Source organism: Dipteris shenzhenensis, chromosome 11 (assembly GCF_047967505.1).
Source record: "Dipteris shenzhenensis isolate YYH24624 ecotype China chromosome 11, Dip_SZ_1.0, whole genome shotgun sequence".
Lineage (NCBI taxonomy): Eukaryota > Viridiplantae > Streptophyta > Polypodiopsida > Gleicheniales > Dipteridaceae > Dipteris > Dipteris shenzhenensis.
In genome coordinates, this window is record NC_141606.1 from 29,007,705 (window position 1) to 29,079,793 (window position 72,089).

General features: G+C 42.1%; 2 protein-coding genes across 3 annotated transcripts; both read right to left on the reverse strand.

Moving 5' to 3' along the window:
- Positions 1–13,752: 13,752 nt before the first annotated feature.
- On the reverse strand, positions 13,753–42,325 carry LOC147896868 (5'-adenylylsulfate reductase-like 4). 2 transcript variants are annotated; one of them, XM_087381923.1, is made up of 4 exons: positions 41,859–42,325; positions 41,584–41,771; positions 14,669–14,793; positions 13,753–14,563 (listed from the first exon to the last, which is right to left on the reverse strand). In XM_087381923.1, exons 1-4 carry the CDS (start codon positions 42,093–42,095, stop codon positions 14,202–14,204), a joined length of 912 nt encoding a protein of 303 aa, XP_087238049.1. In that variant the 5' UTR covers positions 42,096–42,325; the 3' UTR covers positions 13,753–14,201. The 2 variants fall into 2 exon arrangements, with proteins under 2 accessions (XP_087238049.1, XP_087238048.1); XM_087381922.1 differs by having other exon boundaries at positions 41,569–41,771.
- Positions 42,326–64,567: 22,242 nt separating this feature from the next.
- On the reverse strand, positions 64,568–68,725 carry LOC147896869 (beta-glucosidase 6-like). The gene is made up of 13 exons (XM_087382062.1): positions 68,541–68,725; positions 68,253–68,319; positions 68,109–68,167; positions 67,798–67,873; positions 67,482–67,553; positions 67,191–67,278; positions 66,795–67,047; positions 66,449–66,564; positions 66,054–66,274; positions 65,762–65,793; positions 65,462–65,561; positions 65,275–65,383; positions 64,568–64,923 (listed from the first exon to the last, which is right to left on the reverse strand). The coding sequence occupies exons 4-13, from the start codon at positions 67,856–67,858 to the stop codon at positions 64,689–64,691; spliced, it is 1,287 nt and encodes a 428-aa protein (XP_087238188.1). The 5' UTR covers positions 67,859–67,873; positions 68,109–68,167; positions 68,253–68,319; positions 68,541–68,725; the 3' UTR covers positions 64,568–64,688.
- Between the last annotated feature and the right edge of the window lie 3,364 nt (positions 68,726–72,089).

Genomic DNA, 72,089 nt, shown 5'->3' on the forward strand with positions numbered 1-72,089 from the left:
GTCGGATATGAAGATAAGATGACATCGCTTTCAAAACGATAATACTACCATAGCAAAGTTGCTATAGAGTCGAGAAACATATCTAATTGGTGACATTGCAGTTGTGGTAAAAAACCCCCGCATAGGGCTCTGGTCCCATGATGTCGAATTTAGGGTTTTAGGGGGTTTTTTGCTTGAAAATTATGCACATGGTTGCTAGGCTCTCAGTGGCCTCCCAAATTTGATTTAGGGAATAAAAAATAAGGTTAAGGGTTTAGGGTACAAAACACAACCAGATGTTATGGTTCTAAACCCAGGACATCTTGCCACTATCACTTGCTCCTGCCATTCCATTTGTGGAAAAAATTAGGGTTATGGTTTTGAAACATAGGGAAAATAACAGATTTGTGGTTTTTATTCAGGCCGCATGGAATACAATTAGTTTTAGGTAATAAAAATTAGGGTTTAGGGTTTAGAGTACAAAACCCAACAAAATTGTATGATTTTAAACCCAGGACATCCTACCAATGCCACTTGCCCCTCACACATGCCCCTGCCACTTGCCCCTCCGACTCCATTTGTGTAAACAATTAGGGTTATGGTTTTTTCATAGATGAAAAATAATATCTTTAAAAAATTATATTTGGGAGTCCACTGAGACCCTAGCAACCATGTGCATCAATTTTATGCCCAAAAAACCCCTGCAAGCCCAAAATCTGGCATCATGCTGGTGCCCAAAATCTACCATCATGAGACCAGCATGATGTCGGATTTTGGGCTTGCAGGGGCTTTTTTGGCATAAAATTGATGCACATGGTTGCTAGGGTCTCAGTTTGCACAAATTGGGCTCTGGTCACATGAAATTGATGCATTGATTCTTAAAAAATGATATTTTATTAATTTATATAATCTTTGGGTTTTGATGTAATATGTTTGTTGCAGGATATCTTATGGGTTGATGAGTATACCGGATGTAAGGGTGGAACCAGAGGATCTTCTGGTGGGGAGGATGGCTTCGATCAGAGCCACTACATCAATAGAGTGGCTCAACACATTTTGGTGTTCCATCGACAATTATCGCCGAATGGAAAGATGAACATCATGAAGTTCAAGGTCCTCAGTCGGATGGTGAAGATGAGGCCCATCCATCCTACTACCAATCGTGTTATTCTGATTAGGCATAGTGTAGCTTTATTTTTGTTCTCGGACACACGATCCGGTCCTCTCCATAGTATTATAGCTATTGTAGGGCTAGCTGGCATTACAAATCCCCAGGCTATAGAGAATGAAATTGTGTAGCCCTCTCTACTTCAGCAAGCAAAAAAGGGAATCTGAGCCAAGCAAGAAGAAGCTAGACTAGAGTAGCTTATGCATTCAAGCTTTGATGATCTTTGTAATACTACTCTATGTCAATAAAGAATACCATTTTCAAATTATTTTCTCTTCCCTCTACAAAACATTGTTTCCTTTTCTATGTTAAGTAAAATTGAGTATTATTTCCTTGTGCATGTTCTATTGAGATTTGATGTTTATTATTTCATTTTGCTATTGTATACGTCATCCAAAAGTCTTTCATAAAGTAAATTGAGATTGCATGTAAGTAAACTAATAGATTGCAAATACATTGAAAATAAGTTTGAGATTGCACATACAAAGACAATTCTAAAAAAGACATTTTATTATATTGATGCCCGTAGGCATAGTACAAGGTAGATGCCCATATGAAGAGTACAAGATAGATGCCTATAGGCAGAGTACAAGGCGGAGCATACAAAATCCCTAAGATCCCTTGGGCTTCCTAAGACGTATAATAAATTGCATGTCTGTGGCCGTCACCGTGACCCTTTTCCTATGGATGGCAGCTAGCTAGGTGTCATCCATGAGGTCTACTAGGTAGGCCTCAGCTGCATGTTGCATGGCAAGCAAGGCATCTCTAGAAATATGCCAAGGAGCCTCCACAACTTCGCGCTCGTAAAACCGAGACGTTGGGCTAAGATTGAGGTCCTGCATCACCTCGCGTACTACCCTTGCGAAGCTTACCATCGAGATGAGCAGATCAATGGACTTCTGAAACTTTCTGATCTCCTGAAGTGCCACCATCCCCTGCTTGAATCTATACCGCCTCACTGGAGGAGGGCCTCTTTGCCCTTGATGTGGAGGGCCTCTTCCTGGATGTTGAGGGCCTCTTTGCCCTGCACTTGGAGCTCAGGCACCTCTCCCCTGTTGGCATGGACCCTGATTATCTATTATTTCCTTGGTCATCTGCTCTGTCCTTCATTGTTCCTCTTCCTCACACTCCTCTTCTATGCTCTCTAAGTCATCCGTCTCTACAAAAGGATCTTCTTGTGCCTTCCTCTGTCCCTTCTCTGGTGCCTTCCTCTGTCCCTTTTGCTCCCTATCTGGCTTTTGGATTGGCAATTTCTCCCTTCGATGGGGATCATCGGGGGGAGAGGGGGGGAGGCTATCACTCTTTGTCTCTAAGTCTAGGGGTGGGTCTAGCTTTGCCAATCTCCATGGTGCCTTGATCTTGGGCTTGGCCATGGGGGATGGAGAGAGTGTGCGAGAAAGGGTGAGGGTGCAAGAGATAGGGTGGAAATGTTAGGGGCAAGTGGGAGATGGTGTGGGAGTGGAGAGCTTTTTAAACAATGAAATGAAAATGAGGGCGCATTCTGTTATATAGGGCCCAAAACCCTAATTTTTAAAAATACTTGTTTCAATAAAAACCCTAAAAAAAGTAAAAGTGGTGCAACCTTGAGCTAAATACTTATAATTAACATCCAATTACACAAAATTTCTCATTTATAATGCAACTCATGTCCATTATATGTTGGCTTTATTGCAAATCACATAATTAAAATTACAAAGAAATTCTAAAACTTATGCATGGGCATCCACATTGAAAGAGTCTACACCATCATTTTCATATGTCTCCACCCATATGTACCCTTGTCTATATGACGGGTTGCATGCCACCTTGCATGATTCTGTCTTGCATTCGATGAGTTGTATATTCTTCTTTGACATTCCGCGTTAACATCTTGCACTGCATGGGACACTAAGGACTCTTTGAATGCTAGTGTTGCAGCTGCTCTTATTTTGATACACCTGGACCACATTGAACCAATTGAACCATTGGGCTTGACTTAGTTCTACCACACCCATGTTGGGTCACTCTATTATATGCACAACGTGCTTGCCAATGCGATCTTTCCATGCCCTGGGTGGACCACACTCTGATGCTTCCATAATTTCATGCCATGTATGGTGCATGAGCATATAAAATGTGCTGCCAAATAGAAAAACAAATCAGTAAATATAGGACCATTCAATATGCACATCTCAATGTCCAAGTTAGAGATTACCATGTACTATGTGAAATGATTCTTTCCCCAAGCTATCTCCATATTCTAGCTAAAGTCATTCACGGCATTGAAGAAACACTGTGCATAATCTTCTTCGAATCTTTTCTTTTGTATAGTAAAGGTACCAAGCTATCAAGAGCTAACCACACTCACGCCTTTTCCAGTCTTTTTTGTCCCTTCCCCCCTCGTTCACAACAGGCATCGTGTAACTTTGTCCATACATCAAACTCATTAGCACATTTGAGCTTGTCATTCTTCTTTGCATAAAGGAATTTTAAAGCCTTGACACCACCAAAGCTTGGCTTACAAGGAACATTGCCTGTTTTACCTTCTCTCATCTCTTGTAATTTTTAGTTGCCCAGAGTGTAGTCCCATATCTGAAAGAACCTTTTCAATTCTTGCAATCATCCTCTCTCTCTTGTTGGGCCTTCAAGTTATATGCATCAATGATGTACAAATGCACCAACTTTTCAAGTATTCTCACAATAGCATGAAGTGCACAAATGTGTACTCGCTCAAGAGAAATTTCAAGAATTGAGCTCCATGACGTATCTTTCCTTGGAGCATCCCTATCTGGTGCCTTAGTTTGACCTATCTCAACAAGTTCAGAAGCCCATTTCTTTTTATTCTTTTTACCACCCTTTGCAGGTACTCTCGTTTGCATGCACAGTGGACAAGGATGGCTTGTATTTTCTCCATGTGCCACATTAAACATACATTTAATAGTCTTGAGGTCAGCAGCTAGATGCCATCCTACACGGTAGAATCCATAGCCCTCAACTTCAAGTAGCTCACCATTGTTATGACCTTTGATCACACTTGGGATATCGGTTTGGTCAAATAACCACTTCAAAATTGAATGTGACTCTTTCGGCACCTGCAAAAAAAAACTCACATGTTATTTCAAAATATTATAAGTCTTTTTGCATTGTTGCATTAAAATTCGAATTTCCATCATACCTCAAAGACAACCAACCACCAAATCTCCTGTTCTGATTGCACACTGAATTGTCTTGCATCATCAAGCTGCTCAACTTCAAGGTCCAGTATTCTATTCATCATTGTCAAACTAACTCTTTCTAATTTTTGACCTTTGACCACCTCACTTTCATCAAGCTTTAGTACAATCTTCATAGTACCATTGCATTCCTCCATAGGCATATCATAAAACTTCACCATAGCTTGTAGAACTCTTCGAACATCCATCACAAAGTTATTGTTGACTATCAATTCTAATTCTTTAGACTCTCCAGCCTTTGTTTTCAGAGTTAGTGTACTACATACATGTTGGGGCTCACCGACTAAATCAAGTACACCCAAATAGAGTGCATGCTTGGTGTTATCAACATCAATTAGTTTAGGAAATGGGGCTTTAACTTTTGCTCCCACACAAAGACATGATGTTTTTAAGCTCTTAAATATGAGCTGATATGCCCTTTTACTTATCCCTGTAGTATCACAAGCTTCCTGTGCACTAGTTGCATTGAAATGCTCCACAACTTTGTTCATTGACTCAGATGTTCTCTGATTTTAGACTTTTGAATTTTGGATGTTGTATCACAAAGTCTAACATTTTTTTATAAGCACTTCACCCATAGCACCATAGTGTTCATCATGGATAGACATGAGTTCTGAAACACTCCTACAAGCTCTCACTCGACGCTTCCAATGACCACTTTTCTTGGATATTTCATCCATTTGATGAAATTCCTCTTAAGTAGTCTTGGACCCAATGGAGTATCCTTCATGAATGATAATGTTTTTTCTAACTTCTTGATCTCATCCTTCAAAGCTGTGTTTTGCATTTGTAAGTGAATTGCATTTATAGTACTCTCTCCCAATTGAGCATCTAATGTTTGAACCTTTACCTATAATTCCTGATTTCTCTTCTCTATGCCATCATATGCAGACATTTGGACACTTGTAGCTTGCATAGATGATACCAAATATTGACACCAAGCCTCCAACATTGCGATCCTTTTGTCTCTTTCATTAAGCAAAGATTGATATTAGCTATGAAGGCTACTTGCTCCATGACCAATCAGCCTTCGACAATATCCTAACAAACCATTGTCACTCTTACATAGTAACTTTATTAAGCTGGTCAATCCATGGAATTGAGGAGTCTGACAAGTTTGTGGATCTACTGGATATATTTTCCCTTCTAACCACAAATCCATATGTACTTTTCCTTGATTTTGAAGAGCTACTAAATCACTTTCACTTGCTAAGGAGGATTCATTCCTCTTTAAAAACGGTGCATTCTCTACATCTATTTGAAAATGGATATCCACCTTTTTTTTATTCTGAGCAGGTTGCATGATTTCAAGCACTTTCCACCTAATATAATATAACATCGACATCAACAAATAATATACAAACATGACATGTTTCAGAAAAGTATCAAACCAAGAAAAAATGAAAACCCCAATTGCATGCAAAATCTAACAATTAAAATCTACAAATTCAAAAAAACATTTACTTATCATCAAACACTGTTAAACTAGGTGAATGAAAAATACCTCTCAGGGATCTTTGAAAAAAAAACGTGATCAAACTTGTCCTCCTCAATGGTCCCTCTTGTAATCCAGGATGCTAAAATTGATGGATTTTTCTCCAATACTAATTATATGCTTTCAAACAACTCCAAATCTATTTCAGACCATCTTCTGTAAAAAAATCTCAATAGTAAGAGTGTATCTTTTAAAACAAAAAAAAATATTTCTTCCTCTTCAAAAAATGTATTAAAAGAAAACAACAAAATTACCAAAACAAACTACAAATTAACTACTTCTTCCAAGTTGCATCATAAAATCTCGTTATTTTCATTGTCTTGCATTGTTCAAAAGGTATTCTCACCTGAATCTCCATGCAAGTTACTTAAATAGACCCTGATTTGAGTTGAAAACTAAAAACATTCTAAAACTACATGAATGAATAGTATCTAATTCGTGGAGCAAGGTTCTTTGAATGAAAAATGTGATCAAACTTGTCCCTCCCAATGGTCCCAAATGTGTTCCAGGATTGATGAAGTTGATGGTTCTTGCTTCAAAACAAATTATATGCTCCCAAACATCTCAAAATCTATTTCAAGCAATATTCTATTGAAAACCATTGATAGTAAGAGTGAAAAAGACTCATTTCTCATGGAAAAAGACAAAAAAATCAACAATTAGTATGTGAGCTGTAGGTTAACATAAGCAACTTGTCACAGTTTTGCTTTTAAACATGATTATATATCAAGGAGGTTCAAAAGGTTTTTTTTTTTGAAGATCATAAAGGAATAAAAAGGAGTCTTACACTCTTATGGTCAATCTTTTGGATTACCACATCATCATGATAGACCTATTAAAACTCTCTTTTTTATAAAAATTCAAAGATAAAACCAGCAAATATTATGTGAGCTACAAGTTATCATAAGCAACCTGTCAAACATTAGTTTTGAGCAGCAATGGTTATTAAATGGGCATAAGTGAAAATGATGTGTGGACTGTTGGGACTGCATAACCATCATTAGTTGGTGGTATGCAAGACCAGACTTTTGTTTGCTCATACCAAAATAACTACAACTTAGATAGAAAAAACAGCAAGCATAACTTGGCTATGGATTCAAATAATGCAAGGACAGATATATGGCCCTAGGCCATTTTATGACTTATGGTGTGCACGAAGTCACTTATGCAAGCAGATTACCAAGAAATCAATACTTCATAAACCTTTATGAGAGTAAGGGAGAGCTCACTACAAACCATTATTATGGGTCTGAATGAGCAGATATCCAAGGTTAAGAGCTACAGACACAGAGTCTTGCAGTCATTATTAAAGATAAAGGCAAGCACTCAAAACTTCACACATCATTATGAGAATAAGGGAGAGCTCACTACAGACCATTATCATGGGTCTGAGTGAGCAGATATCCATGGTTAAGAGCTACATACAAAGATTCATATAACATTATTAGAGATAAACGGATGACTCCAAATGCATCAAAACCGAAAAGCATTCAAACTATAAGTGCATAGATATATACTAATCAACCATAAGTTACTATGCATTCATATGAACGCCCAATACTAGCTACAGGTTCCCCTATCATGGCTGATCACTTTCATGTAAGCCAACAGTTAGATCAAGCCTTTTTTTTTTTAAAGGCCAGGGGACCTGATTTATTAGACATCTAAGACGGGTTAATCGTTGCTATAACCAGCTCCATTAAATGTATTATAAGTCTTGGAATTACATTGCACAAGGGAAGCTTAGGAACAAAGATATATAAAAAACTGAAAGCAACAAACCCTTCATATTTGACAGTCGACAGATGTGATCTACTTTACTCAAGATCTCTTGGACGATTAAAACTATAGAGAGCAACATGATTCACATTCTCAATGTTGCAAAAGGTTTTTTGAGAGAGACTAAGGAAACATGATGCTTGGCTAGTCATGATAAGAAGGGGTTATCTACGTACAATAACTTGAGAGGAAACAATTATTATTGGGCAAAAACCATCTACTGGCATTACATCCCACTAAGAGGGCTTTAATATTACATCTAGAGTTAACTCATACTACTTAAGATTACAACCAGCATGCATTCCAGAATTCGTTTTGACAAAACAAAAGATTTTTTTAACAAGTGACAGCTAGACTTGTAGGAAACTTGAGCAACTAGTAGTAAGACCTGAACACCGTGACCTTGGATAAACCGTTAAGTAACCAGGGATATCATCATAAATGTTGGTAACAATTATAAGGGCTAGAGAGGATAATACAGATCATATGTGTACTTTCCAAAGCAAAAAGACGAGCTACGAAGGATGGAGATAACGCTTGATTCTATTACAATGTAGCTGCCATGAACCAAGAGTGGCTATGGTAGTACGCATGCAAAAAATGAATCATTGGAGCTAGACCTGAGATGAGGGCAGGAGATCTTTAGATGCACTAGGATGTTCAGGAGCACCGACAGGAGATCCCACCACATCTTCCATCCCATGAGAGTCATGAGCAGCATGGAGGGTGCACGATAAAGGGAAAAGGGGGGAGGGATTACAGGCCAATACAAGGGATATGTAGAGGGAGGCAAGGGTAGATAAGAGGGAAGTGCGGGAATAAAGAGTAGAGCTGTGGGCTGAGTGGATAGAGAGGAGGAAGAGAGGGAGGAGGTGCGAGCAAAGATGGTGGTTGTAGGTGACAAGCGTAGATGAGGCAAAATGGAAGAGGGAAGAGGCAACCTACATAGACTGCTCTTAGAGAAAATTGCCATAGATAGATGCTAATTGGAGAGAAGAGTAGCCATTAGATTATGAGGCATAGGGTGAGGAGTTTAGGGTTAGATATAGGCTAGATAAAAACCAGGGGGAGGCCATTACCATAAATGCCAGTTATGGCCTCTAGCTAACTATTACCAGTTACCTGCCATGTACCATATGTCCAAGCTCACTTCTTGACTAACAATTTAAAAACTCCTTAGAGAACACTCTACTTAGTCTACCTAAGAGAGCGATGGGAATCCAAGGGGTGAAAAGACAAATTAGTGCTATACTCACTCAAAGGTTCTCAATGATATTTTTAACGAGAGATTACTAGCAAAAGAATAATTATGGGGGAAGTAGGAGATTATTTCTTTTGGAGGATAGGTAAAAACATTCATTTTAATAGATTGACAATATATGTTGACATTAACTGAGGATAAATCCTAAGAGAGTTACTATATCTAAGGTAAGAGTGAGGTGAAACTAAGGAATTACATTTGGTTGAATTAGACCAAACATAGGAATTAAGCTATAAGTCCAATCGATGTCATATGGGAGAAGGGTTAATAGGTATGAGTACTCATGTGCGGGTATATACGTTGTATAAATACATACTAGCTCATATATCTAATTGAGCAAAAGAACTGGTAGTAAATTAAGATTGTGTGTGTGTGTGCGTGTGTGTGTGTGTGTGTGTGTGCGCGCGTGCATGCGTGTGTTGAATATGAGAAAGGACAGCTTTACGACAATACAACAAAATGTATTTTAAGCATTGCAACAAATTGTAATGCATTTTAAATGACAATGTCTGTTATAAAAACAAAAGAAATGCAAACACAACGTCTTCTTCTCAACATAGAGACAACCTCCTCAAAATTTTAACTTTTATTTTGTTGCTACTAAAGATATCGATTAAGGATAAAAAGTTTGTAGAATATGTAGTTCAAGTGAGATAACAAAATTTGCAAAATTGCTTTTCAATACATACAAAGATGAGTTAATTAGGATATAAATTTGCTAGAAATGTTGTAAAATGAAGAGATGAAATCGTTTTCTATGCGAATATATTGCAATCAAGGATACTTCCATGGAGGCATGATCATCCATGTTTAGTATCATTCAGTTGGTTCTCAACCTTGACAAGGGCCTCAAGGCATTGTCATTTAGAGCTTGGGAAGCAAGAATCTAGCTTGGGAGATTTCTTTGAATAACCAACCATTAGCACAATAGGCCTAGTATGAATTCACTATACCATGGAAATTCTTCTAGGGAAGTAAAATGTGGGTCTCATGCTCCTTGACTTTCTATCCAATGCAACGAATTTCCCCAATCAATGGTGCCGTGTAAACAAATACACCACGTGGAGTAAAATCAAGCACATAGCTACTACAATTTACATTAATGTATATACCTAAATGCATGCAATTCTCTAAGGGAACTAACATATGTGCAACAATAGGTGACACTTTGCTTACATCTCAATGATGGGAGACCCCCACTTCTCTACCCTTCTCCCTCAACCCTAGACTTTAAACCCACTTAGAATAAGAAGCAAAAGAGCAAGGAAGACATGAAACAATGCCATGGAAACTCTTGACATTAAAATATGGGAGTATGATCAAATCTAATGGTTGTACATGAAGCAACTTGCTCAACCGTTTGGCACAATGAATCATAGTCATGACACCTTGAAATTTCTTTCCGACATATGATGATCGACTCAATGTTACAACACGCAAAAAGATTTCAAAACACAAAACAAAGTCTCCCTTATGCTAATTTAATCATGTATCACCAAGGCCTTCAAAGGGAATCAAGTAACATCTACACAAGTGGATGCAAATTTGTGTATAGTTGCACTCTAGCTTCCTCTGTTATGTAATTCTTGTTGCCCAATGTGTATAAGACAAGGCAACCAAATGCCTAAGGGAAGTTCTCCCTAGTATTACTTTTTTGGCAAGGTGTAAGCATTATTTACATTATGTACAATGGCAAGCTCACTTGCAATTCTTGCCTTTAACCATGTATCGATAAGACCCATGCTATCAAAAAGTTGTGTAGTCTTAAGGCTTTAGAATTACGGCCTCTCAATTTTTGCCTCAGAGGTATGCCCATGACCTCTAGGATAGTTCTACAAGAATTCACACATTGTAGGAAATCAACTTGAGTGGTGAAATGGAATGACTATTGATTAACCCTTACAACCCCATCTGTCCAAAATATGGCTAGGTTCATTTAGCCGAAAGTAAGAATCTCTCCTACAGTTACACACATTCAGGACCTAGTTAGCACAAACAGAGCTTCCTATGAAGCTTAGTTTCCATCGCATACACATCTCCAAGGAGGGTTTCATTATCCCACCAAGGTACACCCAGATCCACCGACTGAACCCACTCACGACTGCCCTTGGACAATTTCCTGTGTCATCGCATCGACTTCGCATCGAGAGTGGGCGAGCAGAGAGGGACTCCAAGAGAGTCGTATCTGCACATTATGTGAGCATCACAAGGTGGAGTTAGACGAGCACTCTATCTTCCATTGCCTGGTCTACTATGAGATCCGTGGACGATACCACTTCCTTTTCAAAGACACATTCGAGGGCCTCTCTGGCCTCCTCTCATACATGCTCGGCAACTTTCAGCCACGAGGCGGTCCAACATAGAGAGCATCTCATCAAATCACAACAATGAGCAAGGGGCCCTGCCTGGCCTATCCCAAAGTACGATCACAAAGTTCTTCCAAGCAAAGCATGTTGCCCCCCCGACCTCAAATATCAAGAGAGACAAAGACCTGAGACCAAGATGTAACATGCTCGACAAAGGGGACGCACAAATCACTCACCAACATTTCTTCTATTTTCAGACTTGGGGCACAACCGACAAGGGTTACTGTGGCACCCGTCAAGCATCGGGTAGCTACTTGGAGGGCACGACGATCTATCACGAGCGTCTTGCCTACGTTGCCTATTCCATCAACAAGTGTACCTTGATGTTTTCTCATGCTCTATATTGTATTGTACTAGATCAGACTATGGTGAAATGTACGATGATAACATTGACTATGCCTACAGAGTATTCTAGCACAAGTAGGATGATCCCTTAGTAGCTCCACGCTTTTGCTCATTGTATCAAATTTTCTATCAATCTCTTAAACTCATCGATCTTTAGCTAACTTTAATAAACTAACTCTCTCTCTCTCTCTCTCTCTCTCTCTCTCTCTCTCTCACAGAAGCATTCACACGCACAAGCATGGCCCTCAAAACACACATGCACGCACACACTGATGTGCGCGCACATATGTGCTTTGTTTTCTTCACTTTGCTGTCATGTCTATGCTCAAAGATGTCAAAAATTTGTGTACTTCTTTCTCTACTACAATGTTACCTATATTGCTTGTATGTAAGGGTGCTTGCCACTAATTTGTCTAGCCTACAAACAAGTTTCATTCGGAGTTCAGAGTCTCGGGAGTTTTGTTGCCTATTTCAGAGAGTTTACAATACCCATGGGTGTCTTGATAAAACTTGTGAGTCACCTAGTGTGAGATGCTTCAGGACAGACAGAAGAGGGAAACTTTCTGAAACATAACACAAGCTAATAAGGAAAAACCTAAAGGTGCTTCGCCAAGCCAGTTGGGAAGAGAAAGTAGCTGGATAATAACATGGGGGCTTTGTTCCCCCTCCAGATAACAATGGAAGGAGTAGCAAAACTCTCTTAAAAACTAGGCAAGCCATATCAGACAATATCTTTAGTGCTTAGCACAAGCAGTTTGGAAGATGAAGTATCTTAAATAATCATGAATACATGGCTTGCCTTCCCCTGCGAACAACTGACTAAAGAATACGAAAACTCTTTCGAAAACTCCACCAAACTAGATTATATATACTTTGTAAGACTAGAGTATATCCAATCATACAAATTCAGAATTTTATTTTAAAGTTCAAAGCAATTTTAGCTGTTGGGGCTATTGCACCCGCGTAAGATATTTCGATATACCACTTCGAAGAAGATTCAAAGAATTTGCATGTCCGCTTAGGAAAAACCTTCTTAGCGAGCAGTGAAAGCAATTGGTAAGAGGAATTATAGCTGAAAGATGGTAACAATGTGGTGCCTTATTTCCCCCTCAGAAAAACTAAACTTGCAAAGCTCTATTAACTGAAAGTTCTGCAAAGGCCCGTGCTCAAAACCCCAAGTCATGGTTGAAATCCCAGGAAAACCTATCCATTACAAGCAGAAGACCTAGCCAGTTGACAAGAATGCTACACATTTTAGTAGGAAACAGAACACAATAACCAGCCAAATAAGTATGCTGCATCTCAAATAAAGAAATGGAATGGAATCCTGAAGTACAAAAGCCAATTAAAGGCACGATATTTGAGGACTGCAACACATGCCTAATTGATACATCATAACTCGCCTCTCTTTGTGTTAAGTGTCAAGACATATCATTCATGGCTCAGAATTTGCTATCACAACAGTCACCAATGTATTGGATCTTTCAGTATACACAAAAATAATCAGGATGTCACTTCCTATAAGTGCTTGATTATACATAATTCCAAATATGAGTCATTCATTCTGTTATCTTGGACAGGAATCCCCCTCTGGCTGAAATGAAAAAGCAATAGACTTTTCTCACATGACAATCACAAATTGCTGTGTCCAACTGCAATTTGATTGCTCGTGCATTACAGATTCTTTCTGCAGCTAGTAACCAATGCCATCTGCAAGAGCAGCTCCCTTTGTACACGACATATGCAGCTACCCCTTCTACAGTTACAGGTTGTTCAGGAACTGAGCAATTTTCAGTTGCAAGACTCATTGCTACTTACCAGTATGGACAAAATATATTTTCCCTCCAGGCTGTACATCGGTTTATTCCAACATGTTTAAAAACAGTCACTGATCCCGAGCAGCTTAGACTTCCAAAACCTCGTCTCAAATGTTTGTCCTCAAGAACCTTCATATTTCTTGTATCCAGATCAGACATCTGTCACAAAAGTTGCTATATACAAAACATTGTGGCCTGTAAACCAGAGTACAGGTACTCACTAGAGGAAAAGAAAAAGCCATATAGAGTAAGGGTACTCAGTGATGAAAGCAAGAGGCCATCACCAGTCTATGACACACGTTCAGCATGGCCAACCAACTAGCTTACAGATAAACTTGTCGTCATCCTCTGTACGTGATTACTACTTACTTTACAAACTGTATGGCACAAGGTCTAGTGCCAACACAACAGGCAGAGTTACGTAAACAGCAATGGACTCTCTATAAACCTTTAAAGGGAATGGGCTGGGCAGTACATCCAAATCAAGTATATGTTGCGTTGAAGCACTTTGACCATAGAACTAAACAATTCACTATACAGCAGTGCTTGATCAGTCTCCATTTCATAAGCCAGTGACAGAAAGAAGCAGAACATGTTGCACTGACCAGACATGAGGCATTCGCAGGGCACACAAACAATGAGACTTTGAGCTAGTGAGAAAGGGCTTGCCCTATCATTTCACAAACTTGGCCTTCAGCCACAATTCTACACAAACTAACCTCACCTAAAGAAACTGCAGCTCCATCCATAGAGGACTTGGTAAACTTCTGTTCAAGGTGCTAAAGCTTAGACAGTGTACCTCTATGCTTTGCTTCAGGTGAGCTACTATTGAGATGTTCTTGCTCTGTGTAGTGCAAACCCTTCCTTCTGGCGAACAAGTTCTTGCCTTGCAAAATATACCTGATTTGAACCCAATACTGCTTTATGCCAGACACTAGCTTTGGGAGAGCAAACAGTAGCAATCTTAACAGAAGGAACAAGATTGCCAAGGCCAAATATATGTCATCCTGCAGCCACTTTCGTTGAGCCTTCAACCATACATACCAGACATTTTCAGGGTTTTGAAGCACCTTAGTGAGGGAATTTTTTGTATTTGGTATCTGCTCTGAAAACGAGAAGCTAGCTTCTAGAGGTTCAATGCCTGTAAAACACAGAAACTCTTGATATAGTTGCACATTATACACTTTGAACTAAAGAAAAGCTTTGTGCTGCAAAATCGGTGAATACAATCAGTAAAAAATAGTACCTGTAATATCCTTGTAAAAGCGACAGAGAGCTCCCACTTTTCTAGACCCATAATAATGAAACCGAACCGTCTTATTTTGCAAGAAAAGAGATGGAAAGCTGTGAACCCCATATTGAGACAATGCACTGAAGAGGCGGCATTACAAAAAAGAAAACGAATTAATGATTTGAATCTAAAAGCATGCCGTTTATGTGGACACCCCCGCCCCCCCAACAAAACAAACAAACAAAAACAAAAACCTTCCTGAACATAAGCCAAAACTGCAATGAAAGAGCAAGCAATTAAATAGAATGTATGCAACTGTAAATTGTGTTGCTGATAAGATGACTCACTTGACGACATACAATTCTTATTCATTGCAAAAGACATGAAAACAAAACAAGGGGAGACAAGTAGACTGACAATGTTGGGAGCCATTGCTGGCTATTATGAGAGGTGTCCCTTATGCTGAGTCTAAGAGAAAGCACGTCTGACCATTTATTTTTCCTTGCCTCCTTACTATCTGTCTGCTTCACAAAGTTATCAGAACCTAAATGGTTGTCATTTGACAAGCGAAATTGTGGTCATGTGGATAAAAAATTCAGCCTCAACATAACATTGCCTTAATCTTGCTTGTGAAACCCTCCTTCATCTAAGCCTGAACTTCACTCTCAAAGGATCCCTACCTCCTGCCTGAAGCACTGCTTTGCATGAGAAAACTATACCTCTTAGAAATTAAATCTTCAGAATATCAACATATGCAAGAAAACTATAAGCTCCTCAATAGCCTGCTCTTTCTAACAAGGGAACAAGGCCAAAAATAAACCACTCCCTATGGACTGCCCTTTACAAGAGGAGAAAGATTTTTTACAGATAGAGAGCACTAGTATCCGCTGGGATGATTTAACACGTTCATAAGTACTCCGCCAATGTCTGCAGGAACTCCTGTGAGAACTCCTGTAAGGAACTTTCATCTAGCCAAACTGCTTCATGGGTTCCTTGATCTCGAAACTTCGTGTAGAATTCACAGATCCTGCGTCCTGACCCATGCTTCCATTTGTGGAGGAGAATATGCTCCGGCTCTATAACTTCTGCATCGTCAATCAATTCAGGTTGCTGCTCATCTGTGATATCGAGTACTGGGCCAATATACAGCTTCAACCACGCCATGTGAAAGACCTTATGCATTGTCCAGATGTCTGGTAACCGCAGCTTTATACAGATGTCGTTGATCTTCTTAACGATAGGGAATGGTCCAAAACTTCTGAAGAATGACTTGGGGCATCACTTGGCCACCTGCTTTAACCTTTGGTTAATGATCCTTAGATAAACCCAATCACCCTCTTTTCCCGTTGATATCACAACGGCACTTGTTGGCTTGGCGCATGTACGTTGCTTGTGCTTTGGTCAAGCGGTCTTTAACTAACTCCGTAATCTCCGCCATGGATTCTGTAGTTTTGTTGGCTTCGAGAGATGGGGATATCATCTTGGTGAGGAGTGAAGAGAACCCCTTGCCAAAAGCGGCTTCATATGGTGTACAACCAATGCTCAATGAATAGATATCATTCAATATTGGCCTATACAAGTCAAACTGCTTCTATGCATCATGACAATAAGATTTTAGTACATCAAATGCCAATTAATTATACACCTCTAATTGCCCGTCAGTCTGTGGATGAGATGCACAGGACATCTGGAGCTTGGTGCCAAAGTTGTTGAGCAAAGCCTCCAAAGATGCAAGGTGAATTTGAAATCTCTATCCGAGGTAATGGTCTGTGGCAATCCTCTAATCGGGCGTCAATACCTGATAAATGAGCGGGCTACGTTGGCCGTCTACTTGCCAAAATAAGCATACAAATTTTGCTAAAACGATCAACAATGATTAGACATTGAATGTTTCACGTACCTGTAGAAACCGAAAGGGGCCCCACAGAATCCATCGTGATGTCCTGAAAAGGACGTTCTGGGATCAGTAAGGGTTGAATTATCGTACCACCTTTTAATGGGACACTCTTACTTTCTGGCAAATTTAGCATCTCTGAACATAGCTATATACATCCTTTCGCATTCTGGGCCAGTAAAAATATGGCTCTAGTTTCTCCAATGTACTATTGATGACTCTATGGCTACCTGTGAGGGCGTCATGGAGTAGAGCTTGCAGCTAGTCTTTGAGCACACAAAGTCTATGATTGCAATATAACAATCCATCTTAGATTGAATAATGGCCAAGAGCAAGAGTCAAGGCAAACTGATATTGAGTGCCAAACTATGCTGAGTCAATGTATTGTGTTTCATAGAGTCGAGGTCTTTCCCTTAAATCTCTAGTACAGTGGCCCTTCCTATTGTCTGAATGGAGGCTTTCTTGCTTAGAGCATCGGCGACCGGGTTAATCTTTCCAAGGACATACTCAATCATGCCTCCGAATTGCTGAAAGATTCAACTCCATCGGGGGATTGCCGATCACTCCACTACGCATTGTCTGAAGCCACTTAACGCTTGATGGTCTATCTTGACAACGAAGGTCCGTCCGTATTACTTCAATGCCTAGATTACACCGAGTAATTCTCTGTCATAGACCAAGAATTCTTTTCAGCGTGGTTTAGCTTTCTACCGTAGTATGCCATGGGTCTTTCTTTTTGCAATAAAATTGCCCCGATGGCTACATTGCTTGCATCAGAAATGGATCATCCCAAGATTCTATTTTCATGATAGGACCTCTAGTGGCCAACTCATGTAGGTCGTGGAAGGCCTCCAAAGCTGCACCGGTAATTGAAACCTTTTGCCAGCATATCTTAACCCCTTTCAATAGATCTGTTAAGGGTAATGAGGTGCTAGAGAATCCAGGCATGTTCGAGCTGTAGGCCTGGCAAAGCCCTACAAAAGATCGGATCTCCTGAGCCGTCGTGGGGACTGCCCAGCTTGTGATTGCTTGAACCTTTTCGAGGTCCAAGAGAATGCCATTGGCACTGATGATATAACCCATATATTGGATTTCCATCAGTCCGGACTCACTTTTTTTTGCATTGAGATATAACTGATTGCCCCGCAGAAGCTTAAGAGCTTCAGCACATACCTTAAGTACTGCTCCGCTCTGGCTGAGAAGATCAGGATATCATCTAAAAAGATGAACATGCATACTCCTATATGCTCAACGAACACCCGCGACATCATCTTATTGAAAGTTGGTGATGCATTTTTGACACCGAACAGCATGACTACGAACTCATAATGAGCTTGCTCTGTCCTGAATGCTATCTTTAGAATGTCAGCATTGAATATGCGGACCTGATGATAACCGCTCTTAAGGTCTATCTTCGAAAAATATTTGGCATCGTTTAAGCGCTCTCAGATGTACTCTATGGGGAATTGTAATGAAGGGGAAAAAGAGGCCAAGTTAGAGGCCCTTTAGATGGAAAATGTGGAGGGACTATATAAGTCTACATCCACCCACTACTATGTACCTTTTTGATGTGACATCTAATCCTATCTACTCTCCCTCCTCCTTCCTGCTTCCTGTTGCCTACGCTCACTCTCTCTCTCTCCTACCTCTCTCTATCTCTCTATCCCCTCACCCTTCTCTCTCTTCCTCTCTCTTTCCCCTTCCCCTCTCTTCTCCTCCCTCCCTTCTGTTATTCTATCCCCATCTCTAAATTTGCCCCTTTCCCCTTCACTACATTGGTATCAGAGCCCCGACTCTGGCACCCTTGCTCGCTACACTATCGCCAATGGTGTATAACAGAACCACACGAGCTTTCAAGGCTTCAAGAACTCTCGATTACATCCTGTCGTAGACAACCAACATTTGGCCTTCAACGACGCAGCACCATCCCTGGCCTTCAACGACATTCTCAACGAAGCTACCGTTCTCAACGACGACAACTCCATGCATCACCTTGACCTCCAACGTTTGTCCTCCAACGACGACTCCATGCATCACCTTCGACCGCAGTAGCATCCAAACCTGGCCCTGGCTCGACCTTGACCACCGCACTTGCCCTGTTCCCGGCCAGCCTTTTGCCTTCCATCCCACTGCCCTTCACCCTTCCGTTTTCCTTCCGTCCGCTGCCTTCCGTAAGCCCGTACGTGACTGCAAGCCCGTCGCTCCCATCACTGTTGCTCATCCCGTGTCCACGCCACGCCACGCTCGCCAACCCGTCGCGGGCCACGTGCTCATCTCTTGGTTCACAACTGTGCCCTCGCCGTCGCCCCACCCTCCGTGCGCCGCCCGTCGCTACGCCCTCGCCGCCCAGCACAAACCTTAGCCTTGCATAAATTAATTGCCAGGTTAGATTGTAACCAAGGTTAGTTTAGTTAGTGGGTTAGGTTTGCGATTAGTTAGTTTGGCTCTAGGTTAGGTTAGTACTAACTAAGGTTAAAGGTTGGGTTAGGTTGGTCTAAGACAGATCCCTAATAGTTCTAAAGGTCTTAGGTTAGGGCTGTCCTAACTATCCTAGGTGACTTAGGTCTCCCCCCCCCCAAAAAAATAAATAAATAAGGGTCCACTTTTTAGCTTCCTTCTAGGGGTCTTTCACAACCCGTTTGTAGTCATTTTGACTCCGTTTCGAAGCTTCTTCGCCGACTCTTCTTCCGATCCTCTCCATTGACATTTTAGTGTTTCCACGCACTATCTCTGGTGCTCATTACGCAAGGTTTTGTTATCCATTTCTCCTTGCCTACATTCGAACTCTCTCTCCAGGGCCAATCACCATGGCACCGAAGTGTGTCCCTCGTGATATATCGCATGACACTGATGAGGCTGCTCAGTATGAGCAAGTGCCTGCCACAGTGGTTGCATCCACTAGTGGTGCAAAGGTTCCTTCCACTCAGCCTCTCTCTCCTGCATCTCGAGAAGTGCAAGCAACACAGACGCAGTTTCTGGATGCCCTTTCCTCTATGCTCCAGGGTGCTTTCCACCAAATAGGACAAGAGTTCAACTAGCAGCTTACCACAACCATGGCTATGCAGGATACCGCTCTTGTCCAGATGGGACAGCAAATTGGTCAACAGATCACATCTGCCATTGTTATGCAGGATAAGGGTAAGCAGCCCGCACCCAAGCACGAGGACCATTCAAACAGTCAGGATGTTTTGTTTGCTCCACGCAGGGGTTTTATGGCAGATGCCCGTCGTGCCTATGAGCATCAGTCTTCTGGACCATTACATGTACCCCAGCTTGGGGATTATCTGGACATAGATGATGCATTTTCTGTGCCACAGAGCACCTTCTTGCACGATGTCAGGCCATCTTTTGGCTCTCAGCATTTTGCATCTATGCAGGCTGAGCCGTCTCTTTTGGGCCGACCCGTTGGTGTGCATCCGACTAGAGCTCCTTTCACCGCACCAGCAAGTATGCCTGGAATTGGCTTGGATTTATATGGCAGGCCACACCCCTGGGAGAGAGGTCAGTCCTCTTCTCAGCCCTTTGGTATGCCATCATTTCGGAGAGATGCATTTGGCAAAGAGACCCAGCCCGGGGTTCATGCACCTATCGCTCCGTCAGCGAGGACATATAGCCAGACGCAGCCAGTGCATCAGATGGCAATAGCTTCTCCGCAGCAGGGGGTTGGTGGTGGGCAACAAGCCACTTTTGATGACATGTTGGCAGATTCTTTGTGTTCATACACGGTCCTACCTGAGGCCATCAAACTTGAGATGCCCTTCTCCGATTATGTGAACCTCAAGGATGATGCCCACACTTCTAGAGGTTATACACACAAGGATTATGCAGCCAAGGATATCAAGGACAAACTCACAATGCATAAGTTTAAAGGAGACACTCACACTCCCAATGAGTTGGAGGAGTGGCTCACGAAGCTGGAAGACTATTTCTGCTTCTACCCCAAGTCTGAGAAGGAGCGCATCATTTTTGCAAGTATGCATATGCAGGACTATGCGCACACATGGTGGTGATACATGAGGGATTCGCCTCAGAGACCAACCACTTGGAGAAGTTTCAAAGAATTGATGGTCACTACATTTGTATCTCCACTTGTATTGGATCAATACTTAGCTGAATTTTATGCCTTGTCACAAACCGGTACGGTCCAAGAGTACTTGCAGCACTTTTGGAGGCTTTCCTTGTTTGTGTAGGACGTAAAGGGAAAGCTGTTGCCTTTCATCCATGGGTTAAATTCTTCTCTCGCTGCAGATGTGAAGGCACATAACCCTCAAACAATTGAGAGGGCAGCTCAGCTTGCAGAAGTATTCGAGCCTAAATATGCTGGCAAGCACAGAAATGCCATGGGCAGCTCGCATGCTACGGGCTATGACACTGAGTCGAAGCCTAAGTGTGCTGAGTGGACTGACAAGAAAAGCAGCACCATTTCCTCGCTTTCCTACTGTCTCAGGTAGTAAGGTGCCGTATGCCAAGTCTTACAGGTATCCTGATGCCAAGCCTCGAGGCAATCCTACTGCTGGAAATGAGCAGGCTGAGATAAAACAGCATACATGGGCAATAATGGACAGCAGAAAGAAGGCCAACTTATGTTTTAAATGTGGCGAGAAATGGAGTCCTGAGCATAGGAATGTGTGCAAGATGCGCAACAGTGGTACTGCCAAGCTCAGCATGATCATTGACCTCTCAGATGACGAGGAATTGTTTGATGCCCCAAGTTCTTTGGATACGTCTCAGGATGAGATGGCAAATACACATGATGCAGATGAGGCTCCTGACACTCGAGCCACGAAGGGCACTGACTTTCCTTTTAATCCTAGTGGTGCTACTGCGCATGACACTCATGCTTCGCATTCGTATGAGATTCTGCCCACTAGTGGCATGAGAGGCCGTAGGCACACACTCTTTTCTGTGGAGCATCACGATGCAATACCTTTTTATGCACGTGAAGATGCTGTTGGGGTAAAGGCACATTGCCAACCCTTCATTAAAAGATAGGACACCTATGACTATCTTAAGACAGTCATAGGGTAAACCTAATCTTAATTAAACACAAGTGAGTTTGTGGTGTGGATCATCATTTTCTTTCACACCCGCACTTGAGTGTCTCTCTCACTCTCACTCTCTTGCTCTTCTTCCCCCTTCACTTCCCCTTCAACTGGTATCAGAGCCATTCCCCTCCACTCCCTAGTCTACCCATTCCCTGAACTCCCTAGTCTACCCCTTCCGTACGGACGTACGGACAGCGCCGTACGACCGTACGTCGTCCGTACAGTCGTACGGACGGACTGCGGCGGCGCATTTCGCCTGCAGGGCAGCAGACCAGTGCGTAGGCGGCGCAGCAGATCAGGGTGAAGGCGGGTTGCAGGGCGATAGCGTGGGCGCGGGCTGGGGCATGGTCACGGGCGCGGGCATGGGCGTGGGCTGTGGCGTGGGCACGGGCGGCGACGCGGGTCGCGGGCCTCCTTGCACAGCAGCTGCTAGCTACAGCTCGAGGCGCCGCATCAAGCAAGCAGCCAGCAGCTGCTACTAGCTGCTAAGCCTCTCGAGGCATCGCGCAGCTGGATCTCCTTTGACGTGCGTGTGTGCGCGTAGAGAGCCAGGCACGTACAGCATTCGATTTTCGCTGAAAAGACTCGACAGATTTTTTTTTGAGGAAGCGTGCCTCTGCAGGTACAAAAAAGTACAGCAGGCACACAAATTTTTTTTGGAAGAGGAATAGTGCTGAAGCACTCTGTTTTGTGCGTGGTACATGCATGTACGCGCAGTACATGAAGCATTCCTGATGCATTCCTGAAGCATTTCAGCTGTATACTGTGCATTTGTTGAGGTACAGCAGGTACTCTCGTGTCACTCACGCTTGAGGTGACTTGTGCCACAGTGGTGGTGTTTGCGCAGTTACTTGTCTTTCAGGAAGGTCAGATGCTTGTTTTGCAGAAGCTTCTATGCATTTACTGAGTGCAATTCTCAGTTTTGGGTGACCATTTCAAAGGGCTTTTGCCTAGACGTGTTTGCAGTATATGCCTTGAGGCAGTGTGTAGCCAGGGAGCACACATTTGCTTTGTTTCCGCAGTGCATTTGGTGACATTTGTTGCAGGTCACATTCTTTGTACGCACTTTGAAAATCTCAGTTGAGCCACGCTTGGTCAGGGCGCATCGAGTTTACTCGGTCCCTAACTGCCCATCGTTGACAGTGCTCAAAAGATTTTCTTCTTGGTGTTTGTACGTTGTGATTTGTGTTGTTACTGAGTACACAGGGGCAGTCTATGCATTGCACATTGTCAGGTAAAAGTGTCAGAGAGATTTTCATATTGCATGCTACCTCAGTGTTGAGGTGTTCTCCACTTGATTCAGGTGTCAGATCAAGGGGCTTTTGCCCAGACTTTGTTTGATAGCACTTAAGTTACCGACAGAGATCTTCAGATGCATTTTCTCCCCTTGGTATAAGGGTGATTGCTTGGGATTTATCCCATTTACTGTTGCAGGTTTTGTGACAGGCTGAAGTGTCATTTTTTTTTGGGAGTTTGCCAAGTGGTTTCTGCAATTTAACTCAGTGCAATACCTCATCTGAGGTGGGAGAAGTGATCAGTACAGTCAGTACAGCAGTGTTTACAGCAGTGTTTGTGGTTTGTCAGATGATTATGCACTGTTAAGCACTTGTTGAGCAGCTGCAGCAGTCTGAAATTACTGTTTTTATGCCTCTTTGAGCACAGTACAGTGTGTCAGAAGGTACAGTATTTGCAGGGTCATTTACTGTTTTGCTGCAGATTTTCCTGACAGTAAAAACAGCACCATTGAGAGTGCTTCTGGCTCTTGAATAGAGCAGGTTTTTCTGAGAAATCAGAATTTTTATTCAGTCTTTTTACTTCCAGGGAGTCAAGTACTTTCCTCATCTGATATTGCATCAGGGGGAAGTGATTCTTCAATTCTGAACATAAAGAAACTGGAAGGAGCACACAACTATCCATTATGGGCAGAACAGTGCTTGAATGTACTTCTGTTAAAGAAAATTGCTAAGCCCATAAGGGTGAAGGGTGTCAAGCCATCTGACTTGGCAGCTGATGACTGGGAAGAGCTTGATTTGTCCGCGAGGGCAGCTATCATGCTCACTATTTCAGACACTCTTGTGTTCAATGTACAGGCTGAAAAGACCTCTTATGGTCTATGGCAAAGACTAGAAGAATTGTATGCCCAAAAGAGCTCAGCCAGTAAGGTTTATTGGCTGAAGAAGCTGGTCGATCTTCGCATGAAGGAAGGTACAGCTATGACCTCACACTTGAGTGAGTTCAATGCCATCTTTACACAGCTGATTGCACAGGGGTTGAACCTTGATGAGGAGTTCAAGGCTACTTTCTTGCTGTGTACCCTCCCGGAGAGTTGGGACACTTTCAAGACCACCCTGTCAAACTCGAATGCCACTCTTATTTATGCTGATGTAGAGAGCTCTCTCCTTATGGAGGAGATGAGCAGGAAGAATAATGCGGGCAGCAAGTCTTCAAATGCTTTGCAGGTACAGGACAGAGGCAGGACTCAGCAGAAGGGGAGATCTGCTAGTAAGTCCAAATCCCGCAGTCAGTCCCATGGCAAAAAGGACATTGAATGCTTTTTTGTGGCAAGAAGGGACATGTGAAGTCTAAGTGCTTCAAGTTCATACGGGATCAAAAAGCCAAGAAGGCTGAATCAAAGGATGCAGGAAATGCAAGCAAAGGCAAAGGCAAGGCCAAGGCAGATGACTTGGATGCAGTGAATGTTGCAGCAGAGGACAGTGACAGTGACATACATGATGTTTTATGCTCTTCTGCTGTAATAGCACATGCTTTAGTTATTGATGGCCATGACATGCACACCTGGCTCTTGGATTCAGGTGCCTCTTTTCATGTTACTCCTCATAGGGAGTGGTTTACTTCCTACACAGGTACTCATGGAGTTGTTCATCTTGGGAACAACTATGCATGTCAGATTGCAGGGATTGGCAGTATACAGATAGTATTTCCTGAAGGACGGTCATTTATGCTTGATGGTGTTCGCCATGTGCCGCAAATCAAGAAAAATCTGATTAGCACTGGCTTATTGGATGACAGTGGTTACCACACCACATTTGGGGATTCCAAATGGGTGATTACTGATGGCCAGACTGTAGTGGCTGAGGGTTTTAAGAGTGATACCTTGTACCCTCTTTATGTTTCCAGTGTGGGTAATCATGTTGTTGCCATAACCGAGCTGCCAAAGGTTTCATTGTAGCATAGCCGGTTGGGACACATGTCTGTTAAAGGAATGCAAGAACTGTCACGTTTGGGTTATCTGCCGCCTCTTTCTTTTTCAGATTTGCCTACTTGTGATCATTGTATATTTGGCAAGCACTCTGTCACTCCTCATAAGAGGAGAACTCCCCAGAATAGAGCACCACTTGATCTAGTGCACACTGATTTGTGTGAGATGCCACAGTTATCACTAGGGGGTGCAAAATATTTTATTACTTTCATTGATGATGCCACACGTAAGGTGTGGGTCTATTTCTTGAAGCATAAGGGAGATGCCTTAGATGCTTTCAAGAAGTTTGTCGCTCAGGTTGAGAATCGGACAGGTCGCAGGCTGAAATGCCTCAGATCCGATAATGGGGGTGAGTATGTGTCACATGCTTTTGTGCAGTTTTGCCAAGCCAAGGGCATCAAACATGAACTCACAGCCCCTCATAATGCATCTCAAAATGGTGCAAGTGAGCGTATGAATCGAACTATTCAGGAGAAGGTTCGATGTATGTTGTCTTATGCTGCATTACCCCATGGCTTTTGGGCAGAAGCCGTGCAAACAGCAGTTCACATTATTAACAGGTCGCCAAACAAGGCTTTGGAGTTGAAAGTGCCAGAGGAGGTGTGGTCTGGCAAGCCACCTTCATATAAGCACTTACGTGTATTTGGCTGCGAGTGCTTTGCTCATGTACGCAAAGAACTGCGCACCAAACTGGATCCAAAGTCTATCAGATGCATCTTTATGGGTTATGGTGACGAAGGTGAAATGGGGTACAGGTTATGGGATCCCGTTAAACGGAAGATTATACGCAGCAATGATGTCATCTTTAAAGAAGATAGTGTACACAAGGAACCCGTGCAACCTGTGGAATACAAGAGGGTTATTTATGATGATGTCGGACAGCAAAGAATGCCCATTTATATGCAGCAGCAGGCTGCTGCAGATAACCCTGTTCAAGAGGGTATACAGGCTGAAAATCAGCCAGATAATTTTGCCAATGATGTACCACTGGATATGCCAACAGATGGGGCTGTAGATCAGCCAGATATGGTGGTACAGCCACCCGTCATGCATGAAGAACAGGCTGGACAGCAGCCTAATCCGGAACATTTTGTTAGGAGGAGCACCCGTGCACAACGGCCTCCTGCCAGGTTTGTTCCACGAGCCAATAATGTGGCTGATTTTATCATGCTGACAGATTGTGGTGAGCCTTCCAGCTTCAAGGAAGCTATGGGAAGAACAGAGAAAAAGAAGTGGGAGAAAGCCATGCAGTCAGAAATAGACTCCCTACTTCAGAATGATACATGGGACTTGGTGCAGTTACATGCAGGCAGAAAGGTTTTGCCATGCAAGTGGGTTTACAAAGTCAAAGTGGATTCAAATGCTTTACCTAGGTATAAGGCCAGATTGGTTGCCAAGGGATTTAAGCAGGAGAAGGGCATTGACTTTGATGAGATCTTTTCCCCTGTAGTCAAGATGACTACTTTGAGAGCAGTGTTGGCTCTTGTTGCTCATGACGACATGGATTTATGTCAGATGGATGTGAAGACAGCCTTTCTTCATGGAGATCTCCATGATGAGATCTATATGAGTCAGCTAGAGGGATATGCTGTTAAAGGGAAAGAGCAGCTTGTGTGTAAGCTCAAGAGGAGCTTGTATGGACTCAAGCAGGCGCCAAGGGAATGGTACAAGAAGTTTGATGCCTTCATGCAGTCCCAAGGGTATCATCGGTGTGACACCGATCATTGCTTGTACACCAAACGGGCAAAGGATGGCAGTTTGATGCTACTCATTCTATATGTGGATGACATGCTTATTGCCAGTAAATCTCAGCATGAGATTAGTGCTTTGAAGAAACAACTGCATAAGTCTTTTGACATGAAAGACTTGGGTGATGCAAATCATATTCTTGGCATGTGTATTACTCGTGACAGGTCCAAGGGACTTTTGTTTCTGTCACAAAAGGAGTATATTGACAAAGTACTGCAGAGGTTTAAAATGGAGGGGGGGAAGTCTATTAGTACCCCGTTGCCTCCACATTTAAAACTCAGCAGTGAGGACAGCCCCAGATCAGATGATGATAAGGCTGAAATGGCCAAGGTTCCGTATGCATCTGCAGTTGGATCTTTGATGTATGCCATGGTTGCCACTCGTCCGGATATTGCTTTTGCGGAGGGAGTCATCAGCAGGTATATGGCAAATCCAGGCAAGCGGCACTGGGAAGCAGTGAAAGGTGTCTTGAGGTATCTCAAGGGTACCAAAGACTTGTGCATATGCTATGGTAGGCAAGATGCATTGGTGCATGGTTTTACAGATTCAGACTATGCATGGAATGCAGATAACCGGAAGTCTACTACCGGTTATATTTTCACATTTGCAGGAGGTGCTATATCATGGGTGTCTCGGTTGCAGAAATGTGTTGCACTGTCAACCACAGAAGCTGAATATGTTGCAGCCATTGAGGCCTGCAAGGAAGCAATATGGCTTACTCGGCTGGTGGGAGATTTGGGCATTACAGGAGATATGCCAGTTTTGCATTGTGATAGTCAGAGTGCTATCATGTTGGCAAAGAATCCGGTCTTTCATCAGAAGACCAAGCACATAGAAGTGAAATATCATTTCATCAGGGAGGTACTGGAAGACAAGCGACTTGAGCTTGTGAAAGTGCATACTGATGATAATCCTGCAGATTTGCTCACTAAGAGCTTGCCTACAGAGCGGTTTGCACATTGCCGCCACATCATGGGATTAGGATGAGACCATTCTTACTTTATGGTCTTGTATACAGTAACTGTATATTGCTGTAATTTTTATTCTTTTCTCCCCTTTAGGCACATTGGCCTTTAGGTGGGAGGTTGTTGGGGTAAAGGCACATTGCCAACCCTTCATTAAAAGATAGGACACCTATGACTGTCTTAAGACAGTCATAGGGTAAACCTAATCTTAATTAAACACAAGTGAGTTTGTGGTGTGGCTCATCATTTTCTTTCACACCCGCACTTGAGTGTCTCTCTCACTCTCACTCTCTTGCTCTTCTTCCCCCTTCACTTCCCCTTCAGATGCAGGTGGTAATGCTCCTGTGAACGAGGAGGAGGTTTATTGGGATGCCCAGCCAACACTTTATACTATTTCCATGCATGCCCTGATGGGTGCCAAAAGTGCTGATACTATTAGATTAACAGGGATGATTAATGGCAGGATTGTGCATGTGTTGGTGGATAGCGGTAGCACCCACAGTTTTGTTAACTACAAGACCTTACAGAGGGTGGGACTGATTGGTACTGAGATAGACCATGGGCTGAGAGTTTAAGTGGCCAATGGACAGCATATGATCAATAGATCTTGTTGCCAAGATGCAATGATTAAGTTCTCTGATGACTATACATTTGCAGGTGATCTTGTGGCACTTGACATGGGCCCAATAGATGTTGTCATGGGCTGTGATTGGTTGCAATCACTAGGCAAAATCAGCATGGATTTCAATGCCTTCACACTCAGCTTTGTCCACAAGGATGGATCAGTCATATTGCATGGTATTGCAACTCCTAAATTGCAGGTCATTTCAGCAAGGCAGTTGGCCAAAGAGCTCAAGAGAGGCAGTGCCATATATGCATTAAATGTGTCAGTAACTAAGGAGGGTGGCACTCCCCGTGTTGATGATTGTGATATGCAGAGATTGCTCTGAGAGTTTGCTGATGTGTTTGCTGATTTGCCATCACAGTTGCCTCCAAGAAGAGATGTAGATCATGCCATAGTCCTGGAACCTGGCAGTAAGCCAATCAATAAGGCCCCATACCGACTCTCTGAGGTAGACATCCCCTGTGCTCCTGGTGAAGAAGAAGGATGGTTCTTACCATATGTGCATTGACTACAGAGACTTGAATAAGGTCACCATCAAGAACAGGTTTCCAATCCCCAGGGTAGATGACCTATTGGATGAACTCAAGGGTGCTTAGTTTTTCACTAAGATTGATTTGAGGTCCGGCTATCATCAAATTAGAATGAAAGCTGGAGATGAGCACAAGACAGCCTTTCGCACAGAGAGGGGATTGTATGAGTTCAAGGTGATGCCTTTTGGATTGACCAATGCACCAGCTACCTTCCACGCACTCATGAACAAGATTTTGCAGCCTCTCCTTTTCAAATATGTTCTGGTATTTTTTGATGACATCCTCATTTACAACAAGGATAAGCAGGAGCACATCAGACATGTCAAGCAAGTGCTGGAAATTTTGAGGTTGCATCAGCTTTATGCTAAAGCCAGCAAATGTACTTTTATGGCACAAGAGGTTGAGTATCTTGGTCACATTGTGAGCAAGGATGGCATTCGAGTGGATCCTGCAAAGGTGAAATGCATTGAGAATTGGCCGCAGCCACGCTGTGGTGGTTGACAGAATGACAAAGCAGGCCCATTTCATACCCACAAAGACCCGTTATTCAGCATCACAAGTTGCTTGGCAATTCATCGAGCATGTTTTTAAGCATCATGGTTTCCCTCGGGAGATTGTTAGCGACAGAGATGCAAAATTTATGCATCACTTTTGGCAGGAATTATTTACAGCATAAGGTACTTCTCTTACACCTAGCACTACTTACCACCCTGAGACGGATGGACAATCAAAGGGTGAACAAATGGCTGGAGAAGTATTTGAGGCATTTCTGTCATGACACACAGAAGTCTCTGAATTTTGTTACAACAGTACCAAGCACATCTCTATTGGCCCGTTCGAGGCTATGTATGGATGCACAGTGGGTATGTCATCTTTAGTTGCAGATCTCTCCCTACAGGATCATCCGCAAAGTTGGCGACGTGGCATATGAGTTGGAGCTACCCAGGACCTCCAGGATTCATAATGTTTTCCATGTGTCCTTGCTGAAGCCACATGTCGGACAGCATGTCCAAGTCCTTCCTGATCTGCCACCTATGAATGAGGAGGGCCACATACTCTATGTTCCAAAGCGCATCATGGGTTTCACGGATCACGTACTCCGAAACCAAGTCTACACCGAGTATCTTATCAAGTGGCAGGGACTCCCTGAGGATGAGAACTCATGGCAGCCAGAGAGCATTGTCCAAGACAATCCCTATCTCCTACCGGGCTGATTATTATTTGCTGTTTGCTGCACCTATTTAACAGCCTGCATATGAAATTTTGAGGGCAAAATTCTATGGGAAGGGATGGCTGTAATGAAGGGGAAAAAGAGGCCAGGAAAATGTGGAGGGACTATATAAGTCTCCATCCACCCACTACTATGTACCTTTTTGATGTGACATCTAATCCTATCTACTCTCCCTCCTCTTCCTGCTTCCTACTGCCGACGCTCACACTCTCTCTCCTCCCTCTCTCTATCTCTCTATCCCCTCATCCTTCTCTCTCTTCCTCTCTCTTTCCCCTTCCCCTCTCTTCTCCTCCCTCCCTTCTGCTATTCTATCCCCATCTCCAAATCTGCCCCTTTCCCCTTCACTACAGGAATTGGGAATTTATTGCTGATCGTAACGTTGTGCCCTGTAGTCGAAGCATAATCATGCAAACTTATTCCTTTTTTGGACAAAGAAAATTGGAGCCACAAAAGGTGATGAGGATGGCCGGATAAACCTAGCACACATCAACCGGATGAGCTACTATTCTAACTCTGCCTCCACAAACTTCATAATTGATAGGGAAACTTGTTGGGAGGGGTAAAGTCTCAGACTAAATCCAATGGTCCTCGAGTCTGAGGCGAAAGCTGTGGTGGTAGATTGTCCCTCATTCCACACAGTAATGCATGGGTTGAGCGGCAATCCAAGACTTCCTATTTCGGCGTTTTATCATCAAGCATGATGTCTCAAAACTCTTGGATTAGATCGGCCATTTCCAGCCCCAAAGGAGGAGCTAGCTGAATTGAATTTAGCTGACAACAGACATACACCAATGCGTATCCGTGCCTTTGTCAACAGCTCGCACTTCTTGGATGTGGGAAATCAGAGGAATACCAAGAATGCTTCTGTCCCTGCGGATGATGGCAGCTCAGATAGTCCTTTGACAATTGTGAAGGAATCTTGTCGCCAATCGAGCACAGGTGAACATTCTCAGAACCACTGGTTCCCCACTATCATTTTGCACCCTAATAATGGTGTGAGGATAAAGTCCCACTGAAAAGAGGCCTTCTGAACTATGAAAGAAAATTTTTCAACCTCATCTATAATGTGAGTGCGTAGCCCGAGTGTGAACCCGTTCATCGCAAGCTCATGAGACACTAAAGTGCAGCCCATCTTTTTGGCGAGCTGAGAGAATATAGCGCCTTCTAAACTTCCCATGTCAAATAAGACAACAACCGTTGCTCCTTAGCCGTGCCATAGGCTCTAATGAGGGCCTTCTTTAGCTCGTCGAGCATGCCCTCCTTCTTACCTTCAAAGACCACCGAGGGTTCAGCGTTCAAAGCAAGTAGAACTGCATTTGTAGCTGAGGTAGACAGAGTTGGAAGTACCAAAGCAGTAGCAACGGTAGAAGTCGGCGCTTTTGCAACCTTTTCGATCAACCACGTTAGGCAATCTTTCTTTCCATGCCCTGCAATATGGTGGCAATGGGAACAACGATACTCAGCGCAGTACCGCTTCTATTTGTTGGGCTGTAAGTAACCTCTTGTAATGCGTACTTTAGCTTTGTCATCTGGAGTTATTTTGGGCTTAGACTCCTTTTCTAACCAGCTAACTATTACTTGTCTCTTTTCCGAAAGCTATTGTCCTTATGATATGCTAGGTTTGAAGACTGTTGCAAGGCTATGGCACCTGGTTGGACTTGCTTCGTCTTTCCCCCGTTCAGCATCATTTCCTAATTTTGAGCCAAGGTAAGCGCACACTCGTAGGTGAGAAGAGCACGTTGGGACAAGGAAGCGCATGTTAGAGTCCAACCCCCTAACTAGTTGCTTCAGCTTATTGGACACGCCTAATTGCTAGGCCAAGGTAATAACCTTATTGCTGTGCGTTAACACCGGCAGAGCATTCTAGGCTAGACAAGAAAACACGCCTTCCAGATTCAGCAAGTACTGAGGCGATGGAGGCCGAGCTTTGAGGTCAATCACAAACATATCCCATTTGAAACTGGTGATATGCATGGTCGGGTCAATATAACTACTGGACCAATTCTGCCACCAAGTGTCACCTCATTAGTCAGATAGGGAACGACTAGGTGGACTTTGTCTTGTTGGTCTTGAATGCCAGCTAGCAGAAGATGAGCAACAAATTGATTAACAAATTGCAAAATGGCTGAGTGATTGCAATTACCGTCATATTTCATGAAGTTCGATGTGGACCGAGTGAGTGGAGTTACCTTTGCTGTTGTCGAGCCCAATGGAGAAGCTGCGCTCATGCTAGCACGGCACCTACATAGTGACCAACATCTGTTTGTGCTAGAGCAACATGGCTTCCCAGTCAAGGTTGCTTCTCGACTTGAGCCATCTCGTCACGTCTAAGTGCCACCTCCTATTTGGGCTCTTCCAGCATCAGCAAGAGCAGTTTTTTGAAATCTGAAATTCCCCTGCGTTCTTCAAGTTTTCCCTCCTTAATAGTTTTTTTCCTTCGCTTTTTATATGCCGCCTCCAATTGCTTTTCTTTTTCACCCAACTGCCATGAAGTTTCTTCGAGCTGGGCCAAGAGAAGTTGATTTTGTTCCATAAGCTTCTCTAACACTGCTTGAGTGCTGGGCAGAAACGTACTTTCTTTGTCTTCCTGTTAGTCGAACTATTACTCTCCTTCTCTCCTCTGTTGCTCCATGATGTTAGTCTCGTGTCCTTTAGGGTTCTCGACAAGACCATGCACTCGCGGTGGTCAAGCTAGATTACAAACCAAAGCTCTAATACCAATGTAACATGCAACGGTTAATGATCATGTAATCGCAGCAAGACCTTCTTTAAACCTTTTTGCCAGACGTATGCATATGCACCACAGAAAAGAAGAGAGGGAGAGAGAGAGAGAGAGAGAGAGTTTTAGGGTTAGAGAGAGAATATAGACGACACTAGATTGGGACCCTATACCCACTCAAGGCCCCCTTCCCCAAATAGGAAAGAATTTAGTTTATACTTGGAGAACTGCAAAATATACAAATAACACTCCTTTAGAGAACACGGGATGCACCTCCGAGGATGACCCTTCGACACTGAGAGCTAACCCACGAATGCCTAAGATACATATACCTAGATGAATCCAAGAACATTCCCAAACTCATCCTCTAAAAACATAACATAGTGCAGTTTCAATCTCACGAGAGTCACTCATCAGATTGAAAACCATAAACTCCATCACGCATAGCAGGGACTAGCTACTATGACATCCCCACTGACGTCATCAGCGCCCAACAGTGGGTGTAGACCCACACATACTTGAGCATCCATTTATACAAAGTCTTCGTACTGAGTTTCTGTCGGCACTCCGGAGGTGAAGGGCAAACTCAGCCCTGACGAAGGCTAGCACTAAAGGAGAAGGCTAATCAAAAAGTAGTCCAAATCTCTTCATTCAAGCTACAACTGCTTGTGAAGTCTAAACGTTTTCATTTTAGTCTCTCCCAAACGAGCATCTAAATCTAAATCTAGCTGATAGGGCAACGCACCATTTAAGATAGAAAGAATTATCGCAATACCAGCAGGCCGCAACTTGGACGAAAACTTCACAAGGTGAAATTTGCATGTCCGCTAATACGGCACAAGCATTTACCTAAATGAATCCAGGAACATTCCCAAACTCATCCTCTAAAAACACAACATAGTGCAGTTTCAATCTCACGAGAGTCACTCATCAGATTGAAAACCATAAACTCCATCACGCATAGCAGGGACTAGCTACTATGACATCCCCACTGACGTCATCAGCGCCCAACAGTGGGTGTAGACAAGTATGCTCTCACACATACGAATCCACACACCCACACATACTTGAGCATCCATTTATACAAAGTCTTCGTACTGAGTTTCTGTCGACACTCCGGAGGTGAAGGGCAAACTCAGCCATGACGAAGGCTAGCACTAAAGGAGAAGGCTAATCAAAAAGTAGTCCAAATCTCTTCATTCAAGCTACAACCCAATATCGAGCAAGGCCAACGTTGCCCACACCATAGATGCAGATTACTATGCAAGGCTATTGAAGAGGCTTGTGCTGTCGTCAAGCATGTAGCAGACTGCGTGAGTGAAAGAGATGAAGGGAGGACGAAAATCAGAGATACGGAGCTTGAGGGATATGGAGCTAAAGAGAGCTAAAGATAAAAATCAGAAAAGAGCTGAAAACTGGGAAAGAAAGCCGCTGAAACATAAACCCCAAACCTCTACTCCGAGCCCTAGCTATGGAGCTGCATAGGCAATCTCCTGGAATCACCCAAAGGACTGCTGTCTTGCAGGGCATTTTTGGAGGGCTTGAGACTGCTTTGGGGCTGGTGTAGGAGGCTGGAATGTTACGCTCAAGTTGAGGCAACATGACCTCGGAAGGGTCCGTCGACATTTTCCTTTGTAAAGGATCAATGTTTGTATTATATTTATTTGGGCTTCATGTAAATGGTCAAACTTCAAAGGGGTTAATGTCAAGGTCCTTGATGAGGTGACAAGGCATTGACTAGATGGGTCTAAGGCTATGGGTCTTAAATGCATTAAGTGGGAAATGTGCCTAGGGACAAGTGAATAAATTGGTATCCCAAGAGAGGGGTAGTAAATATGCATTTAAGAGGTACCCTAGTATGAAGACATGTGGCATACTAGATCCATCTAGGGAATTGGGGCTTGGTGGAATATGCAAGCTGGAGCCTTCACGTAATGTGGCTGTTCTGAGAGTTTGCTGTCACCAAGAATTGGCTGGGAGGAAATTTGAGTGCATGCCCTGTGATTGATCGTTGACTAGGGAGAATTGAACAGGTTGTACGTTTAGTGATTTTTACATTTGGTATTAGAGCCATAAGGATGTTTATGATAGGTTGTCCTGACAAAGAAAGCGAGGTGTTTGCTTCACTGTCAAGTTGAGAACTGTAAGCAATCGTTGAGGAATCGATCGAGGACAGCATGTTATCTAGCTACAGAGCTATTGGATCGTCTCGGATCGCTTTTCAAGGTCTGCATAGTTGGCTATACATATAGCTGTGCTCCCGTTTTCCGTTAGATGTTACGGGTTGTGGGATTTTGATGTCAGTGTTAGCGGCTTTAATGCCTGTGTTTGGGTGCCAAGGTCTTAACCTTGAGATCGTGAAGTGTTTCTAAAGACTTCGAAGCAAGTTTCGCCTGTTACTTGGTCAAAGGATTTTGCTGCGTAGATGTTTACTGAATTCAGGCGATGGTTTTCAAAAGCTTAGTCGTAGATATTGTGAACGCTGGCAGGAGCCATATGCTCATTGGAGAAAGCCCTGCGTTAAAGAGTTCATTCACGTCGTCGGTGTCACAAGCTAGGCGTAGAGGGCTCCCACCAGCGTCGGTTCGTTGGGAAGCATAGTCGAATCAGGGGATACCTCATCCTTGTAGAAGAAGGGGCCAATGTCAAATGAGGATCACAGGAATTCACTTTTGCAGACAGAGGGCACAACCTTCTACGTTAATCATTACCTGCCAAGTTATTAAAAGCATACCTGATGATGACGAAGTTAGGCTTTGGAAAGAAGGAAGATATGACCAGGGAGCTTTCTATGCCTTTTAAATTTAGTTGTGGTATATGTTCATTCATTTTGCCTTAGGATTTGAGGTTTCTGAGATTGCAAACATTTCCCTAGTATAGGAAAAAGATATTCATCTTGGTTCTCAGCTATTTTCAATTGATGGTTATGCTTGTTTAGACACCTTTTGTGGTTGTGAGATTGAAAAGCAGTTTATGAATAGAGTTTTAGGCGGTGTTTTATTCAATTTTTTTTAATTTTATTTTTTAATAAAACACACCCATCAACCTAAATGGAAGTTGAAGAAGAAGCTTCTAGTGTGGATCCCGTAGAGTCGGGAGTCCGGCCGACCCCGCAGGTGTCGCGCCCAGCAGGCCATGCACTGTCTGGTAGAATTGCATTATTGGAGGATGCCTTGCAACAGATTTTAGCGCAACAATTACAAGCAAATGTAGGGCAATCCGAGCTCAGAAAAATGGTTCATAGTATGTCTGCCAGACCATCTCGTGAAGAGAAGGATAAAGCTCCAATGGAGCTTGAATCCAATGTTCATATAGTTAAGCCTAGGAGGACTAAGGTGCCTAATATTGCCAATTATAGGCCAGAAAAGTATTCTGGTCGGATGTCTGACCGTAGTTCCGATATCATAGAGACTTGGTTACACAAATGGGACAAGGCCTTCGCCATTTGTGAAATCAGGAATGATATGAAGAAAATCCGCGAGGCCACCCAAATGTTTAAAGAGGCAGCGGATAGATGGTGGATAAAACAACAGAAAGATGGAGTGGCATCCACTACTTGGGAGGGGTTTAAAAAAGAATTTAAAAAACACTTCTTACCTCCTAACGAAGCATCCCGAGCTTGGGATCAGTATCGAAACCTTCGTCAGAGAAAATTATCAGTGGCGGAATACACTGATAAGTTCAAAGAAAGTGCAATGAAAGTTTATGAACCTCTACCTCAGTTAGTCCAGGTAAAAGATTTTATCTTTGGACTAAATGATCAGATCAAGATGAAAGTTTGGGCTAAGTATGCGAACACGCTAGATGAAGCAATTGCCATAGCCTTAAACTATGAGGATGCCAAAGGGAACAGACCAAGTGGGTTTGTGCAGGTTGGGACTCGGTATGAGTACCCGAAGAAAACTGGGTTTAAGAAGAAGTTTATTGACGATATTCTTGTGTTCAACAAAAGTATTGCTGAGCATCACGAACACTTAAGAATAGTGTTCAATACTTTGAGGAACGCCAGTCTTTATGTAAAAAAGAAAATTGTACTGCGTATGGTAAGACTTGAATATTTAAGATTCATTATTACTCCTGAGAAGGTAGAAATGGATCCAAAGAAAGTGGCTGCGATACTGACTTGGCCTATCCCTCAGTGTTTGACCGCTTTGCGATCATTCTTCGGATTTGTCCAATTTTATCGGCGGCATATCAAAGGATATTCCAAAATAGTATCGCCATTGACTAATCTGACCTCAGATAAAGCACCTTTTATATGGGGACAGAATCAACAGGAGACTTTTAACACCATAAAACAAGATGTGGTCTCAGGTCCGGTGTTAAAAATAGTTGATCCCTAGAAACCGTTTTTCCTTGAAACCGATGCAAGTGGCATTGCGGTAGGAGCAGTTCTCCTCAAAGAGAGAAGGCCAGTAGCCTTTGAAAGCAAGAAGCTTTCTCCCTCTCAACGAAATTGGCCAACTCATGAATTAGAGTTGTATGCTGTTGTCCATGCTCTAAAAACATGGAGACATTATTTGTATGGATCAGAGTTTTATGTTGATGTTGATCATGATACTCTGAAACATTCTTGTAAACAACCTGACTTGAGAGGTCGCCAAGCTAGGTGGGCAGAACTCATGCAGGAGTTTAACTTCACGATTCGGTACTGAAGAGGAAAGGATAATAAAGTTGCTGATGCGTTGTCACGGTATTAGAGAGTGCTCTAATGACCGAGATTAGAGAAACTCAAAAGATGGACGAGGCAACATGACCTCGGAAGGATCTGTCAACATTTTCCTTTGTAAGGATCAATGTTTGTATTATATTTATTTGGGCTTCATGTAAATGGTCAAAGGAGTTAATGTCAAGGTTCTTGATGAGGGTGACAAGGCACTGACTAGATGGGTCTAAGGCTATGGGTCTTAAATGCATTAAGTGGGAAATGTGCCTAGGGGCAAGTGAATAAATTGATATCCCAAGAGAGAGGTAGTAAATATGCATTTAAGAGGTACCCTAGAATGAAGACATGTGGCATACTAGATCCATCTAGGGAATTGGGGCTTGGTGGAATATGCAAGCTGGAGCCTTCACGTAATGTGGCTGTTCTGAGAGTTTGCTGTCACCGAGAATTGGCTGGGAGGAAAATTGAGTGCCTGCCCCGTGATTGATCGTTGACTAGGGAGAATTGAACAGGTTGTACGTTTAGTGATTTTTACATGGAACTGAGGGGCATTGGATGATTAAATGAAGCACCATGCCTCCCCTTTTATAGGGGGCTGGCGGGGCTGGGTTCGCTGGCCCCAGCCAGCCAGAAATAGACAACCAGCCAGTCGGCTGGTTGGCTGGCTGGTTGGGCCCCCTCCAAGCTGCCTAGGGAGGGGCAGAAGGTGGCCTATAAAAGCTTCCTTCCCCCCAGCCCATTCCCTTTGTTGTGGAACTGCCTCAGGCCCCTTCTAGGGCTCCTTCCTTGGCTGCTCCTGTCCCCAATACTTGGTCCATCCCTTGGGGATCCTTTTCGGCTCCTACCCTAGGCTGAAACCTAGACCTAGCTAAAACCCTAAGATGGACACACTAACCTACTGTTCTCCAATGGGTACTAGTGAACATGGACTTGTTGACTTGTGACGACCTAAGGCTGAGGGACTGACCTACGTAGCTCCTGACTGTCCCTGGACTAGGGCTCACAATGGGGGTCACGGCATACTAGAAAATCACCTACAATAGGGATCTACTTGACTTGTCGATGTTGTCACCTTGTACTCAAGTGCAAGGTTGCATGTGATAGGACCATGAGCCCTTGAAGGCAAATCAATCATGTAATGACTGGCGAGAATGGTCACTATTGGAGAAAGTGCCCTCTACGGAGCCATGAGAAGAATATCACTTCGTCAGCAGCAGTCGCGAGACAACCCCAACATTTGTAAATGTGGAGAGCATAGACATAAGAGTTCCATCTTCTTCTAGTAGGGAGGCCGCAAGTCACACAATCAAAGTCACATGAACCAGTGCCAGGCACATATGGCAGTGACACCTAGCTCTACAGTCATGGTTTCGCAGCATCAATTCATAGCAGATTCGCATGGTTTTGGGCCATTCTCCACTGCCATCCACAGCACAAAAGTGTGAATCATTGACAGGGCCAATTAGGGCAGAAAAGTGGCCTAGTTAGGCTGACCAGATCCGCTGACCATCCAGCCGGCCTCAGGCCCTATTTAAGGCGAGCATTGGCCCTCTCATTTGGGGCATTCATTCCAGGAACTAGTCTAGGCAGTTGGGCTTCCAGTTACAGAAAGCAGTCCTAGAATCTACTCCAGCATTTCGCAATAGTTCAGCATGCATCAAACAGCCACAGTCCCTCACTCAGCAGCAGTCTAGCAGATCACATTCAGGAGCAGTATTGGGAAGGCGTCTGGAGTAGCGTTTGCAAGGCACCAGCTCAGCCTCAGCAGGCCTTCCATAATCCGAATCTTCCTCAGCATTCGCTCCTGCATCTACATCAGCATCTAATTACCCTCGGTATGGCATGAAGAGCTAGTCAACGCCCAGATCCATTTCCCTCATCATTCTATCAGTCCATTGCATTCATTTTAGTAATTGCACATTGCATTGCATACTATTTGTGTGTCTTGTGTCAGATCTCGCATCTTTTATCTCTCTCTCTCTCAATGCTATTTAAATCTTAATTGCAGTTAGTCTAAGGTTGTTTAACTATAGTCAAAGTTCTCTACATGTTACATTGGGATCAAGCTCAGGGTTGACAGCCTGAGGAGCATGAAGATAGCTATGCCATGCCGTCAGTCACTTCATTTGCTTCCGCTCAGATCCATCCAGCCTTGAAGATCTTGTTGCAAGTCGTGTGCTTTCATGAGCATGTAGGAGCATATAGGTTAGGCTTGCATCAGCATATAGGTGCATTCAGTCTAGTTAATCGGTCCAAAAAGAGCATAGTTAGTCTATCCAGTTAGTCAAAGCATAGTCAGCACAGTCAGTCTATGCATTACAGGACAACCGGTGACATCTTGGTCTGGCATTCGTCATCGAAAGGAGACAGTGGAGTTTCACACGGGTCTCGGGATGATCGAGCTTCTCTCCAGCATCACCATCATTAGCGCAGGCCCTCAAGCTTGGGTTTTGCGTATGGCACAAGAAGTTGACTTCAACAGTCCCCTTGGTTCGAGCAGAGGTTCATGGTTTCCCAGAGGAGATGGATGGATGGTGTCTTCCAGCAAGTCATTGGTGCAAAAGTCAGCATCAGGTTCTCAGGCCCCCAATGTCACAGGCCACGACGGAGCAGTACGGGTCGCCAGGGCAAAGCATTGCAGGGTATCCACCTAGTAACAAGTTCAGTAGAAGCGAATCTCACGAGTACCAGTGACAGCCACAGGTGACAGTGACACCTGGCTGCACAGTCCTCATTTCGTAGCATCAATTCGCAGCAGATTCGCGAGGTTTTGGGCCATTCTCCAGGGCCAGCCAAGGCACAAAGGTGTGCATCATTGACAGGGCCAGCAAGGGCTTATCCAGGCAGAAAAGTGGCCTAGTTAGGCTGACCATTGTCAGCTAGTTGGCTGAACCAGGTCCGTTGACCTGGTCTGTCGACTGGCTGACCCAGTCAGCCCATTTCAGGCACTATTTAAGGGGCATTGGCCCTCCCATTTGGGGCATTCATTCCAGGAACCAGTCCACCCTCAGTTATAGCAAGCAGTCCTACCATCTACTCCAGCATTTCGCCATAGTTCAGCATGCATCAGTCAGCAGCAGTCCAGCAGACCGCAGTCGGGAGCAGCATTGGGAAGGCATCCGGAGTAGCATTTGGAAGACACCAGCTCAGCCTCAGCAGGCCTTCCACAGTCTGGATCTTCGCCAGCATTCGCTCCCACACCCATCTAGCTCTCCTAACCATTCCGTAAACTGCTCACACAACCTGTTCGTACCTTGAAGACTACCCCTCTCTTTCACCTCCCCCTTCCTTCCTCAACTTCTTCCTGCAAATTTATTTTGCCTTCAATCCCTTTCTCCCCTTCTGAACTCCTACTCTCTCCATCTCGTCTCTTACTCTGCAATCCTAACAAAAACCAGAACCACAGCATAGAGGACATCAGCCTGATTTGTTACAGGTGCAAAGCACTTTTCTATCTTTCTCCCTGCTCGTCTTTCATTTCATCCTACATACTTCAGGGCAATGCAGAACCCAAAGTTGCTGTATGAGGGAAACAAAGCCACTAAACAAAGGACAGAAACAGGTCATAAATGACGTCAGCCTCGCTATACAAATTGTCATTTATTATGTTACAATTGCAAACCAAACAGACCACAAGCCAGCACCATCAAGCAACAAACTCAAATGCTGGCTTCACAAACACTGGCAGTCAAAAGCTGAGCGGGTCTGCCCTAGCAAAAGCACCTTCCACGGTTCGAATGGCTGACAAACCAGTGCCTTGTGAACTGGGGCTACTGTACTCCAGCTTGAATAGTCTGCACCAGATTCTGGGTGCAGCAATTTTCTTAGAACAACTCAGTTAGAGTATTTAGCTTAGTTTTTCTCCTCAGCCAAGCATACTTCAGCTTGTGAAAATTTGTCTCAAGTCCCATCTCTGACGCTGACAATCTTGCTGAGGAATGGACGTAAGCTCAGCCTAACGTGTCCACTAAGAAAGGTTAAACAAGCAGTCAGGTTGGAAAGAGAGAAAGAGAGAGAACTGAACAGACACACTTGAACAAAGATCTTTGTGTTTAGTTTCTCCTATGTAATAACCTTCAATCTAAGCGTCGACTGACCCCCTTGCATCGCTCTTCATATAATGTCGAGTGCAAACTTTTGCAACATCATTTGGACGAAGCACCCGAGCTATGAGCATGCTTGCTGCACAGAAAAGGACCATGGTATGTTTTGTGCCTATCACAATTCCGCAAAATCAAGTCGAGCTTCGGTATAAAAGCAGCAAGCTTCACCTGAAAGGCTGATACCTCGGTCGAATGGCTGTGTCCTCCACTGCAACATGATAAATTGAAGGAAATAAGATAGATAGCGTATCAAATGATGGCCGCAGATGTTTGGAGAATGGACACCAAGCTGCATAAAACAGCACAGCAACGTAGGCTTCTCGACTACTTTGCATAAGGTTCAGAGCTACCTCCAGGGTTGTTCCATTCAGCTAAGTATATCCAACAAGATAAACATCAACCTTAGAACAACCCTAAGTAGAAGCTTGAAACAAAGTGCACGCAGGGAAGCCGCATACCTCTGCAACTCTGGAATTAATGCTGACATCATCACGAAAAAGGCGGGCATTGTCTAGTGAGCATTGATCTTGTTGAGAATGGAAGATGTCTGCAAGAGTCCGCTTATGGCACATGGGCAAAGACGGTGGCAATGGCTCTCCGTGAGTCGATTTCACCAACGCCGGAATCACCAAGCAAGAGCAAAGAATGATAAAATCTAGTCTCGATCTGTGAGCATGGTCGTCTAGAAAACCCATGAAGCGAGGTGCAAGGCAACACCCGGCGCTTGAGTGATCAGCTGGAGCGGATAAGGTCTGTAAGTTGGATGATGTGTATGCCGTGATCTACAAAACCAGGCACTACGAAAATGTGAAATCGAAAGCTAGGCAGCCAACCAGAGAGGAAGCCACGATGTAGAAAGAATCCGACGGGCTTCGTGATGGGGATGCTGAAAGTCTGGAATTCTCATAAACAAGTTGTAGCACAGCGTAGGAGCGATGAATTTCTACGAGACGAGTAGCAAGAAAGCAGCGGGGTGGGTCAGCAAAGGACAAACGAGTACAGTCCAGTGTTCACACAACACAATCTAGTTTTTGGCATCACATTTTGGCACCGCAGTTCATAGTAGTGAAATCCACACCAAACAGCGAAATTAGGTTTGGAATTTTCAGAAATTCCCACCCTTTTTTGCTTGCCCTAGGTTGCCTTAGAGCCCCTCCGCACGCCAGCCAGTGGGGAGAGAGCGCCACAATGCTTCCACAGCCCCATGGTTCGAAAATGCTGAGACTTGCATTTTTCATTCCGGCCTAATGAATGACATATATATCATTCACCTTGTTTTTGTCGCTATGTGATTCATGCACCCAGAGGGAGTCCCCTTAATCCGGTTTACGTGTGAATGTTAGTCGTTGGAGTTGCCTTTTTTTCATTGGAGTTGGATATATCCAATCTAAGGGAAGTCATGGTGCACCCGCGATAATTGCAGGCACTATTTGGGAAGTGTGTGTTGTGTCTATCTTTCGTGATTTAGAGAAGGTTGTTTCACTCAAGGCAGGCCCATTGAATGGAATTCACTCTTGTTTGCAAGTTTTTGGAAAATATCACTAACATTGCCTCACAATCTACAAATTCAAAAACCTCCTTTTTTTTTGCTTGCCCTTGATGCATAGGTTATACTAAAGGCATTGGGTTTTTAGAAACGAAAATTATATTTTGAACCATTTTTTTGAGACTTATTGCCGATTGGTGGGAACTGTTAGTTCGTTTGCTTTTGTTGATTGGAGGTCTATCTCGTGAACCATCAAGAGTGCACAGCATGATGACCACGAAGTATGCATGCATTAAACTGTGAAAGCATATAGGTTGGTCCTGAGTAATGGGGATCTTTTGGTCGTGGTGTAGCAAGAGATGGCTCGTGCTTCCTGTCATCCATCGAATCAAAAAGGCATGTGGGAGAGGAAAGATATAAGAGGACATTCCCACCTTCCGCCAACCTAGCAGAAATGGCACTGGCCAGCAAATATTCCCACGATCCATAAAAGCCATTGGAAATGCTAACTCTCCTGACAAGCTCCCATGATTCTGACAACGCAGCATGAAACCAACCTTTAGGATTGGTAGGATGGAATGTAGCCCTGAAATGCCCAAGGAGAGAATGAGGGAAAACCCATCTCCACCGGGGCGCTGCGGTGCTATGTTGTGGTGTGGCATTTGAGCTGGCGAGTCATGAGAATGTAGGTGACTTTGGAGCTCTATAGCATTTTTGGGCATTCCCGCCGATGCGGGAATGCCCTCTAAGGAGCAGCTAAACATCCGTCCTTGTGGTGGTTGCTGTGTTTTGGTAACCTACGGATTACTTATGATGGGTGCATCAAATGATTCCATGGATGTGGAGAGCTCTGGTTTCAAAGCAGGTGACGGATATTGACCACTTCCTTCCGTTCGTTTTCTTCAATTTGCTTCAATGCTTATGCTTGACTCATTGGTATTTTGGGGACAGAATTTTCTAAGGCTAGCGAGCGGTGAGGACTTCGAATACTTCAACGATGAAGCTACCTCAGACTATAAAGGTACGATGCCAGCCAACAGTCCGAGCGAAACGCAATTGTGCAGTCAGGGATCTTTAAAAGCGAACAGATTTTGCACTCTAGACTTACGCATCCTTCGCAAACCTTGTTTTTGTGAGGTGTCCATTGCTCGTGCTGCAACTTTGTAGGGTTCTGTCATAAAACTGCTCAGCTTTTGTAGTGCATATGCTTACTTGATCTCTTTTTTTATTTGGGCCTGCCCCCAATGGGGAAGGGCTTAGGGGCTTAGCACATGGGAAGAAATAAGATGGGAATGGGAAAAGGTGGTCCGAAGTTTTCCCATGCATATTTCTATCCTATTCCCATCCCACCATGTGCTAACAAAAAAAGAACTAGGGATGGGTTTAGGAGGAAGAGGACACATGGCATCATTTCATGTGTGTAAGAGGTGGGGACCTTGTGGGGACAAGGACACATGTCATCCTTCCATGTTGTTGAATCCCTAAAAAAGGGGAACCCATTCTGGCTGCCAGGGTCTAGAGGCCAGGGTCTAGGATGGGAGAAAAAGTGGCTACTCCCATTCTAAATCCATCCTAGACCACTTGGTGTAGGATGGGAGTAATGATGACAAAAATAATCCCATCCTAAACCCATGCTAGCCCCATCCATGTGCTAAGGCCCTTAGTTTGAACGTTTTGGCGTGAAAGAGAAAAATAGACAATTTTGGTTAAATTATTTCTACGTAATTTTTGTTGAGCTTTGGTTGGTGCACGTATCATGCCCACGTGGGGTTGGGCTTGCCTTGGTTGACGTTCTCAGCGAAATTCATGCAACGCGCAGCTTTTTTTCATTTTTGCCTGCAGGAATATCTCTGGGTTGGCATATCTATGGATCCATCTACTTCTCTTTCTCCTCCGTTGCTCCCAGCTTGCCCCTTCACTCATGGCTACCTCCCAGCTTGCCATGGATACCTCCCTCTCGGATCCTTCCTTCAGTCACTAGTTTGTCATTTTAGAGAATTCTCGGTCTGCATTCGATTGCCGTTTTTGGTTTGGTGATTTGTGCGAAGCTTTTCGTATTCCTTTGGAGCTTATCGTAATCCTTTGATTTTCATCACTGTTTTGTTCGTATTCTACTTCTCACACAGCTTGGGCTCCGAGGCGTTGCATGCAAGCAAGCTTCTTTGGTAGCCCGCACCAGTCAATTGCCTCCTGCTTCCTTTGTAGCTTCATATCCTATTACTATCTCTCATCTCATGTGGTTGCATGTGCTTGAACTCCTTTGCTTGACCTCCCCCCTCCCAACAATTCGAGTGTATGGAGGTTTTACGACATGCAGCTCGCGTCCCGCAGCTGCGAGCAGACTTCGCCAGGCGATCTCTTCCTCGGTAAGCGGGTAGCACTTCCGAGGACAATGGTAGAAGAATGCCTCCCAGGAGTGATAGGGATAGCAGGACAACGTCTGCTGGGAATGGCGACAGAATGTGGTGCTCTTCGAGGGGGAAGGAGGATGGTAGTTCATCAGCTAAGGTTGAGGTTTTTCATCGGAATCCAACAGAGAACCGTCCCAAGAGCCTGGTTGATTTACTACGATGTCTTGGAAAGTCCTGGCTTCCCTAGATTTACTTGAGATTCCCTGGCTTTTTGTCTTGTTAAACGGATGCCCCTGGCTCAAATGGCCCACTTACGTTAGAAATGTACGCCCTTCTCCACTTGCATCTTATGATATAAAATGATTGGACATAGAAAGAACTGAGAATTTTTTGGAAGGGTGACTGCATCTACGCTTCAATGACAGAGCATATGCGACCTTCTAAAGCATAAGTGGATCTATAGCTATGTGCGGCTTGTTTATGTCTCTAGTTTGGCATTCTATATCTGTGCGTCTTGATGGTTGACTCATGTTTCATTCTAGGAAGGTATTTCGTTACGAACTTTGACATACTTTGGGCTTAGTGTATCTTGGAACGTTGTCTACCTGCTTGAGCGTTAATGGCTCATTTCGAGAAAATTTTGGACGTTTGTAAGACAATTCCCAAGATAAGTAGTCGTTCTAACTGGTTGATTGTCTGGCAGGGACCCGCCTTGATTATATTTCCATTGTTTTTACGTATATGTTAGTGACTCGGGCCTCAATGACCTTGGTGGAAGATGTAATATACACGATTCCATTGTGACAAAAATTTCTCGAGATCAGTTTTGGACGTGATAAGGGAGCATCCCTCTTTAGTCGAATATGTCTTGGGTAGAAGTCTCTCTACTATTTTACACTTCCATAAGCCTTTCTATTGCCTTTTCGACTAGTAATACCAAGCAGACCCCCATATGCATCAGTAGTGTTTCATATTGCGCTTCCTTGAGCGTAGCAACCAAACTACACAAATGATAGCCCCTCTGCGCCACCTGAAGATTGCACTTTAGCTCTAGGGAGTGATGCTTTGAACATCAACGTGTCTACTGCAAAAGAGGCATGTAAAGAGAAGGCTACGGAGGAGCTTTTTGAATGGTTGCTAATTCGCAGAGAAATTGTGTAGGTTTTGTGGCTTGCTCAACAACCAGCCTTTGAAGAATCCGTCGGTCCCTGGGGGTTGTTCAAAAGGGAATTTTTGGCCTTTTGTAGAGTGTTTCTTGTGAAGGACTTGCATTAGAGGTTTTGCGCTACTCAATAGATCACTTCTTGCTTTTAGGTTGACCCTCCAAATCCCACTAAAATTCTGGAGGAGAACATTGTTGGGGCCACTCTGCTTTTGTTGACGTGGGCAGGAGTTCATTCTCGTGGGATGCCATGTCAAACGAGTACGATGAGGAGAAAGTCAGGGAGAGTCGCCAGTGAGGTTATGATTGATAAAGCAAAAGCAACTAATGTACGAGTCTGCTGATAAGCCAAGAGTCACAAAGTTTCCCATCGTTTTATATTCTGATGCATCCGAATCTTCCCTCTCTCCCACCGGTAGAGGATAGCAAGCCCACCAATGCGTGCTTACAACTTCTAGGAGAGAGTATAATCTTAACTTGCACTATTATGCCCAAGTTCTTGCACAGTGGCACAACAATAGAATGGAAAGTGTCATCATGTATTGCTTTATGACTTCATTTTGAATTTTAATGGGCAAGAAAGCTTCACATTTGGAAGTTTCAAGTTACATGGGTGAACTAAGTACTGTGGGCCAATGAACATGATAGTTTTATTTACTTGAAGTCTCATGCTTGTATGGCACAATGAATGTCTTGCAAAATAGATTTTCATGTACACATAGTTTTTCAAGAAACAATACCCATTTCTTTGGACAGGCCTTATGAATAATATTCATCTTGTTTAAGGGCGTCGCAACTGGATAGCTTCGTAAGGCATCACTCTTCTTTGGAGATTAGCTATACAGGCCTCAATTCGATCGTTGTAGTTGGCAAGCCTGTTTCGGATAGATCTCGCTACACTGCTTACATGATCCGCAAAGACTTTCATAGTATTACTATCTCCGCAAACACGATTTCCATTAGCATCGCAAATTCTCTCATTGATTCTTTGAGCCTCTCTTCACGTATAGCTGCGATAAAAACGAAGACAGCTTGTCTCTTTCCTGCAACCATCTCAAACCAGAAAGCATCTGCGCCGTAGCTAGCTTGCCGTGTTCTGCAGATCTAATAAAGGCATCCATTGATTTAATGAGATCTGCCAGCGTGGCGCTGAAGCAAAATCTTGGATTGTTTGACAAAGGCACATTCTTGCCCAGACAACACGAGGAGAGCGCGAGGTCTCTATCCACACAGAGCGAATAGCCCAACCAAAATCTTGAAGACCCAGCATCCTCCGCAAACCATGTATGTAGTGCTAGCCTTAGAAGTTCCCATGCAAGTAAAGCAAGAAGATGTGTCGGCTGACAACAAGTTGAAAGGCATGTGTGTCGGAGCAGAAGAAGTTACCGTTGCGGAAGCAAAACCATACCTGCATGCAGCCGGTACTAGTGGCAGGGGCACCGAAGCGATCAACCAAGGAAGGCGCCACAATGAAAGGAGGAGGTGTTTGCAAGGTCACTAGGAGGAGGTTGGCCAAAGCGCTGCAACTTGATGATGCTGAAGGTACAGAGTGAATATTTCTTTTGTTATTTTGTTGTAATCCTTTACTCATTCCATAGAAACACACTGTGTCCAGGTATTTTCTTTGCAAACCGCAAATTATCCACATACTATTGCAAATATGTTGGCTGCTCTCCCAATGTGAATGTGGACCGTTTTTTGGACTAGTGGAGTTTCGTACCAAGCGGCATTAACAATCCAAGTTTTTGCAAACATGTCTCAAGAATGCAAAGTGTTGGCTATCTGAATAAATACAGGTTCATTTATGTTCGAGAATCCAATTTTCTCAAAACGCTTTCTTGTGTTCATTATGGCGATACTTTTTATCTTGGCAAGTTCAATAGCTACATGGAATTCGCTATTGCTAAGTTCAATAGCTACATGGAATTCGCTATTGCTGATTCATTGTCTGACGATAGGCTCGCACGATAATCGTACTTTTGCTCGACAAATGCACACTTTGATTCTTTGTTGCTTGGAAACCTTACGCCTAATGTTTGAAACCCTAAAGATTAAGACAAAGCAACGTTTGGGTTAGCCTATGTAGCTAAAAATAAGCGCAATACTACCGAGGCAACACATTTCTAGCTAACTTTGTGTGGGGCGCAGCGAGCAAGCAATCGATAATCAAGATTGAGCCCAGCAGCAACGGAACATCTGCCATCACAATGAGGGCTAGCTCCAGCCACCATGCCCCTGTAGATGTCCCTTGTAATAATCCTACAGCCATTGTGCCTAGGAGACCAAGCTTTGTAGGTGGCACAAACTCCCTGCCTGTTCTCTAGATAAGAAATCTTTGCGAGTTCTTGCCCTACCGGTTTTTCTTCGAAGGAAAGCTCTTACCTAAGTATGGCACCTTAAAAGCTAGGGATGTAACATATCCAACCTGTATCAAGGCCAACTTTGCTAATCGTGATCTTTGCCAAACAGTCACCCTTGTATTTCCACATGCATACATACGACAGTTCAAGGATAGGTTGGATGTTGATGCATTTTATAGCATAGAGGGTCCATCCATTGTTCCTAGAGTAGCCGGCAAGGAGGATCGTGCAGCTTCTCCCTACATGTAAACACAATTACAACTATTCTGCCAGCGGAGCCATTTGAAGGAAATGTCAACTTCTCTCCAGAGACTACCATTGTTGAGTACATGCCCCGTACATCTGCTCATATTAACTACGGCAAGGGCTCGATATCTAATCTCATGAACTCATGAACACAATCTGTTTTGTTGTAATCAAGGTGGACACCGAGGGTGCCACAAATGATCATTGTCGATGGGCCCCGCAATGAAGACTGAGCCGCAGTAAGTTGCCCTTGAATGCAGTTTCAATAGCGCAAACGTTTGTGCTTAATTGTACCAAGTTTAATTTCTTTTCCCCTCGCCCAATTGTGATTTGTGAATGAGTGCAAGTTGATGCAAGCACACCTAGTACAAGAGTACAACAACAATGGCATTGACATGTACGCATTGAAGAACGTTTCGTTCATGAAGACTCACAACACGCTAAGGATGTTTGACTTCACCATACTCAAGAACGTACTGGAAGGTTCTAAGCGGGACAAGTTAATAGATGTCTTCATCACACAAGTCTCTGAGCAAGGATATGATCGCAAGGTTCATTTCTCTTGCCTTTGGTTTTGTAGAAGTTCTTGTGCATTGTAGTTTGCTTCTACATTTACTAATGCATAGCAAACATTGCAGGTTTCCAGGGTCCTATTGTTCACTAACCTCAAGGATCAGTTGGTCCAACACCAATGCGTAGCTTGTGGTAGTCTGCATGTGAGTCGAGACCCTAGCATGCCTTTTTGCTACACGTGCAGCAGCATCGAGATCATTACGCAAGTCTCTTCCCTTCATGGCCGCATCTAGGTTCGGGTTCGCAAGGGTGGCGAGGTCTCAGTTCAAGTGAACGGGCCACATGTTGATGCAGTCCTCTCGAGCGAGCAACCTTTCCTTTCAGTGTGCTCCAAGAGTATTGCCCGTGCACATTCTCTACAGCTTAACACAAGGCCTATAGGCAGCTTCATGATTAACGGTGCAGGGTTCGTGATCGACTTCAAGCCAGATGTTTAATGCATGTTAACGCTTGCCATAACTACATGCTCTAGTTTGAGGTTCACAACACACTGTCCATACCTTTCATGCTTTCCTGCTCGGCCATTAGCCGTGAAGCAGACACCATCTTCTGGCTTGTATATAGGAAAATAGCAACTGCTTCTTTTCTATGAATATTATAACAAAGTTGCACTTTGCAATTTCATTTCCCTACATTTGGTGATCACACATGCACGTATACACCAGAGCACATACTTAGCAAGATGGACATTGTATATAGAAAAATAACACCTGCTTCTTTTTTGTGAATATTATAACAAAGTTGCAATTCGCCATTTCATTTCCCTACATTTTGGTGATCACACATGCACATGCACACCAAGTTCACACCAGAGCACATACTTAGCAAGATGGACATTGTATCATGCAAGTAGGAAGAAATACAACATTTTGACATGTCAATAACTAAGTGCTTCAAAGAAGAATTTCCACGGATGCAAACCCGTTGGTTTTTGTCACCTACCTCCAAAAAGCACAAGCATACAACAACATTTTAAAAGCATTGTGCCACTCTATTTCCATGAATCATAAAAAACTTGGTCCACCATGGCCTGCGCTTTCATTTCCGTCATCATGCCATGCTTGTAGGCAAGTAGTGGAGGAGCAAATCTGCCAACAATTGCGAGTGTGCGCATCGCCCCTTGCGTTGTTGAATGATTGCTTAGAACATCTCACCAAAATTACATGCACTACAATAGAGCTACTACAGTTTGATGGTATACATTTGCAACACCTGCACTACAATAGAGCTACTACGGTTTGATGGTATACATTTGCAACACATGCTTGGTAAGCATGCCAAGCACTCTTCTCAAACAATGTACGTGCTCTTAGATGAATTGTCACAACCACATGAGCTAAAGACAATGCTAAAACATCCCACACGTCAACACTACGTTAAGTGGTGCAAGCAAGACGAGGAGGAGTTGCTAGACATACTACTGAAAATGAAGGACTATAGTGCAAGGGAAGTCATGCAAGCATATCTCATGGGCCAACCAAATAAGGCATACACACCAGAAGCTATCATAGGAAAAATTTATAGGATGCAACGCTCCAACGCCACTATTGCCAACAAAGGGAACCCACATTCTTCTCAAATCCAAGATAAAGTGCCAAATTCGGCAAGCCACAAGCATGTGCAAGCAGATTTCGAAACACCCACGCTTGAGGCATCACACTTAGCACCACATAGAAAGCAAAAATTTAGAAGCTTCACTTGCAACGCAAGAGAGTTGTACTACATGAAGATTGAAGACACACCTAGCTTTGTATGTGCTTATTGTAGCACCTTGACTTTTGCAAGAAAATTGCAATGCATGAGCAAAGCAAGCAAGCGAGTTCTTAGACGAAAACAATGCATTGTCAACGGAGTGTGAAGGTAACAATGTGGGTTTGTGCCAAACATGCGTAGGGCGAGCAAGAAACGAAGTAATCTCAACATTCTCATGCAAGGATGCGAGCATGCCAGCACCTTTGCAGCTAACTCAAGCACTATAGGACATTGAAGCGCACTTACTTTCCCTTCGGATACCCTTTGCACAAATCAAAGAGTTGACACACGACGGTGGGCAATTTGGGTTGCACGGTAATGTCATAAATGTCTTTGCAGATGTGGACAGGGCTCAGACCACTTTGCCTAGGTTCCTCGATGACAACGCTACTATGATTGGTGCCGATCAAGTGAAAATTAGAGTACAACCACTGCTACGCAAGTGGACTTATGTTGCCAAGCTTGACAATGAAAGCACTGGATGAACTCCTTGACACTCCACTATATGTCACGTTGAACAAAAAGTGGGTGGAACACATCATGGCATGCCGCCAAGCTGCAAGGGAAGCAGGCCTCAATGATGAAATTGACACCAACAAAATGGAGATAGACGACATAGACACAGACACACTTGTCCACGGGGTATACAGTGCCCAGCAAGTTGTTTACTTTGAACAAAAACCAATACTGGATGCTCCATTCGAAGGATTCCCAACTTTGAGCATCTTCAAAGACAAGGATTGTGAGCAGTTAGCTTTCCCAAAGTTATTCTACGAGCATGCACATCCATAATTAAACAAGAGGAATGTTGTAAGAATTCATATTAAAAACAAGATATCTTAAATGGACCAGTAATTGAAAGTATTTATATTATAATATATAATATATCATTATTATAACCACACAGTGTGGGTGGGGAGGCGGCGCAGTTCCTTCCCAAAGAGTTATAATTCAAGGGAACGGGCCCTTCCATGGGTGCCGAGATAACTCCGAGAATATAAACGCTGAGAATATTAGCGTCGAGGGTAAGTCTCGCGAATGGATTAGAAACTGGCATATTACTTGAATGTTAATAGTCATAATCGTAATCGAACACCAAGAGACAATATCTGAAAAACTTGCCAATGTGACCTTGAGAGGATATGCACATGTCCTTGAGCGGGATGATTCCAACATTCTTAGACCGTTCAGTAGACTATGGATAGCACATAAAGACAACTATCATTAGAGGAAGTCCGAAGTAGAGCATGTAACATTCTCACTCTCCACTTAGCTAGCGTTATGTGCCTCTCCAACCTCAGGAAAATGGAAGTTTGATCACTGTAGTAAGTCGAGCTTTTAGGCTTGTAAGAGTAGAGCATAAGGTCATTGGCGAGGCTCTCCAAAGCTTCACATGCCAATAAGCCCAAACCTGCAAATCAAGTAGACCATCTCTTCAAATCGAATAGGTTTGAAACGTTTATATAGTATTGTTATTCTGAAAAGCACCTATATGCTTTTAGTGCTTTAGTCAAAAGCTTAGCTTCTACATCAAACGAAATCAAGGGCCTAAGATGAAACCAGATCAAGGGCTTAGATTCATGACACGTGGCTCAAGAGGGTGTGAGAAAACGCAAACATCTCCCTAGGCTATCTGCCGCCGTAAATAGAAAGATCACTCTCTTCTTTTGGCTTTCTATTCATGGAGGGATTGCAGTGAACCTGTGGAGATCTAGGTTCAAGGTTGACCCTACTTGTCCTCGATGCCACATAGCAGTTGAGTCAGTTTAGTAGTGCCTTTGGGAGTGTAGATAGGCATGGACGATCTGGAAGGGTGTTGCCAGGACTCTTTGCATATCTCATAGAACACCCTTCTTCATGACATGGGGATCAGTGGCATGGTTATCCCTTACTGGCCCTCAGGTGTTTTTTGAGGGACATGACTCAGACTCATACTCATTATACGATGACACTCTCTGGAATCATGCTCTCCCTAGGATGTTCCTTTCATTCCTTTCAAAGCTGCTCATGCCTCGGTAGACACATCTTGGGAGATTCTGGCTAGCATTGCAGCTTGGCATATTTGGAGGGCCAGACACACACTAATGACCATTTGGGCGAGCATGCAGGGATCCTCCAAAGCAGATACAGCCAGCAGAGATATTTTTTTCAGAGCTTGGGAGAGAATTTATGTTCTTAAAAAAACAACCCTTGCCATGGCTACTACAACTTGCTCCACCATGGCTGCTCTTTGCATCCTTCCTGGCCTAGAGAGCTACCTCAATGTCTTCTCCACCCTTGCTGCTCTCTTCCCCATCCTTCCTAACCTTGAAGCTCTCTTTCACTTCTTGCATCAATGCTCTGGTTTCTGCATTCTCCCTTTTAAGCTCCTCCATCATTTGGTATTTTTCAATGTTCAATGCATTTTGCATGTTGCACATCCGTTTGTAAAGACCATCCTTTTCAACTCTCTGATCTTCAAGCTCTTTTCGCATCATTGCTAGCTCCTTGTCCGTGATGTCCCCATCACTTCTCACTTCTTCAAGCCTATCTCGGAGCTCGAGGGGTGCACTACTAAGAAAACCTATGTATCACTCTAAGTATTCTTCAGGGTTGAGGTGGCATTTTTAGGCTCCATCTTGGATTTTTGTTAGCTCCTTTTGATTTGTTTTTTCTCTCATGCATGACATGATGTACTCTCGTATTTGAGCTTGCTCTTGTGGCTTTCATGCATACTTAATGAAGTAATCTTTTTGGGGGAAAAAAAATACTAGCATGTAGAAATAGGTTTTGGGGGGCTTTTCAAGCAAGCAATGCATAGGAGCAAATATGGAGGCTAGTGCAACTACTATAGATGTCAATTGCAATCAAGGATCTTTGTGTTTAGGGGGACCTAAGTTTGTCACCTTAGGGTCTTTTAAATCCTATATTATAGATGTGACAATGCCCCTATTAGTAGCTAGCTGTAGAGCTCAATGCAAGCTCATATTCTTGGGGTGCACAAGGATGACTGCATGGAAAGCATATTTGATGCCACAAGATTCAAAGCTAAGGCTCTCAGGAGCCTTTGGATAGAACTATGACATTGCCACCTCAAAAAATTGGTGATAAAGGGAAGAGATCTACAAGCTATAAGCACCTTGAGGTCTATAGTTCAAGTGACAAGCCTTGACTACCATTGTAGAGCTCACAAAACATGCATTAAATTACTAAAGGGCCATACATAAGCCTTGACTAGGCTTGACTACCATTGTAGAGCTCACAAAACATGCATCAGATTATTGAGAAGCCATTGTAATGCCAGCTCATCTACTTTGACCTACAATCCACCCTTTCTTCCAGGGCTATTTCATTCTCCTCTTTTGTAGATTTATAAGCCTCTCTCTCTCTCTCTCTCTCTCTCTCTCTCTCTCTCTCTCTCTCCACACACACACACATGCACACACACACTTTTTCACGTGCACGCACACACGTTTGGGGACCCTAGCTTCCTGGGGGTGTGCCTCAACTTAGTAGGCAGTATAAAGCTTGGTTGGCATGATATATCGATTACAAATTGAAGCCTCGTGGTTGATAGTTACTTGGATGGTGTAGTTCGAACACCTTTCACCATAGAGATATATGTGATACTATGATTTATTTTTAGTTTACATTTTAAAATCTTTTGTACTATGATTAGTGTATAGATCAATATTTGGGATTCACACATTACGGATAATTTGTGTATATACTCAAATTTTATAATTTTGTAATTTAATTGTGATACGTTTCACTCATGGCCTCGACCAACTTGTCGAAAGGACTCTCACTTGGGAAATTCTATGGATCTCCTCGACCAATTGGTCGAAGGAGTATTCCGTGATTATGAATACTTTGCTTACCTCCACCAACTGGTTGGGAAGGGGTAAAACTTTTACTTCTTTTGCAAATACTATTAGAGACTTACTGCCAAGAGAAATGGATATTTTCATGACCTATAAGGACTCACTCTCTTACTTGAAGGGTACTTGTAAGGCCCACTTGTATTTATCATGACATTTAAGGGTTAGAGAAGTAGTGGCATGTTATCTGATATATAGATCCTTTATGATTATGGACTCACTTGGGCTACTTTGATAGCCACCACTGAAAATGCACACGAAGGGAATTATACGTAAATAGCATGATTAAATGGCAGAGTAAACCTTGTATCTCAGTGAGTAGTTGCAGGGTTGTTGCAAATAGTCACTCACTTGGGCTACTTTAATAGCTCACTCTTGGAGGTTGTTGAGTGTCCCCCCTACTCAATTTGCATCATGGTTTCTCGCGAAATGATTGATTATAACTATACTCCTTTGTTGTATTCTAGTGATGAAGGATGGATAACTCCTTGATTTTTGCTACCTACAGCTCCCAAATAGCATGGCACAAGACATTAGAAAACTAATCCTTATGGTGGAGAGATTCAAAGATTGCATATATAGGAAGATTACATCTAATTCTTATACAAAAGGAGTATAGATATGCTTTTATGTTTCATGAGATTAGTCATTTATGAAAGAATATATAATAAATTACCTTTTATCCCACGATTGAAGGGATCAATATGATTCGACCATTAGTTATATAGATGGATTAAGGGAATGATGTGATTTTTTACACTTTATGACCATACATGGTGTTATGACTTGACATGATGCCATGACTTGGCATGATATCATTGATATTATGTGCCAATCATTATTGAAGTACCTATGAATTTTATATATAATTTGATATACCCATCTTTGGATTGATAAAAGGAAGGATTTTGACTACTATATGGGAGTCTTGTCTAAGACTTGGAAACTAGGGATACATTTATACATTAAATAGAGACACTAAAGAATTTTATCTATACGTTTAATAGACGTACTAGAGCATTTTTATTATGTAGATTTGATCGAAAAATAGAAGGAAGTAAGGATAATTATGATATATATTAGAGTCAAGGAGGAATATTGGCAAGATTTTGGCATTAAAGAGAAATGAATTTCCTTTGAATTTTTATTTTTGGAGATTTGACTAGAGTTGGTACTTTTCCTTTAAGCCAGATTTTCCCTTTTGAAAACTAATGTTGGGTTTGCAGCATTGGCACTCACGGTTCCCAAATCATACCATTGTTTATATTGGTATTTGTGTAGGGAAAGTATCCATATTACCATTGTTTATATAATTAGGGATATGATGATTATTGGGACAAACTCCTACACCCTTGGGGCAATTCGCTACATACTACAAGAGATTCATATACTTTATGTTATGCAAGTTGAGATCTATGTGGTGGTTTTGAAAGGATGAGCTAGTCTCTTTGGCAATTTTTAGACAATTAGAGTGGTTACTGTTTTTTTACAAGAGCATACTTTGGAAGATCAATTGAGATCCCCTACTTTTGGTGTTGCCATATACTCCCTTGGGAATTACTCTAATGTTTTATAAGCATTTCATTAACTCTTTAAATGCCAACCTCTAATTACTTTTGAATATTAGAATGCCAAGATTTGATTGTGCTAGTCTGAATAGAGCGACATGGATCACAACTGTGTGATGGCATTGAAGCTTGGCTTCCACAACTTAAATGGATTGTTCTAACTTCATTTGGTTGTGATGGTGCCAAGTGAGTCGACATACCTCTCCATCGGATTTGCATAGTTAATTCTTTGGTATGATTTGACAGATTGAGGAAAAGGTGTTGACAACTTCAAGGATCACTCTATAATGGATTATCTCCAAGTATTGTTTTAAAAGAAAGACCTATTTGTTCAAGGCTTGTATTTTTTAGTTTTTACAGTTTGTTGACAGTGAGAAGAATTTTTAAGTGGACTACCACCTTTGTATTTTCTAAGAAGGGGCTTGCTAATAATTGGATGATTTCCATTTATTATTTTTTAAGTTGAGTCCCACTTTAGCAATTTGTCAGAAGGAGTTGGATTGGAATGGATTACTCCCACTTGTGATTACTATGGAGGGCGTTAGCATGTGGTTGCATCTAGTTTACCTAAACATTATGCGTGAAATGGACATTGGTCACTTAGTTCAAGTAGACTAGATTTTCGTTAGGCAAAACACACATAGCTAATTTTAAATGCAAATCATGGCTACTACTTTGGCCCTTGGCCTTCTGGTCCTTCATTCATCTAAGTTTGCAAGGCAACTACCTTTCATGGATAGACAATGGAGTGTTGCACTCCACACACATGATGATACCTATGTTGCATGAATGACCCTAACTCTTAGGACTTTAGATCCTTACATAGAAGACTCTAGGTTGACACTCGTGGGCGGGTACTACCCAGTACATTTACAATGGTTCATCCTACTCTTGTCAGAAGAGTAGGTGCCTTTACTTTGTATCAGTCCAAGTTGATAGAATTTGCCTAGGCAAATCCTTTATGCATGGTTTCTGATGGCATCCTTTATCTAGGGGTTGACCTAGTTGTCACCTAATTGACATGTTTCTTGGTGTTTGTAGCTGTCACACACTCTGACTCCCTTGTTGTGATATAGCACCATTCCACAGCACCAGCATTTTTATCTTCTTCACCTACCTCCTAATCCGCATGGCCTTAGTGACCTCAAGCATCGCTACCTTATGGACTACACATCCACTACACTGTCGATTGGTGGATTCATGCTACTCCCTTCTTCATTAAGCCATTCCTTTGTCAACTCCATTTTTCCTTCATGGGGGAGCTACATCTTTTTGCTTCAGTCTTCTTGTTGATCTTGCCTTTGATCATACCTGAATTCTTGAACCCTCGATTATGGGGTTCAAAATTCACCTCACCTTTGTATCTAGCCACTTTCTCATGGCTCCAATCAATCGTGTCTATGCTTGCCCTTACTATCATGCATTGTCTTGCCTCGGGGGCATGCACATCTTGCTAGACAATCTGATGAATTTGTAGGATAGGCAATGAAGGCAACTCATATGACCACTTCCATGCTTTCTAGAGCACATTGGGTTTCTTATCCCACAATCAATACTTGCTTTTTTTTTGCCCTTCTTTCCTATAGAAGAAGTGTGCTGTGCTAGTGCTGTTTGGTCTTAAACCTTGGTAGGATTCTTTACCTCATACTCCATCTTTTGGATATTCGTTTTTCACTTCTTCTTGTTGTATCAGCACTTTTTGATTGCATGGGCCGAGCAGTTGCAAATTCTGCACCATCTTCTTGAGCAATATCCATTTACCATATGACCCTAGGTTTTTCATTTCGGGCACTAGTTCTCCCCCTTTCCAAGGCTCCATAGAATGCCCATATCCTTCATGAGCTTCTTGATCTCTTACTTTTCTATTTTGGTTTCCTTTTTAGGCACTGTTTATTTTTTTTATTTGTCATAACTCTTTGCTTCTTGGATGGTAGCTTATTTTTCTCTTGGGGATCTAGATTCTCCTTTTCTAAAGAAATTACTTGTTGGCATCATACATTTGTTGGGTAATAGGTATGCTATCTCCATGTGGCACGGCTCCATTTCAGAGTAAGTCCACTCAAACTAGAAACACAATGCTATTTTGTCTTGCATGTCGATGAGTTGGTTGGTCAACACCCACAATACACTACAAACTCATAACTGTTTCATCCTTCCTTTGGTAGAGATGATTAAGCTTTAACAATATGGCCTCCTTCTTGAATTCATACTAGAAGCTCTTCAAAAATGCAACCTTCAACTCGCCCCAGATGGCCAATTGTCCATGCAATGGGGTATGGGTTACCATTAAATGGCCATATTGACAAGCATGGTGGGGAAATACATTAAGTACTCCTCCTCTCCAATGACTTGCAGGATTGCAACCATTCTCAAAAAGTTTTGAACATGAGAGTAGGGATTCGGTTCCCTTTGAAGTTCTAGAAATTCATCCTTATCTTTGGTGGTTACTTTTAAGAAGAGTACTTTCTTGAAAGTGAAGAAAAGTTTTATGAATAGCATGCAAAAGGATTCCTAGGAGCACAAATTGGTAACGATGATTTAGGGCATGTAGTGTATGTGAATCTTCTCTTCACATCCTTTCCTATATCTTTGTCATCACTTCCTCACAAGACGTTAAGAAAGATCTTAAGTAGGGAATCAAATCATCTTGGACCTCAAAAGTATATGGTCCAATACTTGGTACAAGAGAATCCTCACATGAGCTAGTAGACATAGATCAGTATGAGTTTCTTGAATTGGAAACAATTATAGGCATGGCTAATTAGCTTACATGACATGATTTGTTGGTGGCTGCAAATGTCATAGATTATTCTTTGCAATGTCTATGCTATGTCTGTAGTCCATCCCTATGATGCTTATTCAAAGATAAAACGACTAATTATAATTGAATAAGATGTAGGTTGGGAAAAGATACCACATACAATGCTTACTTGATAATAATTCGCATAAGAGATACATTATTAATTTATTTGTATTGATGGTGGCCTCGCTAGTTGGAATATGTTTTGAAAAAACCTTCTTCTTGTTGATTATGATTCTAAGGATATTTTGTTAACATTGTCTAAAAATACTTGCTAGTGAAGATTCAAATCGCTCAACATTCGTTTAAAATCCATGATAAAAGACAAATTCAAGGCTTCCAAAAGTTTTGGTATAGTTCCTCTAGATAAGTCCACGTGAGTTATTTCCCCTTGTGTGGTGTGTTGTGCTTTCCTTTATTGGTTTCTTTGCATTTTGTTTTGTAGTGATGCACTTTTAGTGATTGTGTTCTTTGTTTTGTAGTAATGCACATTTGTCTTTTTTATTGTGTCTTGGGACAATTCCAATTGTCCATCAAGAGAATCTGTGGAGAATTCTTGGCAAACTAGTGGAATTCTTGAAGGATGTGTGGAGACAAACACACTGTCTCTACACAATGGTCCATGAACAAAGAAAAATGGATGTATATATATCCACATGTGGAGAAGCGTGAGCTCTTTATCTATTCTTAGTGGTGGAACTTTTTAGGGAAGGGTGTGTTGCTCTAGATCTATTGGTGCATGTTAGCTCATCCATTATCACTAGCAATATACTAAAAATCAACAAAGACAAGGCTATTATCGGTCAATTAGGCAAAAGTGAGGTAAAATGTCTCTGTATGGTGGACTACCTTGATTTTGCAAGCACAAACTCATTCGTCTTAATGACCAACGTTTTGAGAATACACATGTTTTTGCTTTTTGTTTTCTTTCAACAAAAAAGGAGACTTCTATTAATTTTGGAAAAAATGAAGACATGCAAACCTCTCTAGATAGCTAGATTTAATTGAGTCTACATATTGTGATGGCATTCAAGAAGTTGAAACATTTGGGTTAAAGGATTATAGGATGAATGTACCACACCTGGAACCATATTAATGAAATAAAGAAGTGGATAGGAAGCTTGCACTATGCAAAGACTTAACATTAAAATGCTATCCTCTATCCAAATCCTAAATTGAGAACTCAAATAACCACAAAGGCAATTTAAAAGTAATTTTAATGTCCAAGTTACATATTAAAAGGAAAACTTTATTGGTAATATTAATACTAGACTTTGGATTCATATTTTATTAACTTAGACTATATAAACCTAAACAATTGACCTAACTTCCAATTGTGCACTATTTTAGATAAAATCAAGCTCTTCTACTCTGCCATGTCACACCTCAAGTCCCAAGATCAGCACGAATAAGTACAAGGAACCTTAAAGAAACCTATAGATTCTTTAAACATACTTGTCATATTCCTCTTCAACTTCACAATATGAAAAAGTCGTGTTTCATTAATTCACAAAAAGACAATATTGATTAGATCCCGTGACCTACTAGCATGCAAGCTACATTCTAAACCCATCCTCAAGATTGGATTCAATGTTCGTTGTCCTCAATTACAATCCTTAGGATCAAGCCTACATACTAATCTAATTTTCAAAATGAAATTAAAGTTCATCTACACAAAAATCACAAATCCTCAAAATCAAAGGTTAGTGTAGCTTACATGTCAATCTAATCTCTGATAATTAAATTAGCATGCAATCTCCCTCAATCCAATCTCTACATGTTAAACTAGACCAAGGGTCTGGATTGTGAATCGAATCATTGAGATCGGATTGGCATTTATGCCAACTTGATTGTGATGATCAAATTTGAGTATAGTTAGCATTCTCTTAGATCCTTGAGGTTGGATAGGCATGCGGGCTATACTCAAATCCATTTTTGGGGTTCTTGGGGTTCTAGTCCAATCTTAGGGATGAGATTCTATCCTAGTTGTGCCTATATGTATCCTGAGGAATAGATTAGCATGCATGATTTCTAGTCCAACCTTGGGTTGCAATTCTATCCTAGCGCTTATATCCAATTTTGAGGAATAGATTAGCATGCACGATTTCTAGTCCAATCTTGGGTTGTGATTCTATCCTAGTTGCGCTTATATCCAATCCTAAGGAATAGATTAGCATGCATGATTTCTAGTCCAATCTTGGGGAGGAAATTTGAGTACAGCTTGCCTTCAATTTGATCGATGGGATGAGAATAGCATGTACCCATCTTAGCATTAGATTGAAGATGACCTACACTAAAATTTGATCCCCAAGATTGGATTGACATGCAAACCGCACATCAATGTATTTATGTGAATAAGATTGAAGTTAAAATATTTAGATCTAATCACGGAGATTGGGTTGGCACTAGGCCTCAAGAAGCTATGAATGCAATCCCCAAAACTAGACTAGCAAGATGGTATCAATGCTATGGATTAGACTCTTTCGTAATCCACTAGTTTCCAACATCTAAGATGCTCCATCATTGCATACAAATGTGTCTAGGAATGGAAATGTTCAAACAATTCCTTTTCACTTACATTAAACTTCCTTCTTATGCTTTTCCCATCAAGTTTTTTCATTAATTTCTTGCTCTCTTGTTTGTATGTTCTCATTTTCTTGAAATTTTAATCAAGTTCTAAGATTTATTATCCATTCTTTGATGATGATGGTTGCTATTTGTTGATTTAGATACTAACAAGTGGACCTCCCTAAGAGCTGCTCCTAAGAAGCAACCAACTAAGATGAGGTTTAAAGTAACCTCTCTTGTTTTAAGTGGACACCAACATGGTTGAACCTCTCAAACCTAGTTAGAGACTACTTGACACCTTCTAAAGATGACTCCTCAGAGCATAAGTACCGTAAGTAGTTTTTGCACCTTTTGGTTGCATGGTGCACGTGTTGGTCCATTCAATGTGGGTTTCAATATAAGGGGTTATTTATCCAATAAATTTGCATACAGAAGAGGTATTTTATTCACAAGATTATAAATTTTATATTCATAAAAATAAGGGAATGTAAGGCCCATTTCTAAGTAGAGGTATTAATATTACCCCTCGAATGAATGTTGTGTGCAAGTTTTTCTCTCCCAAGGGTGTTCTAAACATTCTAAACATAGAACAACTTTAAGTATCATCAAATATGCACAATGATGCCTTGGAAGTTCTTAACTTAATGGTAGAACTTAAAGAGTCTTAAGCAAGAAAAAATTCTCGATGATTTAACTACCTCGCAACCTTGAACACATTCACATCAAGCATTGATAGCATGGCACTTTTAACAACAGCCATGTGTTTTGCTATAAAAGAATCCACTCCCACCACTAATCAAAAGAAATAGGAAACTCTATGCATAGGAACTCAATAAGACTAGTAGAAAAGTGCCTCCATGCCACACCCATCTATCATCAAGATGCCCTCCACAATTAGAAGTGACTTCATGAAGATCTAATTGTATGGTAGCTATTACTATCCTCCCCACCTCATAATTACCCAAAAGTAGACCATGCTAAAGGAGGACTACAATCCTAGGGTGACCTTGCATGACAAGCTTGCCGGCTTTGCATCTCATGCTGAATGATTCCCAATCTGCTCTCAAAATGAGTATTACTATCTATTGACCCCCCTAGCCTTGGTGTCCAATGTGACAAATTTGACCAACAATACTCACTTCATCACCAAAGCTCTACCCACAAGGGAGAGTTTGGCAAAGCTAAGGACGTCACCCCAAGGACCCCTATATTCTCAGACTTGTGCTAGTTCGTCTTGAACCAAAGGACACAAAATATCTCCAAAAAGAATTACACTAAACTTTACATCACTTTTCTCTCATGGACTCTCACCAATATTTTAAGCTTAAAACAATGGTTCCAAATCATCAACAACTCTAACTCAAGATTCGGATAATGGAGCTTCCTAAACCTTTTTGACTAGTTAATCGATGTGACATCTACAAACAAATAAATATGACACCTTTCAAGTTATGTACCTATACATCACACTCTACTCCAAACCTCCAACTACAAAGCCACATTGTTGTGCTTAAGTTATGGTCTCTTTATTCATTTGAGGTACAAGGCAACTCTATCATTACATGTAAACAAGTATCCTCTCTCTCTCTCTCAATATGAATCACAATATTATTTTAGAAGCTATTCTCAATTGCATACATTTTAGATGATATTTTAGAAGCTATTCTCAATCGCATACATTTCAATTCTTAATTGCTTCTAAAATATCATCTAAAATGTAGATGCATATACACATATATATACATATACGCATATATACATGTACATATATGTGTGTGTGTGTGTGTGTGTGTGTATATATACATGTATATATGTATATGCATATACACATATATATACATATACACATATATATACATATACACATATATACATGTATATATATGTGTATATGCATATACATACATACATATATATATATATATGCACATATGTACATGTATATACATGTACATGTATATACGTGTAGTAGCATTTTAGATGATATTTTAGAAGCAATTGCATACATTTTAGATGATATTTTAGAAGCTATTCTCACAATGTATGCAATTGAGAATAGCTTCTAAAATATAATCTAAAATGTATGCAATTGAGAATAGCTTCCAAAATAATATTGTGATTCATATTGAGAGAGAGAGAGAGAGAGAGGATACTTGTTTCCATGTAATGACAGAGTCGCGAGAGAGAGAGAGAGAGAGAGAGAGAGAGAGAGAGAGACACACACACACACAGAGGTGCAGCATGCAGTACTTGGATGCTTAAATCAAACACTTTTAGACCATTGGGGAGAGAGAGAGAGAGAGAGAGAGAGAGAGAGAGAGAGGTGTTCAGCATGCAGTACTTGGATGCTTAAATCGAACACTTTTAGACCATTGGAGTGTAAAATTTGTGTAACATGTGATATACAGTTAACTACTACTCTAAAGTGGATGAATAGAAGACCTTCTCAAGTAGGTTTTCTAAAGTGTCATTGCCTCGAAGTAAAGCATATTGAGGGATATGAGACAGCGCCTCGATGCGGAGCCCAAGCACCGGATCAAAAAATTGTCCCATTTAATCAAATCAACAAAAAAATCCTGAGGGGCCCTGTTCATTTGCATTGGCAAAACATAGAAAGCAACCTTTTGATCTCTTTTTAGCCAAGAACTGTTTAAACCATCCAGCAGAGGCCTTGGGATACCTCTTTAACGTGTTGAAGTCAACATAGTGCAAGCCAAACCGTAGAGCGTAACCAGAAATCCACTCAAAATTGTCCAAAAGAGACCAAGCAAAATACCCTCGGACATCCACTCCCTCCCTGCATAGATCACCACAACTTCAATTAAATTGCTCCTAGTCTTATGAAGATAAAATAAATCAGGAACTGAAGCAAGGAAATTTGTATAATATGTAAGCTTGCCACTTAATTGACAATCATTCAGAAACAATCAAACCACATGTTCTGCCAGGACTTGCCTAAAGCAAAAGCATTTGACAGGACTTGCCTAAAGCAAAAGCATTTGACATTCAAGCTTCACTACATAATAACCGAAACCTCATGAAAACATAATATTCACACTCCAAGGTCCAAGACTCAATCAGAATTTATAAACAGCAGCTTTCTGTCTTTATACACTATCTTCTCTACAGACAAAATCTTGCACTATACCTGACAGCAGCTGCAAGATGGAAGAGATAGTCACTGTGAAATTGGGATCGATTGTGATCTTGCAAGGCTTGCTCCATTGGCAACGACCCGTTATCAGCATCATCCATGCCTGAAAAGGACAATACTACGCTGGTTATTACCCACAAACAACCAATGCATTAATGGTTTCTGCAAGTTTGTGTCATACCATTTTCTGTAATGTAAATGGGCAGATTGTACTTCTCCTTGACGTAGTTCACAACATTGTAAAGGCCAGATGGGACTATGTACAGCCAATCTGATGCTGCCTACATTTGTCAATCCAGTTACAAGATCTTTGAGATTATATATGCTAAAGGAGTCTATACAAATAAGTAACAAATCTTTTGAACTGACTATTCTTTGGACAATTAATGCTATATAAGAGTTCAAAACATTTGGTGAGAACAAAATGGATGACATCCTTCACAAATTATAAGGATGATTAAGCAGCCAAGAGTTTCAGTACCCTTGGTCCAATAGGGACTCCATCTCGTTCAGCTGCAAGAGAGCCCAGAAGTTGCAACGTCAATAATACAAAACATGCCCATCATTTGACACAGCAAACTGAACTCTTCTGGTTTCCTCTACCCCTGCAGCATTTGTTTTTACGTATACATCAAACATCCCACCATAGAGCATGATCTCAAAAAGTGATAACACAGAAGCAGAACAAGCCAAAGGCTTTTTCTGTGACTTGCAGACATGTTTTGAAAAGGAAGGACCCAAATCTCCACTGCGGTAACTAGGTCAATACTCACATGTTAAACTGGTCAAACTGTCTCGGAAGTAGTCCGTTTCGTTCGAGCCCCAAGAAGTGTTCACAGCAGCTGTATATGCAGTTGTGTAATGATTGATGCCAATGAAATCACACGAGTATTTCAACTTCAGCTGTTGCTCATCTGAAAATCTGGGCAGGCGTTCCTTAACAAGCTCACGCATGACAACTGGATAGTCTCCATATGTTATGGGGTCTAAAAACCTGCACAATCAAGAACGTGGGGAAACAACTGAAACTTAAATGCCAACATCCTCATGTATTGCAGTATAAACCACTGTGATAGACAAGATATGAACTCTAGGATGAACTTTTGGAATTGTGTCAAATAAGCAACGAAGCCATATTCCTGAGCAGCAACTATAATTACATACTCACCATCCAAGCTGAAACTTAAGTATTCTCTGAGCTGCCGCAGCATCTTCTGGTGTGTTTCTCAAAGGTACATACCAATTAACGCTTATTGACATTCCTATACTACCCAGTTGCTTCCTCTGGCAAATATTATAGCATGGTGTCAGCTTTCTAGCTTCCACGCACAACAGAAGGTCAAGTTTAAGTCCAATCAGACCAAGTTATCAGAGCATAATTCTATCAAAAGTTCATACATTTCATCCTGATTCATGTTTTCCTATGCAAAACTTGAGCAGCTTCACTTTTTAAATGCTTTCGCAATAAAGATTTATGTTTAAGCCCCCCATATATAACACCTATTTAGTGAAACCTGGTATTTATTTCGGTAGATATTCACTGCTGCTGCATGAGAAAGCAGAACATTATGAGCAGCAATGTAGGGCTCAGTTGCTGAGTTTCCTTCACTACAGTCTTTGATCCAAGAGGAGCATCTTCGAGGTGCGAATAACCCAATGTCATATCCCATCTGAATAAAGATGTTTGGCTCATTAAAAGTTACCCAATGCTTCACACGATCACCAAACAATAGAAAACAAGTCTCTGCATAGAATGCAAAGTCATCTCTGCAGTTCACAAAAATATGGCATTCAGCAAGAAGCATACTTCCAGAGTGCAGAATCTTGGTCAGTTTCATTTTCTAGTTTGGTCTTGAAAACAAAACAAATGGAGCAGCACTTAACTCAATTGAGGTTAAGGCATAACTTACACAATACGTTCACTAAGCCAGCCTCCGTAAGCATCTTCTAATTTCTGTGGAAGATCCCAATGGTAAAGCGTTCCATAAGGTTCAATACCTAGCATTCATTTAGGATAAGCCTATTAGAAGCATCACCAACCTCTTGATCCTGAGTGTATATTGCAGTAGATTAGCTTTTAGACAGTTCTTTCAACTTCAAATTCTTGATACAGGAACATTGTACTGACAACAGGTATCTTTGCATGTTTTCTGGAAAAAAAACAGGTATCTTTGCATGGAGTTGGATGATTTAGTGTTGACCTTCTTCTAACAGCCCATTGATGAGGCTGTTATAATAATCAACTCCCATGTGGTTCAACTTTCCACCGCCCTCTTTTGCATATTGAAAACAGCCATCAAATTTTGACCATGAGACCTCACAGAGAATTCTAATCAACTATGCTTGAGCTTCAATCCAAATGCCTGCCACATGAACTTGAGGAGGAAACCTTTATAACAGTGGGATGTTTATAATAAAAAATGCAACAACTAGATATAGATAGGTAACTATATACATCTCTCTCTCTCTCTCCATATAGGAAGAGAGAGAGAGAGAATCAAGCGTACGGCCACTCACCTGGGAATAAACGTGACCAAGATATTGAAAATCTGTACGCATCAAATCCGATCCTAGACATAAGCTTGATATCATCCTACAAAAAATCAGAATACTTCTTTTGTAAAGAAAGGTAAATAGCCTATTTTCTTTGGGGAAAAAAGAAACATGAAATCACTTACTCATTTAACAAACTGAGGTCCTTGTTTTGTTAACTCTCTCTCTCTCTCTCTCTCTCTCTCTCTCTCAAAACATAAACAGGGAGACAAATTTTCCGAAACTCAAATGAGATGTTGAGAGCATTTAAGGTTCAAATTAGATGCAGATCTTACCTTATAACGATGATACTGATCACAGGCAACATCCCCGTTTGTTCCCCCGAGGATGTTTCCTGCGAGTCGGTCAGTACACAATCAGTGAGCTGTCTTGAGTACAAAATAAGAACAAGGGAGGTAGACGCATCATCTAAGAGACACCTTCTTTCTTTGAAAACGAGTCCCAAATACTGGGTCCTCTTCCATCCGTGTTTGCTGCACCTTCATACTGTTAAAAAACAACAAAAGGCAAAGGAATCGATCAAAGTCGGACACAGGAAATTGAGAATCGAGCACAGCGTCGCAAAAAGATTGCATCTACCCCAACCGAGCAGAAGGCAATCGGATGAAACACATTGATGGGTCTCGAAGATCTGCAGCTGCAAAGGGATAGCACAGACTGGGCGGTACTAGTTCCGCAAAAAATACCAAGGAAGAGAAGAATGCGACCTGGTAAGCCGAGGAAGCGGTGCCGAAAACGAAGCCAGTAGGGAAGTCGAGTCTGGTGGGGGGGTTGTGGGGAGGAGGAGGAGAGAAGGAGGAGGAGAAGAAGCAAGGGGAGAGGCGGGGGAGGAAGGATGGGAAGAGGAGGAAGGCGAGAAATGCAGAGAGGAAGGCGAGGGGGAGGAAGGAGAGGAGGGCACGGCGAGCCATAGCCAAGCAAGCTCGACTGTCACTAGTACACTTCGTTGCACTTGACTACTTATATAAGTCAACGTATACGGAAGAGTGTCCACTTCCATGCATGATCCATCCATCATGCATGCAAATCTTCTTTCTTCCCCACGTAACATGTCCTTTCATCTTCTAGTCAACCCTCAAATCATCCATTTCACTCAAATCATCCCACCACTCGGGGGACCTCCCCACGCCTGTGGAACCTCAGCAGGCCCTTGCCCAGCCAGCATTTCCAGAAATGCAGCCCCATAGAGATTTAAGAGAAAGAAAGAAAGAAAGAAATTTTATTAGAGTCTTCGGAAGACCGATGGGTCTATCAGACTGAAAGAAAACCTGCATTTCTTTAATGCAGCTCAGTGCACTTTTTGCATGCTGTTATAGCCAATCCCATAGCCCTGAGACTATTTGGGTCAATGGGCATTAAAAGCTTGAGCCAGCATCCTGAAATATCAGGATGTTGGGGGCTAGAGCTGCAATGCGATCCCAGCATTCTCAGCCAGCCCTAGTTTTCCAAGGGGCTGTGAGAGTTGCCTACTAGTAGGGTTGGGAGAGCTCCACTAGCGTGGGGAAGCTCTCTTACACACTCTATTCGTTCATGCCCGCCCCATGGTGTATTGAATGCATTTGGGCAGTGGGTGGGACATCTTACTCCTTGGGCGTGCCCACAATCGGCTATGTTTTGTAAGCACCCTATGGAGAACACTCATGGGTCCCACTCTCCATGCCTCACCACACAAGAGCCTTTCTCAACTCCTCGTCTACCCCCTAGGCCATGAAATTTAAGGTCTCATAATGCAGTCTCTAACTGTGAAAACTAGTGAGGAAATGCAAAGACATCCAATTGTGCTACCCATGCGACTTGGCCCTCAGATTGGAGAGGTTTACTAATGTAGATTTTCCATCCTTGGCCTCGTGAGTGGGTTGGGCACTACCACACTACCTCTATCACTTCACCCATCTTACATGAACACAACTAACGTTCATAGAACAATTTCCTAGATTGCTTGTGGAACGTTGTTGTGCTTCTGTGAGATGGAAGATGGAAGACGTAATGAGGGTTACCTTAGAAACTTGATGGAACCGCTTCCCCATGAGCCAAGCACATCCCATACAATTATGATGACAGGCACTTTAGATCTATAATGCATTGTTCACCTTGTGCATCTTCCTTTTCCCTCACCTTTGTCCCCCCAAGCTCCTACTAGCATATTGAAAATCCAAATCCTTTGCAAGCTCCAAGGATAGTGGTATGTTTCTAAGAAATGTATAAATTTAAAACTAATTTTGGTCTAAAAGGGGACCAAGCTCCAAGGATGGTGATGTGCCCAAGAAATAAATAAATGTTCATATGAATTTTGGTGAATTTTGTAAAATTTTGGTGGAAATAGGATTTTAAAACTAGATATTGCATGTAAGAAGTGATTCCAACATGAATAACACAACCATCGAGTGCTTGATCAAAGCTTAAGTCCTTAAGCTAGTTTAACAATGAGACACAATTATGGATACAACAAAACTTACCAAACGGTCCTCCTTGTGTGCATGTGAGGAATCTACTTTTCCTAATGCTATTGAGCTTAATTGTAGCTTGTGTCATTAAAACTATTGTTATGGAAGATTTACATTTTTGAAAGTTGTAAGGCCATTGCTATAAGCTCTCTTTCTATCAGAAATAATTTTCTAAGAGGGGGAAAAGAAAGAGGATCAAGGATAGCAATGCTAGAGAGGAAGGGGAGGGCTAGGAACCAAATGCAAGCATATGGAGTCATGTCTATATTGCCAAGGGTGATGTAGCATAGGGTATTCATTGCATGGAAGAAAATGAATGTGCCATGTTGCTACTACCCCTTCTCGCACATGTGCATGCTAATTGAATAATGATGGCTCAACTCTCTATATTGTACAAGTTAGCATGATATTTTGGCCACTAATGTCTTATACCCTTTATATTTTAAAAAACTAACTTGGATTCACATCATCTTTATGTTAACATGTTAACGAGGCTAAGATTTCTTGGTATGCTCCTAAAAGTTGACAATCCATATTTTTTCAAGTAAGGGCATTCACCTCGGTGAAAAGGCCATTTTGCCTTACTTGTCATCCCTTACAATCCTCTACAGTTTTTGTTTTCCTCTTTTTCCCTCCTTTTGTAAGTATCATTTGGTAACATCATATTCTTTATGTCTTATTTACATTTCCAATTTCTCATTATGCATGCACCCATTATTCATATACTTAAGGATGTGAGTGCATGCCAACCTACCTCAAGAGTTCTTTCCCTATAGCTTTTCTTTAGGGGTATTTGTGAGCTTTCACTATAACATTTATTAATACAATTTAACTTTGGGCAAGTTTTATCTCAATGGTAGACAATTAGATTTATGATAACTTTTTTTTTTCAATTGACTCTTTTCTATTAATACAATTCAACTTTGGGCAAGTTTTATCTCGATGGTAGACAATTAGATTTATAATGACAACTTTTTCTTTTCAATTGACTCGTTTTAAAACCAATTTTACCAATCCAATGCACAAATATTCCCTTATAGAAGTTTAAATATTAATTTATCTTTTCAACACTAGAAGGTATAACTTCTATGTAGTGGAAATTTGAATTTTATCAATTTGGCCAATTTTGAAATTTATATCTTCTATGTAGTGGAAATTTGAATTTTATCACTTTGGCCAATTTTGAAATTTAAGCTTCAAGTTTTTGAGATATTGTTTCGCGATATTGGCATTTTTCAATCATCATCCCTTCTCATAAGAGTATGCTTGGTTTTGACACAAACCTACATGCAATTGCTTTGCTCTATTTGTTTCCTTTCCATCTTTGGGGGTTGCATCTTTGGTTTTCCTAGACTTGTTCATATAACATCGATGCTCAACTCTTCTATAAATCCTAGCGTATTCTATCATACACTTTATCGGGGTAAACAATATGCACCTTTGGTTGGTGGCATACGCATAATCCAAAGCAAAACTGACATTAAGAAAATTCTTAAATGTCTCTTCCCTTCACCTATTTACATATCTCTCTGATCCAAAGTGCCAAGGCCACTATGAGTGATAGCTTTCCCTTGAAGAGATCCATTTGCCAAGGCTGTCCAATTGCTCCTTTTCTTTTTGCATTGTCCTCAATCCCCCTTATTCAGGGATTAAAGCATGTTGTTCAGATTGGTCTGTTGGAAGGTGTACGTCTTCCAGCAGGTAGTTAGCTTAGTATTCTGATATTTGCAGGCAATCTTATTTCCTTTTGTACAGAGAATGGATGAGGTAAAAGTGCCGGTGGAATTTTACAAGAAATGGGATTTACACCAC

Bases quoted from the DNA above. Each gene is read 5' to 3' on its own strand.
- LOC147896868 (XM_087381922.1), bottom strand. From the start codon at position 42,095: ATGGGTTTTCTAGACGACCATGCTCACAGATCGAGACTAGATTTTATC. The intron at 14,794-41,568 runs GTGAAGCTTGCT...CCGCCTCTTCAG, and splicing joins CCGAGGTATCAGCCTTTCAG to TGCATTGTCTCAATATGGGG. The intron at 14,564-14,668 runs GTACTATTTTTT...TGTGTTTTACAG, and splicing joins CTTTTACAAGGATATTACAG to GCATTGAACCTCTAGAAGCT.
- LOC147896869 (XM_087382062.1), bottom strand. From the start codon at position 67,858: ATGTCTAGGATCGGATTTGATGCGTACAGATTTTCAATATCTTGGTCA. The intron at 66,275-66,448 runs GTGAGTATGTAA...TTGATTGTGCAG, and splicing joins CTTAAGTTTCAGCTTGGATG to GTTTTTAGACCCCATAACAT. The intron at 65,794-66,053 runs GTGAGTATTGAC...GCTCTCTTGCAG, and splicing joins CAGTTTGACCAGTTTAACAT to CTGAACGAGATGGAGTCCCT.